The 72,089-nt window shown below is 40.0% G+C and overlaps 1 long non-coding RNA gene and 1 pseudogene across 2 annotated transcripts; both read right to left on the bottom strand.

The window, feature by feature from the left end:
* Positions 1-24,770: 24,770 nt before the first annotated feature.
* On the bottom strand, positions 24,771-27,157 carry LOC309691307 (zona pellucida-like domain-containing protein 1; annotated as a pseudogene). The gene has a single exon. The product of its transcript is annotated as a zona pellucida-like domain-containing protein 1 (transcript).
* Positions 27,158-57,656: 30,499 nt separating this feature from the next.
* LOC309691678 lies at positions 57,657-62,912 on the bottom strand. The gene is made up of 3 exons (XR_014272081.1): positions 62,843-62,912; positions 61,315-61,378; positions 57,657-57,879 (listed from the first exon to the last, which is right to left on the bottom strand). It is a non-coding gene; the product is annotated as an uncharacterized lncRNA (long non-coding RNA).
* Positions 62,913-72,089: the final 9,177 nt, after the last annotated feature.

The raw sequence follows: 72,089 nt of genomic DNA, 5'->3' as shown, positions 1-72,089 counted from the left end.
GCATGCACATATTCGCTACAAGTCCTTTTCCAAGAATATCCACTGGCCGATCATTAGGAAATTGAATGTGACTCTGGGCTTTGGTGAGGGATATTCTATATGAGGTTCACTGATAGACTCTGAGATCAAGTGAACATGAGTACGTGTGTCTCTTTCCTCTCTCTGTCTGTGTGTGTGTGCACGTATGTGTGTGAGTAGGTACTGAGATATGTTTTCTCAAAACTTTTAGGACTTCACAAGTCATAAAATCATAGAGCCTTTACATTGCAAAGCTTTAGCAGGGTGACTTGCTGACATTTTGATTAAATGAATTTGAAATCTAAAAATTTGAGGAAATTGGAGAAGTGGGGGACAAAAAAGAAACCAAAAAATCTATCCACAGCAGACACAACAGCAAATACCTGACACAGGACCTAAGATATGCATCTGGCTGTCAGCTGATCCATTAGAAACGATCTCAGAGGAAGAGTGGCTGTCAAGAAGCCATTCTTAAGGAAGGGGAACGTGGAGAAAAAGGCCCATGTACGGCACATTGCAAAAGAACTGGACTGAAAATCAGTGGCAACAGGTTTGACGGCGTGATGAGTTGGAATTGGATTGGTTTAAATCTGTGTCTCAGTCGAGGCTCTGTCATGGTTTGGGGCTGCAGTTCAGCTGGTGGTGTTGGGAATCACCGTGTAATACTATCTGTAAAGTGTCTGATTGACTTTTATTTCATTTTCCAGCATGACAGTCATCCCAAACTGCCAATGAAAAAACGCATAGCTCAATAGAAAAACACAATGAATCACTATCAGTCTTGAGGAGTGGCCTCCTCAATCCAATCAACTTGAATGAAGTAGTGTGTGATCATCTTGGCACCATCCAGAAGAGCTTTGTCCTTCAGTTCAACAAGCTTGTTAGAACTGTACAGAATTGGTTATATATGGTATTTCCATATATGTTTGCAAGTTTCAATAAACAACTACAGCTATTTCCCATTGTTCTTGTAAAATATAAAGAAATAAGGGGTGGCTTAAGACTTTTGCACAGTACTCTATTCCTGCAAACACTCCGTCAGGTTCTTATACACTGGTGTCCTCTGTACAGACTATCTCACTGACTTATTCACTGTACTTACAGGTACTGACAAAGAAAAGTAATAATTTCATTTAAAAAAAAACCTAATTGTGATAAAAAGGACCCGACACACACAGGCTTGAAGTGCATGTGTAAGTTTATTTCCAGCTGCCTTTTCACGCTGTAGTTTGGGCAGCTTACACACCTCTCAGGTCCTGGCATCCCACACAGAATAGAAGAGGCCTGATTAGATGGTGGAGATCAGCTGTTCTAATCAGCCTACCCTGACACCACAGCCTGAACCCACAGGTCCACCCCTCCCCTGCAGCTGAGCCACAAACCACATCCTGTCAGAGTCCTCAACATTTGTTTTCATAGGAAACAAGACACTGACAAGAAAATTGGTTCATATAGAGAGAATACTGAAATCAATACCACATTGATTTTGAATTCTTGTTATGAGTTTTTCACTATTTTGTCTTTAGTTGTTCTTGTGTACAGTAAGAAGGACAAGAAATGCAAATACAGTTATATTTAACAATAATAAACTACTAATGGGGCTTAAAGTTAAATTATGCAGAGGAGAGATACTGGGTATGATGGTCAAAATGTGTCGAAGCTGCCAGGCAGGTCGAACAGAGGAAAACCACAGAGAAGGCACATGGATGTAAAGGTGACATGTAGAGGCACGAAGACAAGAGAGGATGCATGGGATAGGGTGCATCATCTGCAATGGAGGCAGATGATGCATTGTGGGGACTCCTAAATAAAGAAGAAAGAAGATAAGAATACAATACAAACAAAGTTTTAACAGTAAACTAGTATTATGCTGTTTTTAAATACTGGTATCTCCATTGAGATTCTCTCTGGATGTTCCAGTTTCTTCTTTCTGCTGATGAAATAATCTCTGGTGCTATATTAGAAAGACGTCCCTCCAGTTCTGGTTTACCGTGCTCTGCTAAAATGCAGGGGCCCCATTTCAGCATGATCTCCCTGCAGATGGTCTGAATTACATCCATGTAAGTCTTAGGGTTCCCCTGAGATTCAGAGAAAGCACGTGTTGTACACAGGTTTTGTGTGGTCCTAGCCTTTTCCCGTTGTTTCTTTCAATCTCTTCACTCAGATATCATGTATTAGAAAACGAGTAATGTAAGGCTTTGCTCATCTTCCTTTTTTCTGTCGCCCACATTTTCTTTCTTTCCCTGCCATCTTCCTCATTTCTTGATTTTTGTCCAACCTTCATTTTATTTCCTTTCTAACTTAGCTCTTGTTTGATATAACCTAGACATGGACATGTTTACAATATTCAACTTGACAGATTGTACTTTCAAAGAGGATACGGGGTATAAACGTCCATTAAGCAGAACTTCCTTTGTCCTCTTCACCACCCAGATTTTTCCTGTTACAAAAGGCGCTGCAAGTCTTTTGATGAAAGAGTTTTACTGTATAAAAAAGAAGAAGGCTATATGAAGCAGGTGTCCGCCACCTGTTCTCTGTAACTAACCCAACCTGAAATCTCAAAGACTTTTTCAAAAGGTCCCTGTCAGACATGACAGATAGAGCAGACGTTGTGTAACCCAATCTCATCCTAAGCTGTTTAACACATGAAATCTCAATTCAGCCTTCAATTAATAACATGTTTAACTGGTGTAGAGTGTCTGCTATTAATGCCAATGTACCAGCGAGCAGTAAGAGGGAATGAGTAGGCAGGGAAAGAGCTAAAGACATTGGGGTTTAAATATCACATGAAGCCAAAGGTTCTGCATTGATTTGATCACATATGATGCATGCACATATGCCCATGCTTTTGAAAGGGAGGGGACAGATGCATGAAGCTAATTAACATCCTTATTTTTAAAAGTATTCCAACTCTAAGTGCATAAAATAGGTGAAGTCCAGCTGCCAGAAAGTTCAGATTCAATGGCCATAAGTAGAAAGCTGCGTTTTTATTTAACTTTTGCAAACAGCAACAGGAAGTGTGAAACAGTCTTAACGTATGGTAACTGTTAAGAAAATCTTGAATGGAATCTGCAATCAGTCACCCCTTTCTTTCACTGGAGAATTCAGCGGGCACTCCACCATTCTGACTCATCTCACAGCTGCAGTCATTCTGTGAACTTGGGCTAACAGCATGTGGCGGAGGTATTGTCTGTGACTCTGCTGCAGAGGAGGTGGTGGTGCAGCGGGCTCAAAGGGGCAGTGCCAGGGAGGCTGGCAGAGCAGCTGGAAGCAATTCAACAATTACACTCTCCCTTTTTCAGTGACTCTGGGACGTGGAGGAGGGAGGAACAGGTGGAGACAGCTGGAAAGCTGACGGGATGAGAAAAAAAAAATCTTGCACGTAACTGTGAATAAAAACCATCACAAGCACACTGAGTGTCTTGGGTCCTTACTGGGGTAACAAGTGGTGCCAAAACCCCATTGACAATATTGGATCCGCAGCCCGCACAGCCAGTCCAGCTGCTGGGCCAGATGCTGGCTGAGATTGTGGCAATACAAAAAAGGCAGGAGGTGACACAGGGAGCACAACTTGACAAACTACAGGACCAGGCCAAGCACCAGACCCAGTTACTAGGTCTCCCTGCCCCACCGTTATCAGTGACGCTGCATTGCACGGGGCAAGTAACAATCCCCCTGAGACATTCTAGGCCACAGCAGAGGTGAGTGCAGAAGTGATGTCAACACATATTGACGGCTGAGGTAAGCAGCAGACTGACAGCTTACACTCACTAAAGATGAATAGCAGCTTGAGTTGTTTTTCCTGCAGAAGTCACCATGGATAGGATTATGCACTTGAATTGGGAGTGGTAAAAAAAGCTGAATTCAGTTGACTGCAATCTGGAATCTACTGACATCTAGTGGTTAAATTTTACACACTGTACCTTTAAATGACACGCTTTTATTTACCTTTATCCCAGACTGTTTTTACACAAGTCATTTTACATTTAGGCAGGTGATTTTACTATAAAATTAAAGTACTTTTACTTCAATAAATTTACCCGGCTAGATTTAACAAACATCCCAAAATATCCTGAAGATAGAATTGACAGTTTACACTTAATGTTTTATGAAAGCATCTCAAGTTATCTCCTGGTCTTAAAACAAGTCAAGAGCAGCAGTCACAGAAAAACTTTTTGCTTTATTAAAATGTTGGGAAATACATATGGTACAGCCATTTCCATGTAAAACAGCCAAAATGTAACAGAGCCCATCTTTAGAGCCTTGCAGTGGGATTCACTGTGTGTGAGCTCTCACATTGGCTGGATACAAACCTGGAAGATTACTTTGTTACATAAAAAACACCTTACAAATAGAAGGACTGTGAGTTTTTATTCACCAAAAAGAGTGGTTGTTTATAACACTGTTGATTTCACATATTTGGCGTCTAAGTGAAGACTGGCCTTAGCTTGTATTATGCATGGTTTTATATTTTGTGGGATTAATGAAAACAGTGTGGGACCTTTTATAGTTTGTGGAAATGCCTCTTCTTAAACAGGCATGAATAAGTATTAACAGGTGTACAGTTACCTGTGTGTGGCTGTGTTTTTATGGATGTGTGTGGACTTGCTTTCCCTAACCTAACGGAGTCATTGTTCTCTTGTGAGAAAATACCTCTGTATGTGTGTTTATCTACATATCTACACGTGTATTGTAAACTATGGAGATCACAGGGTGTCAACTGGTTGTCTCCTCTAGAATATATTTGAATCTGAAACGCCAAGGTCAGGACTAATGTTTTTCTCTTTGTCCGTGTCCCTGAGGGGGACAGAGAGATTAGGTTGTCATATTTCACCTGTCAAGCACTTAAAAAGAACCAGTGCGAGCCAGTGGGTCTCCTGAGGTCGCAGCTGCCCATCTACAACAATCATGACAGAGGCCCCAGAAAAGGCATGTTGATCTAAGTTGAACACCACCTGATATTAACCAATTAATAAGAAATGTCAGTGCCATAATGGACTCAGTTTTTTACTTGTGATGCTTCAGTTTTTATTTACTCCTTTATTTAGTGCATTTTAATCTTTTTTTTAATATGTTACCATCCACTATTAGTTAAAAGGTTCTAAATCAGTTCCTCCCAAATACAGTAAGACTCCTGAGACGTGAGCAGTTCACTGACATCAGATTGTTTAATATCAACGTCCGATTTTGCCACATTTTATGAAATATGAGAAAATAACAGCAATGTTTCTTGTTCTGAAGGCTCTCTGTGAGTCATCTTCACTTCCCGGAAGTGTACAAAAGTAAACTTCAGGAAAATGAATGTTGTTAAGTGCAATCAAACTTTTATTAATATTATTTTTGCAATCACATGCATGGTCCAAACTTTAAAACATAACTACAAAAAGCTCCAAATTGCAATGACTAGATTTTTGTTGGGTTGTTGTCACTTTGATGGGAATAAAGAAGACTGTTGCTATTACACTGAAATGTTGATGTGCATTGGGATACATACCCTCTGGACAATACAACCAAGATGCAAGGAACTGTAATGGAGGGTTGAATTTTGGTAAAAGTACTCAAAGGTATATACAGGTTTCAGAGCAGCATATAGTCCCACCTAGATGACAGCTTTTTCTGCGAAGCTCTTGCATATTTGAGCAAGACAATGCTCAACTGCATACTGGAGCTATTACAGTAGCATGGCTTCATAGTAGAAGAGTCTGAGTGTACATATCCTGAGAAGACAATCCAGATATAGAAAAAAACAGGAAGTAACGAATGAGAGAGGTAAAGTAGGAGGATGTGAAGCAGATTATTAAGAAGACAGAAAAAGAAAGTGGAAGAAAGCAACGGTGAGGCTAAAAAGAAACCAAGATATAATGTTAAGTGTCTACACAGAAAACCTGACGTAATGACTTCTACAGATACATTCCCCACAGCTTCATCACTCCCCCATCTTTCTGTATTCTACATAAGCACCCACCCTACTACAACCTCTCACCCCTCTGTGCCCTTGATGATGTCAGATCCAGTATTTCACAGCCAGAAGCGGGCGATGACATGGACAATTTGTCCTGTGAGTTCTCTCCAGCCTTGGACATGGTGTTACGATTACACGCTCCACTGCAGGTCCGACATGCCAAGATGTAGGGTGATAGTGTGTATGTGTGAGTATGGGAACTAAGGGTGTAGACCTTTTAAATACCTTTCATGGAGTACAGCTCTATCTTCCTCTATCCTTGTAAAATACAGCAACACTGATAGCTGTGCCACAGGTATAATATGGCAAAAGCACTGGAAAAATGCTCATTTCATTTTCATGGCAGTGGAGTCCAGTGCGCTGTCTTCATTTCCGGTACAATGGCCTCCCACTCATGAATACTGGAGAGAGTTGAGTGTGTTTTAAAGCAAACAGTGCGTCGCTCTAAAGCAGCAAATAACTCGCTCTCCAAGCAGGAAGAGACTAAGGACAAAGTCATTTTTTTCTCGTGTTCTTTTTTGGTTTGTTTTTGGCTTTTACAGCCAGTTTGGGTTTCATGGCCACAGTAGGTGAAAACCTGAGACAGTTTACAATTGCTTAGAAAAACTGTCAGTAAGAGAACAGGACTGAAGCCTCGGGGCCGGCCTTCGGGGGGCTGCACAGGAATTCTGTCTCTGCTCAGCAGAGCCAAAGAACCCCAGGAAGCCCAGAAGCGACAGGCTAAGTTGGATTTCATGTTTGATGAGAGAAAACATCTTTCTGGATGTGACACAAACCGAAGCAGGGAGGAAACTCTAGCAAGTCTCATGACATTAAGGCTACGTCCACACGTACCCGGGTATTTTTGAAAACGCAGATTTACGTCCACACGTAAACGGCGTTTTTGGTCACTGAAAACGCAGATCTTTAAAAACTCCGGCCAGGGTGGATATTTTTGAAAACTCAGTTTTTGCATTTACGTGTGGACGAGAAAAACGCAGAAAATGCAGCGTCAAAGGTGTGCGCCTTTTTTGACTTCACACTGTGCGCCACGTTATTGTTTCGGTGAAATGAATTTCTACAATACTGTTACTGTTAATTGTAGTCTCTGCAGTGTTTAAATGTTTACATATACACAAACAGTTACTGTCCCTCCACACATACGACTCGGTTCGGCTTCTATGCCCCAGCTTGTGTCTGTGAAGGTTCTCAGTCATCCAGGTCATCGTAGTCAAAGGAGCTTGCAAAGAAAAGCTTCTGGACTTCTTTAAGTTACTTGAAGACGTTTCACCTCTCATCCGAGAAGGTTCTTCAGTTCTAAGGTCAAATGGTGGAGAGTCCCAGATATAAACCTAGTGGGAGTAACCCCACACAGAGGGACCAAAGGACCCCCTGATGATCCTCTAATCGCCTGAGCCAAGGTGTGAAACTGGGTGTGGGTCCCAATCAGCCAGAGTTTCGGGTGAGTTCATTGTGAAACCTGGCCCCACCTTATCATGCGAATTCCTGAGATCAGATGGCCCAGGATGTGAGTGGGCGTTAAGGCGTCTGGGAAGGGATCTCAAAACTGGATTATAGATGGCAGAGAGTTGGTGTCGTAAACCACCGCCTCTGTTCAAAGATGGTCGCTCACAGTGGACATAGATGGCTTCTTTCACTCCTCTTTCAAACCATCTGTCCTCTCTGTCCAAAATGTGAACATTGGCATCCTCGAAAGAGTGTCCTTTATACTTAAGATGCAGATGGACTGCTGAGTCTTGTCCTGTGGAGGTGGCTCTTCTGTGTTGTGCCATGCGCTTGTGAAGTGGCTGTTTGGTCTCTCCGATGTAGAGGTCTGAGCATTCCTCGCTGCACTGTACAGCATACACCACATTGTTAAGTCTGTGTTTTGGCGTTTTGTCTTTCGGGTGAACCAGTTTTTGTCTGAGCGTGTTGCTGGGTCTGAAATACACTGGGATGTCATGCTTGGAGAAAACCCTCCTGAGTTTTTCTGATACACCGGCTACATAGGGGATGACAATGTTGTTGCGTCTGTCTTTCTTATCCTCCCTCGCTGGTGTCTGGTCTTCTTTTCTGTGCCTTTTTGCTGACTTTAAGAACGCCCATTTAGGATAGCCGCACGTTTTGAGTGCTTCCTTTACATGTGTGTGTTCCTTTTTTTCCCCTTCAGGCTTAGAGGGAACATGTTCTGCCCGGTGGTGTAGGGTCCTAATTACTCCAAGTTTGTGTTCCAGAGGGTGATGGGGGTCAAACAGGAGGTACTGGTCCGTGTGTGTGGGCTTCCGGTATACTTCGATGTTGAGGTTGCCGTTCTCTTCAATGTGCACAGCGCAGTCCAGGAAAGGCAAACAGTTGTCCTTTGTGTCTTCACTGGTGAACTTGATGTTTTTATCCACAGCGTTAATGTGCGCAGTGAAGGATTCCACTTCTTGTGTCTTGATTTTGACCCAGGTGTCGTCCACATATCTGTACCAGTGGCTGGGTACTCTTCCTTTGAAAGAGCCAAGAGCCTTCCTTTCCACTTCCTCCATGTAAAGGTTGGCTACAATAGGTGACACGGGGGAGCCCATGGCACAGCCATGTTGTGAGATCTTAAGTATAAAGGACACTCTTTCGAGGATGCCAATGTTCACATTTTGGACAGAGAGGACAGATGGTTTGAAAAAGGAGTGAAAGAAGCATCTATGTCCACTGTGAGCGACCATCTTTGAACAGAGGCAGGGGTTTACGACCCCAACTCTCTGCCATCTATAATCCAGTTTAGAGATCTCTTCCCAGACGCCTTAACGCCCACTCACATCCTGAGCCATCTGATCTCAGGAATTCGCATGATAAGGTGGGGCCAGGTTTCACAATGAACTCACCCGAAACTCTGGCTGATTGGGACCCACACCCAGTTTCACACCTTGGCTCAGGCGATTAGAGGATCATCAGGGGGTCCTTTGGTCCCTCTGTGGGGGGTTACTCCCACTAGGTTTATATCTGGGACTCTCCATCATTTGACCTTAGAACTGAAGAAGCTTCTCAGATGAGAGGTGAAACATCTTCAAGTAACTTAAAGAAGTCCAGACGCTTTTCTTTGCAAGCTCCTTTGACTATGCCCCAGCTTTGTTTACTTTTTCCCACCGAGGCTTCTAGACTTCTGATTGGCCAACATTTCTGCACGGTTAGGAATATATTGCCACCTTTTACTTTGGCATGTTCCTAGCAGCGTTTTCCTTCATTTCTGCCTTTACGTGTGGACGGGATTATTTTTTAAAACAAAAACGGAAAATCTCAGTTTTCAAAAATACCCGTGTACGTGTGGACGTAGCCTAAGACACCTCTCCAGCACCACAGAATGTGCCTTTAAAAAAAATGCTTAGCCAGTTTTCTGTCACATGCATGAATTAAAATGACTTATCACATTATTCTAAGTTAAAAATAAATAAATAAATACATGTGCATGTCTAGTTTTACCAGCTTACCTCATGTAATTTAGACATTTTACAAGAGCACTAATATCAATATTAGTAACTTACCATAATCACTATTAAGCCTGTTAGAAGTACCTTATTGTAATTATGTATGTTTGTATTTCTTGAATACTATGCATTCAAGAAAATGTTTACATACAGTACATTTCCATTAGTTAATTACAGAAAAGTTACTGATCTGAACTGCTGAGCAAGTCACAACAAATTTTTCACAAATGTAAAAATGGCACGTTGATATAGAACTAGCTACTACAGCTACTAATACCTAAACCTAAAGGACGTTTATCTTGAGCTTGTCCATTTGTTTTATGGGATTTACACACTGATTATAATTCAGGAACACATTCATATTTATCCTACTTAATTTGTTACTGAAAGCTCCCCAGTGGCACATTCTTCCTTCACCTCCTCTGGTATTGTTACAGCTTGGATTGGGCATCTAAATAACTCAACACCTTTGCGGGCTGCTCGTCATATCTGCTGGTGATTGCCCCTCTTAAACTGCCGGCATTAGTGGCTCCGTGGGAGTCTGTGCGGCTGGGCCTCGTGTGAATTCTCAGCACTGTTGTGGAAGTGTCGTGTCCACGTTGGATAAATCAGACATATAACGTAGGTGAATTATCCAGCTCACAGGAATTGGACTCCATACTTCATTCACAGGAATTCAGCAATGACAGCTGTCTCCCCATGGAGGAATAAACATGGAGTCCTCACTCACCACGTCGCTCTCTGCTCACACTTGAACATATAGAAACGTGAGGTTCAAGGTGTGTGTCTATAGAAGTACAGGCATTTGGTCTAAATGGGGTCCAGGAAGTTAAATTGGAAATTTTGGAAGTAAAAATTATTGTATAATTTTTGTTTTTGGACTTTTTGATTTTGTTTGGCTTCCAATTTTGTTACAGATTTTCAGATCCCTTTTATCCAGATGATCCACAGCAGTTTATTATATCGATTTTTATTTACACTAGAACAGGGTTTATTCACCTTAACAGAGGGATGAAATGTCTACTGTGAGAAGCAGTGAGGAACTATTTAATGCTTGGGGCTTTTTAAAATAAAATTAGATAAGGACTGCTACTCTCAGCCTCTCAAGTCTTTGGTTACACACTTTATTAGGTACATCTGCCATTACTCAGAGATTTTGGTCCATGTTGACATGATAGCATCATACAGTTGCTGCCTCTTTTTTTTTTTTTTTTTTTTTTTGCCTAGACATCCATCCACACAAATCCACCCATTTGACAGCCTCTTGCTTGGAAAGCTGTGGCTAGATCCTCAGGTCTGATGCAAATGATTAAAAAAAACAAACAAGCCTGTCTTAAAAGTAAACTGATTACAGATATTTTATCATTGCTAAAGTGTATTTTTATATAAAGTTTATACAAACTAATTCCAAGCAGTATTTTTATTTGTCAGGCTCTGCTCCAGGATCTCCCGAACCACCCACATGCATACGTAGAGCGCTTAAGGTTATGAGAGAAGGAACAAAAGCCTGTCACAGAAGAGAGCAAGCGTCAATGACAATGGGTACAGCGCTGATTAAATTAGAAGTTGTCATGGTTCTGGGTCATTCTGACCCAGCATTTTGAGTTTCTGGTGTTTTGATGACATTTTATATTATGGTTTGTCTAGTTTTGCTTCCTCTGTGGCGACCTGTTCATTTGTGTCAGCTGTGTTTGCCGTGTTTTCACTTCCCTCGTTACCCTTCTGTGTATTTAAGTCCTCTGTCTCCCTCTGTTCATTGTTCAATCACCTGCTAAACTCTCCTGTGTTTGCATGCTTCAGGTATTCAAGTCCATCTAGGTTTAATTGATTTTAGTTTTTCAGTTTAGATTTAATGTTAGTCTCTCCTCTTGCCGTTTCCCTCATTTAGTGCACGTTTGTGTAGCTGCCGCAATAAAGGCTCACCTTTTGTAAAGTCCAGTCTTATTGAATTGCAAGTTAAGTATAGTTTACGCTGAAAGTGCAGTCAGAATTTTCTTGGATATTTACTGTGTGCTATTGCTTTAATCCAACAGACTTCTGTGAAATCATGTGAAACAACTATGACTTTTTACTCACAGTTGGTCTTAGAGCATTACTAACATGTGATGAAAGTCCTGACAAAAGCAATCCTGACACATCCATCGCAGCCATGACTGTGTGGTTATTGGTTTTGTAAAATAATCAAAGGAATGTAGAGAAGATGAGAAAACAATTGAAGTAAAATGTACTGTATAAATAACTCAGCAAAACTGTTGTGTCGAGAGCCATGTGGGTGGGTAGTATATTTAATAAAAATCTACTGATTTAGAATTGTTCTAAGATATGGCCCAGACCCATTGTGTCTGGATTTAAAGTGGGGAATACCCACTGATTTGGACATGTGGTTTGGATTACTTGTGTAGTTATACACTTTGTACTGTAAACATAGGTTGGACCTTGAAGTGGGTTACACAGTGAAAGAAATTTAGAGACTCTGCTGATAACCTATGCAATAATGCAGTCCAGAATTGCTCCGAATCTTGTTCTCTTCTTCTTCTTCTTCTTCTAATATTATTATTGTTATTTGTTACCCATTTTAATGCCCAATTATAGATAAGTTATCTTTTATACCTGTAATCTCTGATTTATTATGCCTTTAAAATCACATAAGACAGCTGTTTCTTCATCATATGTTTTACATCTGATGACACCTGTGGAAACTACTTTACCACAGCCAAGTTCAAGCACTTGTCTAGTGGCACTTACATTTCAGTTATTTATGAGGGATCAGTAGCAGATCATCTAATTTTCTTAATAGAAGGAACTAGATGTCCTTTTTAGTTAGTTTCTTATATACTAAAAGCCACACACCCCACTGGAGAACACAAGTGGGTGAAATTTCAAACTCAGACTCCAGGCTGGATTGCTTTAAAAAGAAAACACAACTGTGTTTGGTTGAGGTTAGGAGAATTTAATGCTGAAATGTTTCCCGCTTTGTTTTAATGATCAAAATAATGAAAACCTTTTTTAGACTGAAATCCAAAACACATGATCCCAGATCATGATGCTGTTAACCAAACCATAAATCTCCCTTCAGTTTGTAGGGTCACGTTTGTGGAGTCTAACTGGGACACTTGAAGACTTGGCATCTCAACAAGCAGTGAGACCAACGGAAAGCTTGGCTCAATCAGGGGTTTGATGCCCTTATAAATGCTATATTTTCTTGTGTGTGGTACTTATTACATGCTGCACTCAAACGACATGTGTGTGAAATTCCACTTCAACTGGTTTAGCGGGCTTCATCCAAGTCCACGTAAGTACATTTTTAATGAAGCTATGATCCAGAATATTGTCATGGTTCTGGGGCTTTGAACTGTAAGCTTGAGTTGTTTTTTTATTTTGAATTCTGGATTATTATTAAATATTCTGTTTATGGTTTTAGAATCTCATTGTTTAGAATGCTTATAGTCCAGTTTTTCTTTACTTCTGTAACCGTCAGTCTGGTTTTTAGGTTTGATGCATGATGCATTGAGTATTTCTTTTTCAGTCACATTTCTCACTCACTATGTGTTAATAGACCTCTCTGCATTGAAATTGCTTGTTATTAATCTCTGGCTCTCTTCCACAGCATGTCTTTATCCTGTCTTCCTTCTCTTACCCCAACCAATCGTGGCAGATGGCCCCGATCGTCCCTGAGCCTGGTTCTACTGGAGGTTTCTTCCTGTTAAAAGGGAGTTTTTCCTTCCCACAGTCACTAAAGTGCTTGCTCATAGGGGGTGATCTGATTGCTGGGTTTTTCTCTGTATGTATTATTGTAGGGCCTTCCTTACAATATAAAGCACCCTGATGCGACTGTTGTTGTGATTTGGCGCTATTTAAATAAAATTGAATTGAATAGGTTTGTGTTGTTCTTTGTCTTGGCCTCTGTTTACCAGTTCTAGTGTTTATTCTTGTTATTTCCTGTTTCTTCTTATTCCCAGGGTTTTTCATTCCATTGTATTCTGTACTTTCATTTTGTATCAGGCTCATTGTTGCTGTGTCATGTCTCTAGCTATTATTACTTGATGTTTGTTCTGGTCTCTGCTAATATAGTTACTCATACTAGTTTCATCATTTTGGTCTAGTTCCCCAGTGTCTTCTCATGTCTTGCTGCCAAGTCTTTACCTCTGTGTCTTGTTACTTTGTTTTATGTCGATATTAATTTGTTTCTTGTGCCACGCTTTAGTTTTACTTCCCGATGTCTTATTACCTGATTCTGTCCACCTGTATCTAGGTGTCTGCACTTTGCTATGTATAGTCACTGTCTTTCTTTATCCTATGTCAGATGGTCTATGCTCCAGGCCTATTTTACTCTCCTATGCCTTATATGCATTTGCTTCAGACCTTTATATTCTGCAGCTGATTTTAATTTTAATGAACTTCATGACCCACAAATATAAAGGTTGGTTTTGTTTATTTTGTTTCTTTTTTTGGTTAGTAACTTCTGCCTCAAAGACTCTACATTTGGGTCCTTTTCTGCACCACATGACCACTACACTCTCAAATCCTTTTCTTTTGAAACTGAGGACTGTGAATGTCATGTTAAAAGAACCAGCACAAAGCATGTGATGACTTTATTCTTTGCAACTCCGTAAAAATATTGAATCAAATTAAGAGAATCTTGAACCTCCCGGTAGTGTCAACTTTTGCCCCGATCTGCCACAATCCTAGCTTTACGCCTAGTACAATGGATGCTGCTTTCAAACAATGGCCTGTCAAAGGGTTAATTGCTATAAAGGATCTTTATATCGACAATCATTTTGCCTCTTTTGCTCAGCTTCAGACAAAGTACAATCTCCCTACAAGTCATTTTTTTCGGTACTTACAAATTAGGAATTATGTCAAGCAAGCATTCTCAAATTTAGATACCATCCCCATACAGCATGTCTTTTACAATATGATGAACGAACCTCCCACCTCAAAACACTTAATTTCTCGGCTTGTCAACCTTTTTTCTTCGGCAGCCCCCTCTTGCCATATTAAAGAGGCTTGGACAAGGGACACTGGTTTGGTTATCTCTGACGATCTATGGGCTGAAGTGTTAAGTCGGATAAAACTATGCTCTGTTAACGCCCGGCTTCAGTTAATTCAATTTAAGGTTGTCCATAGACTGCACTATTCCAAAACCAAATTGAACAAGATTTTTCCTAACGTTTCCCCCAAATGTGATAAATGTAAACTTGTGGACGGTACTCTTGGGCATCTTTTTTGGTCCTGTTCTACGCTTACAGCCTTTTGGACTAGTATTTTTAGTTTCTATAGCACTGTTTATGATAGGCAACTGTATCCTGACTGTCTTATGGTGATCCTGGGCTGCTCCGGCGACTCCTTGGCACTTCCCTTTGCTGTTCAACAGGCCCTCATGTTTGGTATGGTGATTGCCAAACGTTTGATTCTGGGGGAGTGGAAATCTGCCTCCCCTCCCTGCTTCAAGAGGTGGCTCGAGGAGATGGTCTCCTGTCTGTACCTGGAAGAAATTCGGTTCTCTACGTCTGATTCCATGGAGAAGTTCAGGAAGATATGGGGGCCCTTTATAGACCACATTAAGAAGGACAGTCCACGCCCTGGGTCCTGACCACATTGTTTTAACTGCTTTCATTCTGAGCTGTTGCCCATAACTGTTTTTGCATGATTGTTATCAGCTCCTCCTAGCGATCTTTGGATTTGATCTTGTGGATTGGACTCACTAGATTGTGAGTTGTTTGACATGTATACCACTTGCTTTGTTTGCTTCTCTGCTGTTTTTAATAAGTGCTGGCCTTGTACCCTGTTGTGTGGTTTGTTGCTCTGTTTTTTTTGTTTGTTTGTTTGTTTTTTTTGGTTGTTATTGTCTTTATTGTCTGTGTTCTTCTGTCCCGCTGTTTGTGAATGTGTAAAAAAATTTTGAAACTTGCATAAATAAATACATTAAAAAAAAAAAAAAAAAAAAAGAACCAGCACAAAGTCTCAATAGAAACAGAAAGCATAGAGTTTCATTAGTTATATCAATAGATTAGTTTAAACCTCAACTCCATGAAAGTGGTAATCCTTATTTTTTCTAAACTTTCTCAAACTTTGAGGTTAACATTTTTGTTGTAGCAATCAGTAGAAGAGGACAACTGAGACTTATTTCCAGGCAGGAGTCATATACACTGGTATATCAGTAAAAGTCCATAAAACAGAAAAACATGCTTATACTGGAGGCGATCAATAATAAACATGACAGGAACACGAGGAAAAACTAGAAGAACATAGGAAACAAGGTTATGCAAACAAAATTTGTCAGCTGGGGAGTGCTATACAGGAGGTTTAGCCTCAGCAGCTACTTTGTTAGGTACACCTGTTTAACTGCCCGTTAACACAAATATCTATTATCCAATCACATGGCAGCAACTCGCACATGGCAGTGCATTTAATCATGCAAACATGGACAAGAGAACGTGCAGATGTTAAAATCAAGTGTTAGAATAGAGAAGAAAGGTGATTTACGTGACTTTGAAAGCTTCATGGTTGTTGGTGCCAGATGGGCTGGTCTGAGTGTTTCCAGGTCTACTGGGATTTTCCCACACAGCCATGTTTATGATCCGAAAAAGAGAAAATATCCAGTGAGCACCAGTTGTATTAGTGAAAATGCCTTGTTGATCCCAGAGGTCAGAGGAGAATGGCCAAACTGCTTTGAGCTAATAGGAAGGCAACAGTAACTCAAATAACCACAACCAAGGTATGCAGAAGAGCATCTCTGAATGCACAACCTTGAAGCAGATGGGCTGCAGCAGCAGGAGACCACACCTGGTGCCACACCTGTTAGCTAAGAACAGAAAACTGAGGCTGCAGTTTGTGCAAGCTGCTGTTATAGGTGTTTGGGAACAAGAAATATGCATCATGGATTTACAGCTCACAAATCTGTTGTCATATCACTATAGACCAGGCACGCGTGCCACAGTTGGCACCTGAAGGGTTAACTGATGGCACGACCATAGCTGGACTGGCCATCGGGCATGCTCGGTGGGCCGATTATTTTTATTTTATTTTTTTGTAACAGTATATAAACAACGAAAGGTGGTGGATTGGCCAGATGCTGGCCGGTGTGTAAAAATAACTCAGTTGTTTGGTGGTGGCTGTGGCGGAGCTTCCACAGATTCAGTAACATTAGCGAGTGGTGGAGGCCAGCAGGGGAGGCAGGAGGAGCAGAGACCCGAGGCAGCGCCGCTCCGACTGTCAGGTGAACTGAACTTCAGGTAAGAAGTTATGACCTGCAGTCTATCTGGGTCAGATATAAACCAAGTTTAGGTGCAGTTTATTTTCGTTGTGCTAACTTTTTACAGTCAGTTACAATAACTCGTACTGCGTACTAGCTAGCATGACAGAGTTTCTATACAGCTGGGTGGGTGCTTTGATGTTACTGATAGTGAACTTTATTTTATTCATAAGGTTAGTTAGTAGAGTTGCCAATCGTCCTGTAAAAAGACGGAATCCTCCCGCATTCAGAGAAATTATTACGTGTTTCGTGTTGAGCTGAGAAGGGACGCAGTTTGTCCCGTACTTCAGCTAGAATGGAAAAAGACACAAAGCTGGAGTTATTCTGTCTTGCTGCACGGCTGCCTCTTCTTCTCTCATTCTCTCCCCTCCCTCTCCTGTTGCTACTTTAATCATGAAACTGATCAATGATCAGCTGATCGGCTTTTCTCTCTTGTTTGTTTATTGCCCACTTTGCGCTAGATGTCACGCTAAACAACAGCAGCACGTTTAAGCTTGATCAGCTGTTGTTAGAATTTATTTAATATTAATTTCTAGTATCAGCTGATGTTTGCTGGAGCCACAGCTGTAAAGCTGCTGACCATGATGTCAGTTTGTATATCTGGTGAGCAGTGTTGGGGAGTAACGGAATACATGTGCCGCAGTTACGTATTTAAAATACAAAATATGAGTAACTGTATTCCGTTACAGTTGCCGTTTAAAAAGGTGGTATTTAGAATACAGTTACTTTGTTGAAATAAATGGATTACACTGCGGTACTGTCAGGACTGTTTGGGTTTTGTTTGACAGCCAAGTTCTGTTGTTCCAGGCGGCAGCGTTACGGTTGCCATGGTGACACGCACTCTCTGCGACTGCGTGTTTCCCGGGTGAGAGAGCGCCTTTTTTTGTTGTTGTTGTTGTTGTGCTAAGCTAATAGGCAGAATGCTACAGGCATAGCCCTAAAGAATGTAGCATCATGGGCAGTGTAGTCCGTGCTGCAGGGAGAATGGACTGCCATACCCGTTATGTGTCTGTGAACGCGAGGAGGGAGAAAAAGGAAAAGTACGAGCTGTCATCGAGTAGAAACGGGAGCTGGAAGCATGTAAATATAATAATAACCACTTCAGCCAAGAAGAGTGCCTGACGAGCCCAGTTGTAAGTAAGCTATTAAGACTCCACTGTACGCTGTGTTCGTGTTTTCCACCGAAACAATAAGTTCCGTTGCAGCAGCCTTTCAACGCCTCTCTCTGTCTCTCGCTAGCAAACTTGACCCAGACAACAAAGTAAAGCTATTTTTCAGCTATGAGCCTGACATAGAACCCGACATATTAGCCAGAGGTCCCTTTACTACGGTTCGGAGCCGTGGACCTTCAGTAATAGTAATAAATCACAGCAATAGTACATTCATGTAGTTGTAAAAAGCATGATAATATATTAAGTAATCCAAAGTATTCAGAATACGTTACTCTCATTGAGTAACGTAACGGAATACGTTACAGAGTACATTTTGGGGCATGTATTCTGTAATCTGTAATGGAATACATTTTAAAAGTAACCTTCCCAACACTGCTGGTGAGAGGGAAACATGAAGATGAAACCAGGAGATGTCCTTACTGAATCATCAGAGCTGAACAGATGATGGAGAAACAGGTTTACCTTTTAGGTGACATGAATGAGTTGAAGGGAAGTTATGAACTGTTTCTGAGAGACAAATAACATCAGGATACTTTTCTATGTAGCTGACGGCTGGTAACTGTGTAGGGGTGGGTCTAGCAAAGTTCTGCCAGGGGGGCCAGGTGGGGCAGGGAAAGAGGGGCACAAAGAAATACTTTCTTATTCTCATTTAAAATGTCTGGCTGTTATCAAATAATTATCTGAAGCTTACAACCAAAGTTTTTATCTGACATAAAATGTATAGAAATCATACATATACCAACAAGATTGTACATCACTGTCACAACAGCGTTTGTTTTCATTCAAAGGCTTTATGGCTTTAATACCTGGTGGGCCGGTCTTTAGTCAAAATGCCCGGGCTGTTTTTTTTTTGTCCCAGTCCAGCCCTGGGCACGACACGCAGTGAATTAATCTGAGAATGTGCATCAAAAAATAAATGGCCGCACCAGAGGTACACATCGCAAATCAGCTCGCATAGACACATTAGTTGTTCCTCTTCTTAATGACGGTATCTTAGCTAACAACCCCAGCTACCAGATTCAACTTGTAATTGGCTAAAAATAACTTGGCCTACTGGTAAGAGGGACGTTGTTAGCTTTCCACATTCCGACACTTCAAAAGCTTCAGGAGGTTTCCGCTCAGCGCAGCATCAGCACCACGGAAATACACGGATACATCCGTAGACTCGAGACACAATGCATTTTTGGGACTTTCAGGTGTATGGACCAATGTTTTATTTTCTGATCAAACCAGAAAGCTTTAATGAGCAGCTAGATTTGTCTCGCATTAACTGGCTGAGTTAATGCATGGAGCTTTCATTTTCACCTGCTGGACATCACTACCTGACAAGTTTAACTGTCTTCAGAACATTGCACAGGCCTTATTGACAGTACTTGGCTCTACATATCTCAGGTTGTGTCCTCAGGTAGCCAGAGATCACATTAACATATGTGTCTCTGTATTAACAAACATGCCATATTGGCTTAGTTTATTTTTCTTATCATTGTTGTGAGGAGACCATAAATAGCATTTGTATTTTCCGTTGTACAGTTCATTTGCTGTTATGGAGTTCTTGTTATGGATAAAAAGTGTCTTTTTTGTTTCAAAATAGCTGATAACTATTCGCTGATAGCTGCCAACATCTGCAAACAAATATAATTCTATAAAGTGGTTCTATATATTGTGTAACTGTTCATAGAGCGTTATTAAATTTATTGCTAATGCAATCATACGGCACACTGACTTCTGAGGAAATTTTAAATGGCCCTCGCCATCAGAAAGGTTGCCTACCACTGCTATAGACCAAAATCTCTGAAGAATGTTTCCAGCTCTTTGTTGAATCTATGCCACTAAAAATTAAGACAGTTCAGAAGATAAAAGGTGATCTTAATAAAGTGCTCAGTGAATATACTACAGAGACTGAATGGATAAATGAGAAACGGTAATGTTAGACAGTTGGAGGAGGTTAAACTGACTACAGTGTAAACAGGCCTGAATGACCAGGATATAGAGATGCTTTTATTTGTATCAAATTGGACATTTTAACATGGGTGTCTAAGGGCCCTCCCCTTAAGCATAGTCTAAGTGGACAGTCATTCCAGCAACTGTAGCTTTCAGCTCTAGCCAGGAGGTTGCTGTTTGATTATTTGACCATATGACAAGCTGTTCTGATGGGATACTGGACTCTTCAGATATCACAAGTGGTAACAAAACTGTTAATGGTATTGTGCTGCAACAGCCAATGTGTTTACATTGCTAATGTCCTGATGTTTGGCCCACACAATGTCATAATTCAGCCTCATTTAGGGTCTCAGCCTTTACAATATTCATAACATTATTATTTCCATTGAATCACATATGACCAAGGACCTTTAGCCTGGTGAAGCTGTCTAGTGTTTAGCAATCAGACCTTGCAAAAATAGACTTTGATATTTTTAACAGACATTAACAAATTTTAATTCAATGTAATCAACTTTTTAAAAAAAATCACAGGAGACTAGCCTTCATTTTCAGTGATGTTAAGTTTTTAATTGACTTTGACGAGCAGCTTCATATTCAACATACTTTGCCCAATATATCCATTATCTCTCCTCTGCACATGTCCAAACCATCTCAGCCACGCTTGTATAGTTTTACCTCCAAACTACTCAACGTAAGCTTTCCCTCTGATGTACTCATTTCTAATCCTATCTCCCCTGACCATTTTCAATGTTTGTTTGTATTGTAATTCCCATAAATAGTTTAATATTGTAAAATATGGCTTGTAGTCATGAATTTAGATTGAATAAGAGTTCCAGATGATCTGAGCATAAAAACTGAAAAGGAGTTTTTCCAAGCTCAGTCCTGAATTTAAGGAGCTACAGTGCCCATTGGACCGGGTTTGATATGACCCAGAGCAAGATAAACCAGTTTTACAAACAAAATATGTTTATAAAATCATTTGTCATTCGTATGGCATTTTATTGGACTAAAGGCCAGAGAAAAAGGGAGTAAATTTGGAGACTGGAAGTTAAACATAAACATAGACAGCGACTGAGAGAGCAGTAAGGTTGTCCATCTCTAACTCAAACTGCAGGATGTCCATGTGCTGCTGATATGAGATATGAGGCTCCCACTGTCTGCCCATGCCAGCTCCTTAGGAGGCAGTTTCATCTCTCTCTGCAGGGAAGTCCAGATTTATGGATCTGAAACTGCATGCTTTTATTTTCCCCTTCCATCTTCACTATCTGCACACAGTGAGGAAGGGTAACAAAAAGATAAGGAGACAGACCTCAGTCAACATGGATTACAAAATTTTCTTCGTATATGATATAAAAACTAAATTTATTTGATCTTGTTTCTCTTATTATTATTACTGTGAGAATCAGGCCTTAATGCATAAACCTACCAAAGAATAAATGATTAAAATTATGGGGTTCAAAATGTTTATTTTTTTCTCTTTTTCTCTCAGGAACATTCTTATACATTCACAAACTTTCCCACACATGCATACACGGCAATGTTTATGGACAGCAGGCCTTCCTCCTCCTGTTTCCTGATTCCCGCCTGCCTGCCTCCTGCTGTTCAGTCATAAACTCACATAATATGTTTAGCATATTGTAGCTCAGCCGTCATCTCACTACCGCTTCTGAAGGCCACTGGGTGTAACCATATCAGCACAGCCGGGTCGTAATAGGCCGTCACAAGGATATGGAACACTAATATTAAGTATCTGTAATGAAATATCAAAGAAGTCAGATAGTTTCTTTTTCCTTTTCAGGCTTATATTGCAGCTGTTTTGTTTTATGTATGTTGTTTATTTCTTCTCAGATTCTGCGATTCAAACTACCTACCATTTATACATAAATATTTAGCTACTGAGTGTGAACCAGAAAGTATCATATTGATTTCAATAAAAAATACAATATGATTAATGTTGAGTCTGTTACATTTTCAGACCTTAGCCCCCTTTTTAGACCTTTCAGCCCTGCATCTGGACAAAAGCCTCTAAATAGCCTTTTGGCTAGCCAGCTAGCTAAGAGGAACTGTAGTTCTTCTTCAGATATGGTGTCATTCATGCTTAACAGCACAATGAGCTATTGCTAATGACATGAGCAACACTAACAGTAGGTAGTCAATTTCAATATTTCTTTTTTTATTCGATATCCTTTCACATAGTAAAGACATAGCTTACATAAATCCATATGTAGCATTTGAATTTTAACAGAGTGGTATCTCACAGAAAAGAACAGGTTGTGCACTTGCCTGAAATGACAATTTGCAAATACTGAACAGCACAATGATGCATGAACTAATGCGATAAAGCATCTAAAGTGTCACTTTATGTACCTAAAAATCAATCTGTTGTTAGCTAGCTAGCTAGATTTCCACCATCACTGGTGCTGCTGACAATAAGTGCTCATCTACTATATGAAAATTGTTCTGTGGTCTCTCCATTTGTGTTATGCAGCCAAGGTGGTAACCACTGAGAGAGAAGATAAAAATATAGTATTCTGGAGGAGCTTATTAAGTATATATCATCTGAGAATTAATAGAGTACTTCATGGCTGTTAGGGACTCCTCTGGCAAGCTAACATGTTAGCACAATTCATATTTATCCTTCTACCCAACTCATTGCAAGTTTTGGGACAATGTTTTAATACTTTTACACTATTTACCTAATCTAAATCTAAGGACTTGTTTTTCTTAACCCTAAAAAGATCACTCTTAGTTAGCAGACCTGTTCACCTCATTTTGTATCTATTTTTGTATCTTCAGAATGAGCAAACAACTTTGTTTTTGTCCCTTTCTCTTCTTTTGTAGTATATTGCAAGCCAACAAGAAAAATCTCTTTGAAATTTAACTCAGCCAGTGAGCTTTTCTGCCTCCAGAGGATCTCTGTCTCTGAGATTGAACTTAAGTTCCATTCTGTGCATAAATGAAATTCAATCTGCTATGTACATACATGCACATGCCAGCTGGAGTCAGGGACAGTCGAGCAGATAAATTGACTTCCCAGTAAACTAAACTCCCTTGAATAAAGCCTTAGAGAATATATCTCAAAATATATAATACCTATACACAGGAGACCAATCAAAAAATGGGCCTCCTTCCTCTTGGTCTTTGGCTCTTATCATTTCCCTGCCAAACCTTGTTGGTGCTAAACTGCCATAGATCAAATCCTGCATGACTCTGGGAAGTGGTTCAATTCCAGATTTGCCCGTTGCTACAGCAAAAATAATGATCTGATCAGGTTCGGGGTTTAGTATGAAGCCCGTGAATAACTTGCTCCATGTGCTGTGTGTGAAAGTGACCCGCATATGTGGGTAGGTTTACAGTAAAGGCTGTACAACAATGCCAAATGTTTCTGTTGAAACTCTGAATTTTCCACCTCACTTTTATCCAGTCTATATTTCACTGACAGATAGTGCTGACTAGCCCATCATTTACAACTGGTATGGCGTCGCTATGGACCCAAATGCTGAAGTGAAATTTTTTGAAGTAAACTTAACTTACTTGAGAACTGGATGGATCCAAAACCTGCCAAATGGATATTAAATTTTAGATTTACCTATTCTCATTCTTATTTTCACTTCTGGCTTTGTTTTGTAGTTGTGATTTATGTATTTCATTTGTATTGTGAACTTTCACACTTCATGGCCATCTCAGTCAGTGTATCACAACAGCAGCTGAAACAGTAACAGTGTTTCCAGTCAAAGAAGATTTAATGTTCTCTGTTTGCCTGTCTTATATTTCCAGGATGTGATGTGGTTGTTTCATTTGCGATTAACCAGGATTTTAGTAAGTGTCCAAAACTACCTATAGCCAACTTTAATAAGTTTTATCATAATTAGATAACTGAGGTACTTTGAAATGAATTTACAATTTTAACCTTCTTCAAGTTATGTAATTACTCCTAACTACAGGTCCTCCATCTAATCTAAAGCATTTTGCATTTAATTCTTAAATGATCATTTGATGGTGATGACTTTTGGCATATCTTTCTTTGTTTTTATTTGAAGCAGGAAACAATCCGTCTAGCATCACAAAAGCACTAAAAGAGAAACAGGGAGTTGTTACTAAAGATGTCACATGTCAAGAATCTCTCACGAGGGAGCTCTGGCTCTTCTTTCCATTTATCAGCCTGTCTCCAGACGACATCACACAGCAATGGGGCAGTTGTAGCCCAGTGGGGTCAGAGATATACTGCACATAGGTAGGCAGCTTCCTCCTCTGACATATACACTGGCCTTATGGGGCATGACGTCAGTTTGAAAAACCAGTGAGTACTTTCACAAAGGAAAAGATATGGAGAGAAACCTTAGAGTTTGACATACTAAGATTCTAGTTTGATGAATACATTTCTTTGTTGTAATTTTGGGTTTAGTGTAATTTGTTCTCAAGCCTCTCTTACATCAGGATATCTCTATCTCAATTAGCTTTATTAACAATATAGTTAATTTGGTATTCTTGCTTTTATTTTTTTTAATTATGTTTTACATATATTATCTCTTCCATCCTTTAGATATTGTGCAAACTACATTTCTTTCAAGCTAATATACAAGTTCATGGATTTTACAGGATATATTGTCATGTTACCTTTTTTGTATTTATGCATCTTGGACTCGTAACCCTGTCCTACAGGCACACTGATAACTTTATCTACAGATATGCACGAGGAACAATAAGTCCTAAAAAGCATGAGCCTTTGACCTATGCTTTGACACATCAATGTAAATATAAATAAATAGAGTATAGAGATTACAAAGTCAATGCTGGATTTTAGAGTCATTTTCAAAAATCAGTATCATCAATGCTGTAATGGTTAGTCTTAGACAGAAAGTTGACAAGTTGCTTTGCGAAAGACAAAAAGCTTTTTTTTAGGATACTCTGACTGCTTTAAAAGACCTCACACACATTCACAAATCTTACAAATATTTGAATTTGACATTTGATTGCTGTTTTCCCTACTATTTTTTAATGTTTCCTGAACCTTTTATAAAACACAGCTGCAATAATGAGAGCAATTAAGAAAGCAAAGGCAAGGACACCAACACCCACACCGAGCCCGACATCAGAATTATATTTTTCTACAACAATTGGCTGCTCTTTGGACTCAACATTTTCAGCTTTGGTAATGATCTTTGGAGAGATGATGGTGTAAGCCTTGGTTATGCCCACTTCAGAAGTATCAAGGGTGCTCCTCTTCATTCTTTGTGCACAGTGCTTGAATGTGCTGCAGGTGCTCCTTTCACATAGACGAATGACACAGTGGATGTAGTAGGTGGACACAGGCTCCTTCTCGTGTTCGATGAAGCGGAAGGCTGGGAACTTAAAGCGAGCTCTTTGGCTGTCTCCATTCTCAATCATGTTTGTGAACTGATCCTTAGAGCAGGAGACAAACAAGTTGAAGATGCTAGAGTTGGATGGCAGAGGGGAAATGGTGGCATAGCATCGGTCCAGCAGGACATTATACTGGCGTGTGAGGTTGGTGGCCTTGATCTCAACATACACATCGGTCCTCAGTTCAATTCCCCACTGTGGGATTACCAGTGGTTGGGTGTAGTTGGCATCACTAAACAGCTTCATGCTCAAGGTGCTGATGAAACTGCCATTGTTGTCCTTGACTATGATAGAGGTGGCTGACACATTAAGCTGGGTGTAGTTGATCATATATTCTAAGGGGTAGGAACAGGAATAGTAGTACATCAACTCAGTTTTGTAGGAAATTTTTCCTGTTGTGGGCTCAAAAGACTGGACCACACCACTGATGTTCATTGTCTCAATGCTGGAAAAGTCAGAGAATATACCTGTCCCAGGAGCGCTGGTGGTCCTGAATATGCTTCCACAGCCGTGGGTCATATTTAGTGGAAAGTGAAAACGAGCTACTGGTGGAGTCACAGATTGATCTAGGGTGGCTCGACAAAGTGGGTCCAACATGTGTTTAAGGATCAGGAGGGTCTCATTGTAGCCAGCGTAGATAACCGGGCAGATTTCAATTGCAAGCTCAATGGCTGAAGTGCCGCATTGCACTGCGATGTCATTGATCCGTGGCCATCGTGCCTCTTTTCCACACTCTGACTACTTGTAACTATCAGAGAAAGAAAAGGTAAAATAATCTTCATCATTCTTTTGCAGCCTTGTCTTCAACATGCTAAAAATCTCGACTTGTACATGAGCTGGAAAGCCTTCATAGTTTGCATGAAGTCAAAGTTATGTTTTCAAAGCTCTTTATACACAAGTATGTGCTTTGGGATTGGCCCAAAACAAGGTCAAGCATTCATTTTCTTTGTAACAACTGCATTGTATGTAGCAGAAGAACTCCAATCTGGACTGTATCCTAAGGGCAGTAACTGAAGCACCTTACCTTCTTTAATGCAGAGGCAATGGGCTTGTTCTTTTGTTGATTATGTTTTTAAATATAAAATTCCATGTCCTCTTTTACAAAACCCCATTTCAGTAGGTAAACATGAGCTGAGTCACTGACCAGCAATTACAATGCTGTGACAGTTCTCCTACCTCATTTGAGTGCCACAAACAATAGTAATGACCTGGTTGAAATCCTGTGTGGGTTTCTTGACAACGTATTGACAGAAAAACTCACTTTAGAAGCCATTTTAAATGTAAATTAGAAGGCAATATCAATGACCATCATATGTGGGAAGGGAATCAGCCTGTTATGTTGTTATATTAATAGTCGGTAAAAAGGCAAGAAGAACAGTAGAACAACTGCAATCTAAAAAGTAGTCAGATAAATTAAATTTACATATACACAGCATACTATACCAGAATATGCAAATACAGTGGTCCCTCGTTTATCGCGAGAGTTACTAAAAATAACCCGCGATAAGCGAAATCTGCGAAGTAGCCAGCTGTAAAACCCCTCACTACACACTATACAGGCATGAACATTTATACACTTTTCTCTCTTGTTCAAACACTCTCAACGATCAAACCTTTGTAGAAAAATAAGTCCAGTATTATAAAATGAAACCAAAGATCAAACCTTGTTTTCAGGTCCAGAACATGGGAACAGAGAAGCTGTCAGAGAATTCAGCATTAATGAATCAATGGTATGGAGGTAGAGGAAGCAAGAAGAATGAGTTGAGTAAAGTTTGACTTATCTGACTGTTTTGTTTTGCTTAGTGCACCTTATAATCTGGTGTGCCTGATGGTCTGAACAATATGGTAACTTCTACCTTCCTTTAGCATGTCCAGAAGTCCAACTTTTTGTGCGATGGTTAGCATCTTCCTCTGCATTTTGGGTGCTGCCGCAGGTGCCTTTGACGGTGCAAAATGTTTCATCGACGTTGTGTTTGTTGGGGAGAAAACTTACAAACCTACAGTACAGCACTTCAAAGTCACACTAAGACACTAGTCTTCATCAAGCTAGCGATCGCAGATTTATGTAAATTTGAATCTGAACGCATTCTGTACTGTACGGCACGAGATTGATTGACAATGCTCTACAGCCGATCAGGACACAGAACACAATGCGCTGTAGAGAAAAAAAAAAGAAGCATGCAAAATTGCACAAAAAAATCCGCGAAACAGCAAGGCCGCGGAAGGTGAACCGCATTATAGCGAGAGACCACTGTATATAAAACCAAGGTAGTTTACATTGCACTGTATTTCTGCCCAAATCCTTACATTCTTCTTTCCTCCTGGCAGACACAAGTTAAACCAATAAAAATAAAATGCAGTAGCCTATTCAGACAATCATTTAAACTTCATATTACACTGAAAATAAAACAAAGAAAATAATAAAAATGTCCAATTTGAGAAGTTTATTTATTCTTTTTTTTTTTAACATATATTCCAAAAACGTTTAAAAAATGATTTAATAAAGAAATTTAACCATGTATGCGGTGCAAGAAGGTTCGCCATGAAAGCTCCTAGCTCAAACCCCACCCGGGTTTTCCTGTGTGGAGTTCGCATTTTCTCTCTGTATGTGTGTGAATTTCCAGGTGATTCTAAATCAGCCATGAATGTCAAATAGAAAAGCACTATATAAATGTGAGTGCTCTACATTATTAGTTATTTCTGTTTTGCACACTCACTCACACAAACACACACACCTTCTGTCAGTCTCATTAGATCTCCTTGTTGTCCATTATTAAGTATATAGTGATGACATCAGGCAGGAAGTGAGAGGAAGGATGAAAAACAGACTCAGTCAAAGTCCTGCTGTGAATTTATCGGGGCACAGACATGGTGTTTGGGGGTTGATGGGGGTCGGGAGCGCGGTTAGGGAGGGTCACCTGCTCTGCTGCTCGCTCACCTCTGCCTTAGCAGCACCGTTAAAACCATGTGATTAATAGCCTGAGCCGCCAAATCAGCCAGAGGGTCTGTGGCATTGAAGAGTCACAGAGGCGGAAACATGGAGAAAGACGGAGAAACGAGGTGGGAATTCTCTTTGGAGGAAAAATACAACCCCTGTCTCTCTTTTACTACGCAGGTCGTGACCAAACGACCCTGTGTTTTGATTGGACCTTACGGATTATTTTGTCTAGCAGCTAGCAGAAGCAAGGTGACGATAGTTTTTGAAACAGAGGAAGTGAAGTGAGATCAGCAAGAGTGTGCAAGTTCTTTAACTGTAGTTTGCATTTGTTTTCATATGTTCTTTTGCTCATTATTTATTACTCCTGCTAAATATGAAAGAATTTTTGTGATTTTTCTGTTAGCTTTTTATTTTTAATTTTATATTTTGAATGGATTGGAAAGATATTTTAACTTTTAAATAAAAAACTATAATCTGGAAAATGAAAAAGGCAAGCTGTGATCAAGGGTCAGGTCTTAACTGACAATGTGAGAGTTTTTAGTTTGATTTGACTTCGTATCTGAAACTCACGCAGGTTAGTCCTTAAAGAAAGTCAACACAACTTCCAAGTTTGTATCTCTGTGGCTTCGGTCTAACAAAAGCTTTATATTTTTTCCCACATTAGAAAAAAGAAAAATACAAGACGTGGAAACTTGGAGAAAGTAAAAAATAAACAGTTTGATATTTCAGGATACATGAGCTACCTAATGAAAGTTTACATTTACTAAAAAGGGGAATTTCTAGGAGAGGTTTGGTGAGCAGCACTAACTTCCTCACAGGAAGCTTTACTTTATTCACTCACGCACACACACAGGCTGTGGCTCTTCAAATGTAAAGCTGTGTACTAATTGAAAGCTCATCTGTTTTATACTTTCCTTGGCCATTTTCCTCCTCTGTTGGCTGACGGCTGCTCAGCAATTGTAGGCACTGACCTGGTTCACACCAGATGATATATCACCCTGTAAAGCGAGCCGCCGTAGAAGCTGACCCAACACCCAATTGTTATGTTAAGGAAATTAAATGTCACATATGAAATGCTGTCAGTGCTCAGAGGGACAACAAACTGTATGTTAAAGAGCACGACACTGGAAAATTATAAGAATTACATAAAAGGCTAAAGGAGACATGGTCATGATGGGCTCATTAAGAAATCCCCAGTGGAGGAAAAGGTGGCACGAACACAAATGTGAGCAAAAAACCTTTTGTGCTAAAAATCAAGGTTGTTTTTTTTCCCCCTAAACTTGGGTGTGTCAGTGTTGGAGATGCTGTCCAGCAATGGAGACCACAACCTCCTAAGCACTACAACTGAGCTTTGTATAACTTGAAGGAGGAAAAAAAAGATAACAGTGACAATACACACCTTAGTGCTAATTTGAGACTTGACCCGTGAAACCAGAACTCTTTTTACTCCGAAGTCTTTTCAAAAAGAAATGATTGCTCTGCAGTGCTAGTAGTGTTAGTGCATGAAAACGGGGACATCACAGAAGAGCAAATCTAAAAGCTCTGAGGGACAATTGTATGATCTGTGTGATTAATATTTACTGTTTACCATTTGTGTGTCCTTTAAGGTCTGTTTGAATAGGTTTAGTGACAAATCTCTACTGGGATGACAAATCACTAATGGGATTTGTCACTTATGTGATGCAAAAGTCTTCTTTGTATGGTACCAATGCTGTCTTCTAGGAAAATTAAATATACTTTTTGAGCAGTTTGCATTTTCTGAATGACTACAGTGCCATTGAAGAACTACATGCTTGGCGAGATATGGTTCGGGTAAATGAAGGACATGCAGAGCACTTTGCCAGTATTTATATACAGACTCCCATCTGTGGTTTAAGCAAGAGAACCATGTAAGGTTTCCTGAACTTTTCTAACGTCGTAAAGCAAAAATAAACTAGAGGCAGAAACTCAGAGATTACGATAGATCAATAGATTGATAGATAGATCATGTTTGAGCCAGTGTTATACATCTAATCAGTAACAGCAGGTAACAAACCTACATGTATAAATTACACTTTCCCACACACGCAAAGTGTTTTGTTCAAGGCACACATCGTATAGCGCTGATTTACAAGACACTGAATATTTCCTTGATGCCTGCTGCTGCCTCACTCTTTCATGTCTTACACACTGTACACACACAAACGCGTGTACACACAGTGTGACTGTTGCTCTTTCATGTGTGGAAAAGGGCAACTGCAGGGGGCAGCTGTTAAGAACTGAAGCAGATATGTCCTTTTAGCCTGAGCAGTTGCTTTTCTGATACTTGGTCTCACACACAGACGCATAAAAATATGCATACCCATACATACATGCATGCATGCATGCATGCATTCCCATACAGTTATAAAGTGTCATTGAATTTGACATAGTGTTGACTGCCAGTTACACTGGGGAGCTTCTGGCTTGGTGGGAAGCAGGTTGAGCATGTTCACAGGTTTCATGAAGACCAAGCTGTTTATGGGCTTCAGTTATATTTCCTCTTCCCTCTCCCATTTTTTTCTGCTCCTCATCCTCCTCACTGTCACTTTATCCCTGCTTTTATTTCTCATCTTTTCTTTCCTCTTCTCTTCTGTCCTTCCTCCGCTCATATCCCTTCCTTTTCAGCCATGCCCTTTTTCTTTCCTTTCAGTCATCTTCATTTTTATTTTATTTTCCTTTGCTTTCCTTTGCTCCTTCCTTGCAGCCTTTCTTCTCATCTCACTTTCATTCTTTGGTGAAGTTTGCTGCCATCACCTGCTGAATCACCTCACCTCCCCCTCTAGTTTTGAGTTACACCAGATGTGGAACCTCGCTGTTTGGACGGCTGATTGATTTTCAGCCTCACCGCTGTCCAGCTGTTGCATTTGTGAGCTGCTGGCAATTTAGGTTTTCTTACTTAGCTCTGTTGTATTTAACCGTGCAGATCAGGTCTCTGAGATTTTTACCACCAACTAACACAGTGAAAATGAATGAAGGGCTAATCTCTATACACACCACTAATTAGATATATAGTGGTGTTGATACTGGGTAACGTGCATGGGCAGCAGCAACAGCAGCAGGGGATAAACAGATAAACAGATTTATGAATCAACTTCAGCTCCTTGATTGGTTATAAAATGGGTTTTGTATGTAACTATAATGGGGGTGAATATGTGTGTGCAGGGTGCCCATTCTATACCCACTCCGATGCACTTGTGTTGATATGTATGCATACAGTATATGTGTGTTACTGGTGTGCTTATCCTTGCAAATAAGGGGCATCTGATTCAAGACTTCCTGTTTGATTTACTAGCTGTGGTTTAATGATTAAAAAACTCTTAAAAGCTTTAAAATTGTTGTCATTAGTTTCAATATTACGTTTTATATCATATCCTTCCCTTTTTTGCTCCCCATGTGAACTATTTATTGGAACGCACCCAAAGCCTACTCAAACTCGACTGGGCAATAGGTCTAATCCCACTACGAATGGAAACCAGAAATCTCTCTGTACCAAAAATTCTCAGCCCTTACCTACAGATTTGGCACATTTATATGCAGATATCTATTTATAGAGATTACAGGTTAAGGTTACATCAGTTTAAGGCCGGGGTAAGTGTAAAGCATTGAGTGTTGAGTGTCGAGCATGTAATTCTGGTGGTTAAGGTATGAGTTAGGAACAAGAAGATTTAACAAGGGTTCTCACAAGTATTGAAACACCAACACGTGCGTGCAAATAATATGTGCAGGAATTCGTGTCACTGTGTGTTTCCACAACTGTGGACGAGGAAGTGTGTGTGCTTTGTGTTCCAGACTTGCGCACACACACACACTCGCAGTCCCTGAGTGCGTGCATGTGTGCGTGAGCGTCAGTCTCCAGGGCTGGGCCATAACAGTGATGGATGGGCCGTGTGTGGAGGCTGTTATTATTTGTTATGTGAGCGGGTGTGTGTGACTGGGCTGAGTGGGCCATACACCTGCTGCGCGGCTCAGAGAGCCCCAGCTAGCTTGGAGAACAGCTGGATGCATTGATTTAGAAGTTCACTCTCCAGGCTGCAGGAACAAATCAAGCAACAGCTAATAAAACCGCTCTTTATGATGGCGGCTCCATTTGCCCTCCAAAACAACTGGCTACATCATGTGTTTTTCTAACGCCCGCCGCCACACAAAATTAAATCCCGGGCTAAGGTGTCGCTTCTGGATGCTGTGGAGCTTAAGGCTTAATGTCTGGCTTTAATGCAGCGAGAGTAATCAATGTTGCATGGTGTATGTGAGTTTGCATGTGCGTTCACTTGCATAAATGAAAACAGTGCTTGTGTGGGGTGAAAATATAGTTCTCTGCGTTTTTCTGTGTGAGCTGTTTGATGTTTGCTCAGACTTGTGTGTATGTGTGCATTCGTTTCAGGCATGTTTGTCTTTACACCTAGACGTTAATGCGATCAATACTTTTCACATCTCTGTCCAGGTGAAATAAGTGTTTGCTCAGTGCTAAACGCTGCAGCTGGCCGAATGAGGTTTGGACATGAGAGAGAGAGACAGTGTGTGTGTGTGTGTGTGTGTGTGTGTGTGTGTGTGTGTGTGTGTGTGTGTGTGTGTGTGTGTGAGACAAAGAGAGAGTGTTTGCAAGAGAAAATTTGGGAGTAGGGGGTTGGTTGGAGTATTTTGTATGAGTCAGCCCCTGCTAAGACTGTTCCATATAATGCAGTGGCTGCAGCTGTGCTGTGAGTCTCTGTGCTTGCAGATGATAGACAAACACTATTGTCAGTCTTTTGTAACGCTTTTATCATGCCTGCTGAGCCAGTGGATACAGAGGAACAGATTTGCTAAGCCTTTGCACTTTGTTTAAGACACATACCACAACCAGATATGATTTCTTTTTTTTTTTTTTGGATGTAGCAGATGCACCGACCCTGAAGTGTCATCTGGAATTAGGGTTCTCTGCATATTTCTATGCAGAGAAGGAAGTTATTTGTACAGGCTAAAAGAAGCCGATGTAGAAACTTCACAAATTCCAAACACACGTATTATGGCCTTGAGCCTCAAGTCAGCTGCTAGGTCAATCTAAGTGCTGGAGAATGGAGTTCAAATGGAAAATACATATAAACTACATACTGTATGTAAAAGATAAGGAGAAAACTACAGTGATGAAAAAGCAAATGCCAGCAAAACTGGCCACTTGAGGCAACTTGTCTCCAAAAATTCAAGTTGACTGCACTGGTTAACACTTTATAATACCTATTATTAACCAATGTTGTTAACCAGTGTTAATAATATAATATATATATTATAATAGCAACACACTGTAATGAGTTATTGTAAACACATTACATTTTTTCAGTAACGTAATGTACTAAATTCAGTAATTACGTTACAGTTACAATTATGTTGTTACTTGCATTAAAAAGTGTCTTCAGTTATCTGCATTCCAAGTGGACAGAAAGACAGAAAAAATGTTTTTCTTCTAGTGCAACTAGCCTACAGGTAGCTTAATTTCAGTTAATGTGTACGAAGAGGAAAATGGTGGAGCGGTACAGTTTTTAATGGGTGGCAATATGGACAATTACCTTTATTTTTATGACACAAAAGGATAAGAACATAACATATAAATAAAAAGTAGAAACTGCATCCAGTACAAAAACATCCAGATTATAGTGCTAATACAACTTTAGCTTTGCCTGCTAACGTAAAGTTAACCAAGAACACAGAGTGATGATAGCCAGACTAAAAGAAAGATCTTATCTAAGTCCTCATTCAGACAGAGATTTGTGTTGGTTTGTGGGACCTAATGCTGTTATTGACAAATAGTAATTAGATCTTAGTAGCTGTCAAAAAATTAGATTTGATTAGGAGTTAATATTATTTACCTTATAGTAAGGGTGGGAGTTTTGAATACAGTGGCTGAAATGGATGTCACTGTTCCATGTAACTGTGTTTTATTTCTGTGGCCAATGTATTTTGTTGACTGCAATCTGCTATCTTGTGACATGTAGTGGTATTTTACACACTGTGACAGGGGATTTATACGTCTGTGTTAAATATTAGGGGTGAGGAAAAAATCGATTCTGTGTAGTATTGTGATATTTTGTTTTCTAATAATGTATCGATACAGGGACAGCAGAAATCGATATTTTGTTACAAAAATGTTTTTGTGCTCTGACTTCAGAGCCTGTTGATCCTTTTTCTGAGCAAGAATCCTGACATTCCTTCACTGTCCAAATGTGTTTAGCTTTTTTTTGGCAGCAATAAACATGACAGTTTACTTATTTTAATTTAAGACATGTTTTATGTTAATTAAGTTTAAAACTTTTTTATTTAATGTAAAATTATATTTTGTTTTCATTTACTGTCAAATTCTTCAGTTGCTGAATGGGCTGCATAGTTTTCATAAATTGCATAGTTCAGAATAGCTATAATTGTACCAGATGGTTGCATTCAGTTAAGTTGGACTAGACTGTAATACAAACTGTTCAGTTTGTCAACAATAAAACTGACTGAAACGAGAGAAAGACTGAGTGCGAGACTTTGACATTAGATAAAATGAATATTGATAAAGTTTACCTTTATGTACAGAATCTGAATATCGCAAAATATTTTAAAAAATTGCAATAATATCGTATCGTGCATTAAGTATTGTGATAATATCGTATCGTGGGATATATGGTGATTCCCACCTCTATTAAATATATATGCTGTCTGCGCATCATAACGGAAGCGCAAACCTACAGTATAAAACATATTCTGATGTGCACGTTTCTGGAAATAGAACTAAGTATGCCTGCTGCACTGACCTAGCCACTTGTATAGGCTAGTTGTAGGCTCCACATAGATTAAACACAAAATGTAAATGAAAAAGTCTTACAAGTATGACTAGTGTCCCAACAGGGGCAGCATGTTTCATAGCTGATAAGGATCCCTTGGGCATATTTCTGTAGGCACAATATCTAGTATATATAATAAAGCGGAGGCATATGACCATATGACACAAACATGTTTATAAATCTCCTACAAAAATAGGTTTTTGGGGTCTCTATCACTAAATTCACTTGGTTAACGTGTTGTTTTATTAAGGCTTTGAGGGGCAAGTGAGCGTTCAAATAGTCCACCAGCTGTAAGCTAGGCATCACTTCAGCTAAATTCAGTCTCTGAACTAGATATTTCAGCAGTGTTTAGAGTATGTGTGCATTTTGGACTTCTTCTGTTTCAGTTCTCTGACAAGTATCGTGGTGTGCTATTAAAGTTCATTTGGCATCCAAGGTCTACACTCCTGTTGCACTCCACCCTCTGGTCCAAATATTGTCACTTATCAGTGGGTTGTGCCCCTGGCTTCAACCATGTCTCATAAGATATCTATGATAAAGTACAAGCTACAAGCCATGCAGCATATTTTAGCCAGGTCCATGAGAAATAACTATGCAATATTTCAACAGTTACAGGCAAGCTCCCTCACTTTAGTCATGTTTTAAAAGAAACATCAGACATGTGGCAGCTGCTTCAGTCTGTGTGGTGACACTATCAGAAGAGCCGGGAGGAGAGTTGACTGAGCAAGCAGGGTGCTGTGTGGTTATCACTGCCACAGTGTGAGAATTGACACTGAGTCACCACAACAGCTATATTAAATATCTAAAGTGTGATGCCATGGCCAAAACTATGACATTGTTAAATGGACGGAGTGTTGTTGAGTGACACCACTTAGTATCACGCTGTGAAACAGATGAAAGCAAAACGCCTGTATTGTGCAACAAACTGAGCCTGTCAGCTTGTTGTTGATGTGCAGGTTTTACATTCTCCAGTAAATACACCCCAATAATAGATTTACAGGTCACAGCACTCACAAATCAGAGGAAAGATAACCGGAGAATCACAACCCAGCAGGACCGTGGTCAGTTACATCAAGGCTCTGTGGGTTACAAAGGAAATATTTACAGTTATTTCTCAGCAGCTTATGGCCTAAGTGACTTTTGTAGCAGCCAGTAATGAAATCGGATTCAATAATGGAAGCAAAACAGAAAAGTAGAAAGATTGCCTTTGACATTGTAGTCTCACCCACTTCTGTGCTCTGCGATATCTATTTCAGGAATCCTGAAAGCCAAGCCAAGACTATAAAACCCAAAGCTGGACTTCAGATGTTAAAGCTATAAGCTCTGTGTGTGTGTGCTTGTGTACATACAATGAATGATCTTCTATGCCTGTTTGTAACAGATGCCTGAGGTACTTTCAGTCCGTAGCTAAACCATAGAGAGTCACCTTTCCATCATCTTCATTCATGTGTGATAAAATCCCTGGCTGACGTCAGAGACAGTGTGGGAGATGGAAAAAGATGTGATGAACCTCTCTGCTCGTTGTGGTCCGACCTTCACAAGGATGTGCTCTCTTCCAATAAAACACACACATTCTTCTATCCTTACAGACGTACTGGGGCACCTGGGATCTATGCAAGACCAGCAGGAACTGCAGCGATCTCAAGGTTGTCTTTCCTTATATGAAGCAAGACATCCCAACCTTCAGTGTCCACGCGCTTCTTTGTTTGTTTGTTTTTAGTATCATGATACTACGATGGAGTATTAGGACCATATTAAGAAGAAAAAATATTGTTGATCATCTTGAGAATAAAGTCAAAACTTCAAGATTAAAGTCGAAAAAATGTTTATAAGAAAAAAGCTGAAATATGGAGATTACAGGTGCTCTTTCAAGATCAACTGCCACAGTTGTTGTACCCAGTTGTTGTTAGTGAAACAAACTGATCAGTCGCCTTGAGATACACCATATAGATTTATTGCACGAGACTTTAACCATTGAAAACCTTGGATCAGTCCATCACAAGACATTTCATTTTGTACAAATCAATAACCATCTTTTCAACATTCTTGCACTGACCACCACACTGTTTATGGGCTAAAAGTAAAATAATTTTCTTCCATGTTACTAAAACTGACTCTGATGTACACTTTCACTAACTCAGAGGGTATAGCAACAGTGGCAGTTTGTCTTAAAACAGCAACTGTAATCGCCACATTTCCACTTTTTTCTCAAAAAGTAGCTTTTTAACTTTTTTCTTGAAACAAAATTACAGCTTTAATCTTAAATTTCAAATTCAATTCTCAATTCAACTGTTAATATTTTTTCTTAATGTGGCCCTAATACTCCTTTGTGTGATACTATGGAGATTTTTATATGTTTGTAACTGGGATTTATGTCACCACCCCATTTTTGTGTACAGCATTACAACTGTACACTGATTTTCAGAAGCAGGAGGAGATGATCTGCTGAGCATAGCAGAACAATTTGTGTCTCCTGAAACAAAGGCTCTGAAGGAAATAGCTGATGTAATGTAGCACTGACCTACACAATGCTGTAAATGAATTTCACCAACTAAATACTAAGATGTAGCTCGAACTATTGGAATGCTTTACCTGGAGTTTATGTGGTGGCTCTGAGAGGTCAAATGCACTAAAACACCAGCAGATACAAAAACATTGCAAAAGCAAAAATTGAAAAAAGAAAAACAAACAGTTGAATAAACAAAAAGCAATTTTTTTCTGTTTCCAGTGTGTTTTATTTGACTTCTGTTGTGTTTTGTGTGCTTTTGGAGCATTTTGCTTTTTGCTGATGTTTTCTTAGGTTACCTTCTGTAACCTGTTCTGTAGAAAGTCTTTTTAATGTAGAAACACAGAAAATTAATACAACTATGAATTATTATTGGAAACATCTCAATACAAGTAATACTCATACTGCCTATGAAATAAATCCCTTTCGTAGCTCTTATAAGCGGTCATTGGTCTGGAAAAAGCCTAAAGCTGCAAATCTACATTATAGTCAGATTAGACTCTAACAGTTGTGGATATTTCCCAGACCCATGAAGAAAAGATGCCACTGTTTCATTATGAGAAAAAAAAAAAGAATCCAAAACTTGACTACAACATGCCGTAGTCTCAGTATGTCATGCTGGATTTATGGGTCCTGCACTGGTGCCCGTTTGCATCTTCCAAAAAGCCGTCAGTGCCTACATAGAATAGGGTTGGTGTAAAGTTTGTCTTATAGAGGTAAGGAAACAACAGACTGCACCACGAAGAGGAAAAATAATACATCACAAGACGAGATCTTTATGTTTTTGCCACAATAAGGAACAAAACTTCCTCGATCTCTCTAAATGCTACAGGTCAGGTGAGTTTGTCTATTAGTCCCAAGGTTAAAGTCAGGTATGGCCTCTCTCATATCCATGTTTTACATCATTCACCTTTGACCCCTCACTCTTTGAGATCACATAGCCCACTCTCCTCTAGCAGCAAATGAGTATAAACTTTGGAATCTCAAGACTTTTCCAAGTCTGGAAGCAGGGGGCACTAAAGAGACCAACCACCAACACCCTGCTATGTCTGTCACTATGTGCACCACTTGCCATTCACAATCTAATATTTAATATATTACAATATTACTATTAATACTTAAAAATATATATACATATATATATCAGGCTCTAAAGTGAAAACTGTCCCACAACAGAAAGTTTTTAGTTTCTCTGGAACTTTCAGTGCATTTCAAGGCCATGTGGAAATGAATTCTAAAGAGCAATCAAGTTTACTGTGTTTCCATGAGAAAATAGTGGTTATGAAGGTGCTATTTACACACGCAGCAAGAAGTCGCTGATAGTTAGACATTTATGCTCTGCAGCAAGTCTTCAGTGGATGGCGGGTGATTAATACCCAATGCCCATTGCTCCCAAGGAACAAGCTCTAAATTATCTGATGGAGGAAAAGGCTGCCAGACTGAAAATTAAGGAGGAAAAAACTTTTCAACGTGAATTATACACTGTACACGACTCGAGGGCCTCAGCTGTCCCTTTACAGCCTGGCTCCTAGCTTCAGAGTGAGTCTCCCTCCCTGCTTTTTTCTTTCCTGTGACACAGGAACAGTTTGCTGGTGCAAGCCTGTCCGAGCCTGTCGTCTCGCTTGTTTTATTATCACTCCTGAGATGTCAGCACAGACTGCTCTTTGTCACCTCCCAAAGTTTCTCTGTACTCTCAGCGTGGCTGTTTCTGCAGAGGTGCATACGAGCCCCGAATGGTGGAAAGAACATTTGTTCCTCGCAGAAGTCCGGCAGGGACGGCGAGAGGCGAGAGCTGACATTTGGGAAAACCATCAGGAGGACTTTACGCATCTGACCTTCACGTGTCTACATGCAGTAAATATAACCCCCTGGTTTTTCTGGATGAGACGTGAGTGCTGACTTCCAGAGGGAGAAACAGGGAGAGGAGAGCGTGAGAGACAGGGATGGAAAGTCTAGCATGGATCACACAGCAGGGTTGCAGTGTCCCTTCCATATTTAGTGAAATTCACAATATTTTCCAGAATTAAGTTCTGGCAATGGCTATCGTCACGTCGGTGCTTACAGAAAACGTATTGCTGACAGCTTGTTGCGCTTCACTTTGGCAAATGCAACTAGTGAAAAGTCACACAATGATAAAATGAAGCTGGATTTTCTTAGTTTTAGGCTAACGTTAGCCCAAGCTTTGGCATATTTGCCTCTGTTAAGGTTCAAAAATTGAGGAAGGAGAGTACAAACAACCAGGTCCAGAAGATCTTGGTCAAACAATTGATTTTAATGAATACTGTTAAGGTTCAAAATTGAGGAGGGAGAGTACAAACCACCATTGGTCCAGAAGGTCTTGGTCAAACAATGATTTTAATGAACACACGTGTGGGAAGACACTCTGTACGCCGACAGCAAGTGATCTCCGACTTAATCAAAGCATAAACAGATATTTTATAGCATCAGGGTTTGATTTACTGACGCCCCTTCATGCGTCACAGATACATTTTATACATAGATCAGATCAACACTACAATGGCTTTTAACCCAGAAGATCATCTTCTGTTTTCATGGCTGGTACTTTCCGTTCTTGTCTTAAAGTAAATTGTTCCTCTTTCTTGCCGAGACAACAAGGACGGTTCCTCTTTTACCGAGACACTTTTGCAGTTACAACCAGACATGACTAATCTCTCCTCTAAATAAATTTAACTCATGTGTGTGTGTCACGACCTCACATGCTCTTTCTCAATTCACCTGCTGCACTTCTGACCTTTCACTAGACCAGAAGCTCACTGAGACTATGTGTATGTCTTCTACTAAATAAATGTTTTAACCAAGAATTTCTACTAAAACCTTAATATGAAATGACCTGATATATAAGTGTTTTGTAAGCATGTACTGCAATTCCTTCTATGGCTCCAAGTCACTTGCACAATAGATTGTCCGAACATCGCGCCGAACAAAGCTTCCGACCCCCAATTAATTGACCGAGCTCCAACTCTTTAATAAGCACAGATATGCATTGTGTATAAAATAGTCATAACTGCACCTGAAATACAAGGTCAACATAATAACTGTATGCATAACATCTTAAGGCCTTCTTAAAGCTATCTGTTACATTGTTAAAGCCTCGTCTTAGCCTGCTGCTCAAAATAACTTTCACTTCTGCAAAACTCTCCAAGCCTGTTTCCTGTCCTGTTACTTTTAGCCTTTCTGAAAGACACACTGTTTAAACCTCTAAACGCAATATAAACTCCAGATTATATTATTAATGCAATGGTAATGATGACAATTATTTAACAATAGCAGTAAAATAATTTCCCTGCTCCACAATACACGCGTGGGAAGACCACTCTGTACGCAGATTATTTAACAATAGCAGTAAAATAATTTCCCTGCTCCACAATACACGCGTGGGAAGACCACTCTGTACGCAGATTATTTAACAATAGCAGTAAAATAATTTCCCTGCTCCACACCTCCAGCCGACTACAGTGAAGGTAAATGGAAGTTTATTTCTGGTGTTCACATCATAAATCGATTTAAATTTGAATACAAGGATTTCTTCTTTAACTTCAGTGTGAGCAGTTTTTAACAACCTTCTACTGAGTGTTCATTCAGTCATGCATTCAAATTGTAGAAACGTTAACATTTAGAAGAAGCAGTAATGATCTTTCTAACACTTGCGTAAACATGCTACATTATTCTTAAAAACAATTCTCAAATTGAAAATTCAAACAGTAAACCCATACTGTTCTGTTGTTTTTATTAAATAGCTTTTGTGGTCTTTTTCTCTTTTGCATCAACACACTGCTTTTCCCGCTCCTGTCACATCTTGTTGTAATTTACCGAACTTGCCTCACATGATTGCTAGACTGATTTAAAATCCCAAATGCATTTTCACCGACCCTTAAAAAAGGCCGATTTTCCCACAGCGATGACATTTTGGAGATTGATGGACTTGCAGACAGATAATGACACGTTCCTTTTTGAAAAATACCAGTTTCCACTGATGACTGAAGTAATGTCGTCACTGTGCGGTGACAGTGCCAATAAAAAAAGTCTTTTGCATAGTAAATGAAGCCAGCTAAGTGTGAAGAATTGACAATATTTGTGCCATGTGCAAAGAAGCTGTGACTGTGTGACTACATGTTACTTTTTCAATCGCTTACATATATGCGTTTGCAGGGCGAGTCAGGTTCCTGTCAGCGTCTGCGTCATTCCTCAGATGGACGCTCCAGAGTTGAAACTCTCCCTGGGCAGCACATCTGGACGCCAGCAGTCCATCTCTTTTGTACCGCTCACGCTCTGCTTCTTCTCATCTCACATAATCTAACCTTCACATCAGTGTAGTCAAGCGCTGGGTGTTGAAGTTGCAGGTGTATTGGTGAGTCTCACTCGCAGAATTGTACGTCAGAATTGTCTCCAATGTTTATATTACCATATAAACATCTTGTTTTTAAAAAAATCTTTAGTAACCCCTTTTCATGTATCTGTTCTGAGTTTGTTTTGAACTGACTTGAATCAAAGTGCCTTTTAGGACTTCCACAGTTATAGTGTTTGAGGTTCAAACAAGCGAAATGGAAATCATTTTTAATTTATTTTTTGTCTGCTGTATTGTCCGTATTAAGCACATAGTCAAATCTGTAACATTTGCCTTCCACTTCCATTACTTTCGCTCAGTGTTTGGAACTGGCTGATGTAGTTTCCCATCATCATGCTCTTTATCCTGGCTCTATGGGAAAATGAGGCCCACAGCTTCGCCTTGTAATGGGCCTCCAATTCTTGACCTTTGCCCCAGGAAGCATGTTGGGGTGTCGCTGGACATTTAAACTGATAGACTGACAGAAAACAAACGTCAGTGCCAATGAAAATGTAAATCATTTAAACTTGGTGAAAGCTGTCGGTGCCCCTGGGAAATATGGGGATACGCTGCAATAACAGCGTGGAGAAAGCTGCCATTCATGACCATTTTCAACAAAACCCCATAAACTGTCACTTCCTGATTTCCTCTCACTGTGTTATTAATGAGCTTTAGGCGAAGACTAAACTTCTCTTTAATATTGTCCTATTATTGTTTTTAATCTAACCTAAATATGGAAGCATGTTGTATACAATTATAGTTTGGGCTATTATTCTGCTTGCAAGCAAGAAGCAAAAAAGAAAATGAAAAAAAAGAAAGGAATGTCAAGAATGATGAAGATTTTTTAATCAAATTAAATGCACTTATAGCCATAATCTCCTCATTCCTTATTTTCTAAATATACTTTTATTTCCACACTAAAATTGTCCTGCTGTCCACTACAGTGACTATACTGTGAAATAAATGTAGACCATATATTCTTAAATGTTTTGGTTAAGTATGCTGTATGTAAGGATCCTTTAATAACTGCAAAACAATTTATATGTATTTAAAATATATTTTTGCACTTATTTATTAGATAATTACATACAAAATACTTCCATTATACCATATATGACTTTTCCATATGCTGTCCACTACAGTGACTATACTGTGAAATAAATGTAGACCATATATTCTTAAATGTTTTGGTTAAGTATGCTGTATGTAAGGATCCTTTAATAACTGCAAAACAATTTATATGTATTTAAAATATATTTTTGCACTTATTTATTAGATAATTACATACAAAATACTTCCATTATACCATATATGACTTTACCTTTTTATTCATGTCAAGTGATTCCCTTATAATTATGGAACGCCAGGACTGCCATAATGAATTAATTAAATACACCATTAAATAATTAATTAAATGTGGCAATAATTAATTAAAATTGGAATTAATTAATTAAATAAATAGTTATGATATATGTAATTAATTAATTATTGACACATTTAATTAATTATTTATGTATTTCACGTTTTAATTAATTATTGACACATTTAATTAATTAATTATTGACATATTTAATTAATTATTTATGTATTTCACATTTTAATTAATTATTGACACATTTAATTAATTATTGACACATTTAATTAATTATTGACACATTTAATTAATTATTTAATGATATATTTATTTATTTCATTTTGGCAGTCCTGACGCCTGGCTCTCATCATGAAATAATTTTATCTGTCAGCCTCACCCATCAAACTCAGGGGGCGGGGTTAACGCTGATCGAGTCAAAACCATTGCTTTGGCCTGGTGGCCATTGTTTCTAGCACACAACAGAAAGCTAACAGAACTGAGCTTTGAAAAACCCTGTTTGTGTGTTACCAAATACCGTTTTAATATTTTTTTAGCCGAGAATGTAGTGGTTTAATCTTCATGTGTCTGGTCGGTTTGTCAAGATACAGCCTCTTTGCAAAAGTGTTTCGATGATTTCGGAGATGTCGTCCCAGTCTCACGGCAAAGCGTGGGATAGACCCGCTCGCCACGCAAGCAATCCCACCGACAAAGCGCAGGCCCCGGTACACAGCTGTAGTAACCCCCGCTGACTTCTTTTACTGAGGTTATATTTATCGATGTTTTATTTCCTGATGTTCTTATGTGTCCTACGTGTTTCAGTCGCCAATTCTGAATTATAACTAACATTAAAAACATGTTTAAGGAGGAGAGAGAGCAAATAAATCTGTTTAACATCTGATCTTTGGGTTTTTGTTCAGTAATCAGTGTGACCTGTGTATAAACACATAAAAGAGATAACGTTGGTGTTTCCGTCATGTAGTAACTGCTGGCTTTAACTGTACAAAGGTTGTTCGACACTATGAAACACATACAGACTTCATGATGTTCGGCTAATATTTTTATTGTGAATATTAATCATGCTGACCTCGCTCTGTACACCACGCAGCGAGGTCAGCATATCCACGATATCCTCAGCTCCATGAGTTAACACAAAGTTTCCCAGCTGACTATCTAACTGCCAACTATTCCAGAGACGTGAAAATATACAGCATAAAGAAAAGTGTAAGAGACTCAGCAGCAGATTAGAATAACAGTTATACATTTAATAAATCACCAAATGAATCCAAGAAACGAGCAAACCTGTTCCGACAATTTGAATTTGTATTCCCTCAGCTGCAGACTCGCTGCTGTTTAAATGTTTGAAAAGGAAGATTAGATATAAAAAACGTCAAACATAGACTCAGTCTGCCTTCACATTTGATATGAGGCCAGCACGTATAGTGGCCTCAGCAGGCTATTACTGAAATACACGTGCTATATCATAAACTATGATATAAACAGGGAGGTCCTATTAACATGTTTAGTTTTAAAGGACACCTTCCTGCCTTTAGTCTCATTCATGAGCAGTATTCGTTTTCTTCTAACATCCAGAAGTCTGCACAATGTGTTTCATAGTTTGTAACAAGCCTTTGACAGGTAAACATAACATGACCGAAAAAGCAAAAAAAAAAAGCAAAAAAAAAAAAAGAGAGAGAGAGAGAGAGAGAGAGAGAGTGTTGACATAAGAAGAGAAAATGCTCTCAATTATGGAGACAGGCAAATGGTTCATTTATGTTTGATGTGTGTTTATTCCTCCCTAAATATCGTCGGTGAAGTTCGCCATGCACGTCAGATTTTCCTGCGCATTTTTATACCTCTGCCAACAGAGAGAGAAAAAAAAATCACATTCTAACAGACAGCTGGTGCTTAGAATACAGTTGAATAACTATTAAAAAACAGATGATATTTAGATGATAGTTCAGTCTAACACATGTGCCAGTGAACCATTAAACGTCTGTGAAACTATGCAGTTATGAAACGTAACTTTAACCTCAGCCAAACCGATTTGCTCAGTTGTAAATAAAACAGCGAAGTAAACGTGACCCGACAGACAGAACCTGAGTGAATGAAGTCCAGCGTTTAACCACTGAGAGCTAAAACTCAGCTGAGGTTTCAAAGCTGTGTGCCGGTGATTGGACATCAGCCGCTGATAAAGCTGGCTCGCCTATAAAGTGCTCTGTAAGGAAACAAGCTCCAGCAGCTCTGCGCTCGGGGAAAACACTATATTTACTTATCTTGTGCAGAAAAATGCGCTGACATTGCGTTATATCGAGCACCGGCTGCCCAGTTAAACTGTGACTATCACCAGGTAACGTAGGCGTGTTTCTTGAATTAGCAGCAGGTGTTAAACAGCTGACAGATGAGGAGGAGGATGCATGCAGGTAAACTGAGGGTCTGCTGAGCTGATCGCTGGTTTCGTGAGAAAAATGTCAGCTCGTTCTTTATGTTACAGAAGCACAGAGACACAAGACCAGGCGGAAAGAGACGATCGTTCGGTGAAAATGAGAATCTGCGAATGCAACATGTGGAACACGGAGAGTGGAATATGTAAACAAACCGGTTAACGTAACCCCCTCGGTGCACTCTGCATGCTAACTGTTAGCAGAGCTAGTGAAATCTCTGAAAACATCTGAGCACTTTTGCAAGCATGTTCTATGTTGACAACCTGACCAGACATACGTCGCGACATTCGCGGCTAAAACACTGTTAAAAGTGTAGCTGGTGACAGAAAAACGGGGTATTTTAAAACTACACCACCACCATTGCTGCCTGTGATTTGATCTGCATTCTGGGATAACTGGCTGCCCCAAGTCTACACAAGCAATCGATTATCTAGGATCGACCTGTTTTGACTTACTTTGCACGGCAACCAATCAAATGTTAGAGAAGCTGCATGGGCAGCGTTAACCCCGCCCCCTGAGTTTGATGGGTGAGGCTGACAGATAAAATTATTTCATGACGAGAGCCAGGCGTCAGGACTGCCAAAATGAAATAAATAAATATATCATTAAATAATTAATTAAATGTGTCAATAATTAATTAAATGTGTCAATAATTAATTAAAATGTGAAATACATAAATAATTAATTAAATGTGTCAATAATTAATTAATTAAATGTGTCAATAATTAATTAAAATGTGAAATACATAAATAATTAATTAAATGTGTCAATAATTAATTAATTACATGTGTCATAACTATTTATTTAATTAATTAATTCCAATTTTAATTAATTATTGCCACATTTAATTAATTATTTAATGGTGTATTTAATTAATTCATTATGGCAGTCCTGGCGTTCCATATATAATGTGACTGTTGTGTCAAATTCTCTATTTTGTGCATTAGTGTGTGTGTGTTAGGGGTCTAGAGTGAACAGATAAGCTTACACAGTGTGTCTGCAGGGTTGGTGGGGGGACTGCTATAAATTGACTCTCCATGCTGACACGCTGCTCACTTTGAGGTCTCCTTTTTACAGCATAAACGCTCTATCAGTCAGCACAGACTGTTCACTGCTGATGGAGCGAATCGCGGTTTAATCTCTCCCCAGGCACAGTGCTAGTTACATCCAGTTCTGTGGATGGAGAAACTGGGGAAGTTGTTGTCCAATTAGCTGAGTGCACATCGTTTTGCCTTAATGTAAATCTCACTAAAGTTTTCCTCAGATCCAGCCGTCAAGCTGCTGTAAAGAAGGAATACTTTGAGTTTGACCTTAGTAGTAAGTTTAAAAGGGACATTCTGTTGCTGCTTGCTTCATATAAATGAAACTAAATTTCCAGCTTCAGGTCTGTCAATTGTTTATTTTGCCTCTGGAAGATATTTGTATAAATAAACATCAGTTTATCTGTTGTAATCTGTGAAAGCAGACGAGTTTCACATCACACATAGACGGCATTCATCTGCAAAAGCTGTTTTCTTTGTTGTTGCTGCCAGAAAGAGATTGGGTGGAGAGAATTGTTGAGAGGAATAAGGCCTATAGGTTCTAGTAGCTTAAAAACATGAAAAATCATCCACTGACCTCTTCACCCCCTCCCTTTGTCAGGTGGGTGCTGTGCCCCCACCCTATATTTAGATGGAGTATTTGGGGCAGCCGCTCGTACCCATTCAAACAGGCCTGACTGCCTCTCCACTGGCATTTTGGCTCAATTTGTCTTTGTCAGGGAGGGCCCGGTGATCTCTCTGAGCGCAGACATCTCATGGTGAGACGTAAATGTTCCGATAAGCTGTGAACAATGTTGTTGCACGTTAATGATCCCGCCTGGAAACACGACGTCAAACAAACAAACCAAAATGAGGATACATGTGTGCACTCGTTTCTGTTGTGGAACTAATGCTGAAATAATGAAATACTCACGAAATATTGAAGATATTCCACAGACATATTCTTAGTTTGATGATGTGGCTTTTACCACCAAGTGCTTGTTTTATTTTTTTCTTTACATATTTAGAAGAAGACTAACCTGCCATTAGCAAGAGGGTGCTTATTTTTCTCTGAAGTATTTATTAACTTTTTTACTGTATTTCTATTTTTGATTTTTTTCGATTTTAATTTAAATTCTCTGTTCATGTTGTGCTTCTATAGAATTGTGTTTTCTTTCTTGTTTGTGCACTGGCCTTTTCTGAAGCTCATTTTCACTCTCATTTTCAAAGAACAACAGCTGTTCATCCACTATAAACAGATAATAAATGTGCCATGAGCGCAGCAGTTTGCTTTTTTGTGCCAATGCACTAGAAAACCCCGAAATGTCTAAATCCTAAAAAAGTCACTGCTGACGTGTGACTCACCCACCTAGCTCTGATTCTTGTAATTTCCATGTTTCATATGGAACGTCCATACTGTCATTTTGAAATGTTTGAACCTAATCCTGAACTAATGCATGGTGGTTGCTTTTCTTTCTGCACCTGAAGCATTAACATTTGTGAGATGCAAGAGTGACGAATGCCCATTTATCACTTTCTACAGCCTCCCGGAAACCTTTCACACAGTGTGTGTTATACTAACATAGTTTCTGTGCGGTGACCGGTGAGCATATGCATATATATTACATTCACACATTTTACATTTTGCACACTTTAAGCATGGGTGTTTATGTATATTGCGTATGCTTGAGTCCCCATGTGTGTGTGTATGTGTCTGGCCAAGCTGGGTTTGTTTGACCAGCTGTTTGGAGGGAAAGCCTGATCCCATGTGACCTTGTGTTTCTCCAGCTGCTCTTGGATCAGCACAACCAGCCCTCTCTGCCAGGAGACACACAGGATGGGCCCAAACCCTTTTTACCCTGCTTTTTCTGGTTTTCTTTTTCAGGATTATTATTGTTGGTAACAGTAGTAGGGGAATCCATAGAAAACGTTAATTCTTTCTAGAAAATAATAAAATCTGTGGTAAGAGGGATAAAATTTATCTTTGTATTAGATAATTGCTGCCCTACAGCCAGTGTTGGGAAGGTTACTTTTAAAATGTATTCCATTACAGATTACAGAATACATGCCCCAAAATGTATTCTGTAACGTATTCCGTTACGTTACTCAATGACAGTAACGTATTCTGAATACTTTGGATTACTTAATATATTACCATGTTTTTTACAACAACGTGAATGTACTATTGCTGTGTGATTTATTACTATTACTGAAGGTTCGCGACTCCGAACTGTAGTAAAGGGACCTCTGACTAATACGGCGGGGTCCCTGTTGGCTGGTAGCCGAAAAATAGCTTTACTTTGTTGTCTGGGTCAAGTTTGCTAGCGAGAGACAGAGAGAGGCGTTGAAAGGCTGCTCCAACGGAACTTATTGTTTCGGAGGAAAACACGAACACAGCGTACAGTCGAGTCTTAATAGCTTACTTACAACTGGGCTCGTCAGGCACTCTTCTTGGCTGCAGTGGTTATTATTATATTTACATGCTTCCCGCTCCCGTTTCTGCTACGATAACTACTTTTCCACTCTCCTTTTTCTCCCTCCCTCGCTCACAGACCCATAACGGGTATGGCAGTCCATTCTCCCAGCAGCACGGACTACACTGCCCATGATGCTACATTCTTTAGAGCTATGCTTGTAGCATTCTGCCTGTTAGCTTAGCACAACAACAACAACAACGAAAAGGTGCTCTCTCACCCAGGAAACACACAGTCGCAGAGAGAGAGAGCGTCGCCCTGTAACCATGGCAACCGTAACGCTGCCGCCTGGAACAACAGAACGTAGCTGTCAAACAAAACCCAAACAGTCCTGACCCGCGACAAAATGAAACAGGGAAGTACCGCAGTGTAATCCATTTATTTCAACAAAGTAACTGTATTCTGAATACCACCTTTTTAAACGGTAACTGTAACGGAATACAGTTACTCATATTTTGTATTTTGAATACGTAACGGCGGTACATGTATTCCGTTACTCCCCAACACTGCCTACAGCGCTAAAATAGTCATATAGAAAAAAATACAATCTGATTAAAGTTGCATAGAAATGTATCCTACTGAAGCGTTATTACTGGGATCAACGATGATGTTTTTCACCATTATGCACTGAAGGTAAAGCCAAATTACTGGATTATTTTTGTAAAAAAATATAGTACGCAATTACATGATAAATTTAAAAAAAAAACTTTACTATGCAGTATTGCCAATACAGCTATTGCTTGTTTCTGTAACTACAGAAGAGTATTAAAGACTTCCCTTTAAATATAGTTTAAAGATTTAACGATTTTTGTCCATAGTCCCATTTCCAATATAGAAGAATTTAAGCTTTGCATCTTTTTCAATCCACAGTGTGACTGATATGATCCAGTGATTCTACTTGGGGCGATCGTGGCTCAAGAGTTGGCAGTTTGTCTTGTAATCAGAAGGTTGCTGGTTTGAGCCCCGGCTCGGACAGTCTCGGTCGTTGTGTCCTTGGGCAAAACACTTGCGGATGGCGCGATACGACAGCCTGTCAGTCTGCCCCAGGGCAGCTGTGGCTACAACTGTAGCTGCCTCCACCAGTGTGTGAATGTGAGAGTGAATGAATAGTGGAACTGTAAAGCGCTTTGAGGGTCTCGAAAAGCGCTATATAAACGCAATCCATTATTACTAAAATGAGACAAGATTCGAAGTATAGTTGTCTGTAAATGTTGGTTATTGACAAGGCTACAATTAAACTTTTAGACAAGAGACCAGTCACTGATTTATTTTTTACAAACATTCAAACTGTGTAAATCAAACTTTATCAGAATTTGAGTTTTAGACAACATTTCCTTATTTATATGATAAAATACACCGAGCCAAATAAGTTTAACCACTTCTGTCCAAATTGATATATTTCACAAATTTAATGGGCAACGGTTGTGTTAAGTCTTAAAAGCTCCAGTGTAATTTTGTATAGGCAAATAACGCTCGAGTGGGATGAACGGCCTAAATGCGTTTACCATCGTCCACGAGGTGACAGAGTCTCAGGAACTGAAGACCACAAGCTGGATTCTCTAGAGGAGAGACTCAAGCCGAGACCGCGGATGAGCGAGGCGGTGAAACCTGTCGGCTTCACACTCACACTGTCACACAAACACAAGCACAACTTAGCACTCGCAGACTGAGAAACACCTTCACACATAGACACACTTAACACAAACACTCACAGACACTGGTGCTGCATGTTTGGTAGAATTTGGCGCATGAGCGTGACAAACCCAGACGCTGGTCTTACAAGGTAGAAGACGGCGAGCTGTAAGATTCCACGAGCACATCAGTTTGTACTGAGAAAAAGTCGCGATGTCTCCTGAGGGTCAGAGAGACAAATGTGAAGCCATGAGTTTGTGTATGAATGTTAGCTATGTTTCAAAAATGTTGATATAAAATAAAAGATCAAATAAATGCATTATTATTTACTGTTGATATGAGTCAACTAAATGATATGAAGCAGCATTGAGTATTGATATTCATTGTTGCCACATTAAACACCTTTATATTAGCACTAAATGCAAAAATGTAACTGTTTTTAAATGACATATATGCAAATGAAGAGGTTAGAAACTTTCCGTCACAATTATAAAAGGTGCAAAACTGTTTATGTTTGAATGTTCAAATTTAGTTGCTATAGATTTGTATTTACTGTTCTATTTATTCAACAGTGATACTCTGCATTATTTAAAAATGACATATTTAAAGGTAAAGACTGATTTTTACCTCACCTTTAAAGTGTGTAGTGCATTATCAGTGCAAGTGCCTCAGCTTAATTTATCACTATTATGAATTGAGCTGTTTAACATTATATTCAATATTCATGTCTGTTTCACAGGTTAAATATATGTTGCTTTTTAAATATACTTAGCAATGCTGCAAAGTTTTATTCATGTTTTGAGTTTTACCAAGTGAAAAATGAAGAAGGAATTACTATTTAATAATTGTACTGATGTTAATAAACAGGTCATTTGTCACACAGACAGACAGATAGACTGCAAGTCCTCAACATTTCTAGTAATCCCCCGTCTATTCCGGCTCTTGTTTACAGATGTCTTTCTCTTTACTGCTTTAAGTTTGCTGATGTTTAAAAGTGTCCGCACGGCCTTTTCGAAGCTTTCAACTGCAACCGAGGCTTCCAGCTCAGCTGGTCGCGCATGTCTGTCAACACTGCTATTACCATCCTCTGTGTGTTTCTGCGTGTATGTGTGTGTTACCGGGTGGGTGAAAGCTACCCAGGCCTGTGACCTTGAAACTAACACTGAACATTATACTCAACACCTTCCCACATGCACATATATGCATGCACATGTTAGCTAAGTCATATTCTCAGCCAAAGGCTATTGACCTTTTTGCAGGTTTTACATTACAAACACATGTTCAAATCTTTGCATAGCAGTGTACATAAATGAACACTTAAGACCCCAGTATTTCCCCTTTAAGGTTGTTAAAATGATCTTTTTCTCACTTACAGCTTGTTCAGATTGGTTATTAAGTGTACATGGTGATCAGATTGAGGAGAAGGGTTTGGCTAATGACCAAACTATAAGTAAGACTGCGCTCTTTATATGTTTATATTTGTTCTGTATTCATAAAACTGCTCTTCTGACCTCACAACCTGTGCTACAGTAGAATAGTGCAGAATGGTCGGATGTGAGTCTTTTAATTGTGATTGTATTTATTGACTTTTCTTTAGAGATAAACTGTGATTCTTTTACCAACAGCTTTAGAAACTGTAGCTTTACATGTTGCTAATGAACACAACACACCAGTTGCTTACAGCATGGACCAGATAAGAAAGAGACTTCAGCTCTCACATGCACGGCATTTCTCAAAGAAGCCAAACAAGTATGCCTACAGTGTCATGTGGCGTTTGGATGTCCTCTTTTGTATTGGTGACACTTCTTTCCCAAGTCTTTAGTCACTGCCTAAGAGCAAAGGTTTTTGTTGAGAAAAATTAGACTGGAATTTCTGCAAGGCTATATTGTAGCCTTTACACTGAAGTCAAGTAAAACTGCTTCCTTACTTTTGCTAAAAATATTTAAAAGTGCTTTCCCTTAAGGGAAACGTTTGAGCTGAAGTGCCACAGCGCTAAAGTGAAAAGGCTCAGTGACCATGACAATGTGCTAATGCTACAATGGGTCTCTAACGAGTGAGAGCCAGCGCTAATTTCCCTGTTTGACAAAGGGACTCTGTGATCCTTGGCTTCTAGGGGTTAGCCGCACTAGCAGGTGTGTGTGTGTGTGTGTGACAGAGAGAGAGGGTGAGAGAGAGATATTTTGTATCTGCTGTAGTCTCACAGGCATGCTAGAATATACCGATTCTCCTGCCATTGTGTTCAACTGTGTGAGTCTGAGTTAGCTCGTGTTTTGCACTGCATAGAAAGGGTTCCTTTTCGCATGCATATGAGCAATTGTTGAGGTTAAGGGTCAGAGGTGGCCTTCTGAGGGTTATTTGGCGCAGGTCACAGAGTGGACAGGTTGAGCGGCATATCTTTTGCATCTCTCAGCATGCACAGTGAGTTACTGTCACAGGATGTGCCACTGTTGCCAACACTCACAGGAAAAATCCCTGAGGAAGATGAACAGTCCGCATCTGCCAATCCCATGCAGAACACCCACAACTGCAATGGACTGGTTAGCAGAAAAAAATCCCAAGATAAAAGACGTGAACAAAATCAAATAATCCAGATGTTTATAATCCGGAAAAGCTAATTACTGCATTTACCATGAAAGGAAAAATATTTATTTTTGAGGCAGCTGACAAATAACCTCTCAGTTATTTAATAATTATTTAACGAAGCCCCATCCTCAATGAGGAATCAATACTGTAAATTTTATTTATATAGTACCAAACCATAGCAACAGTCACCTTAAAGTATGCTATATTGTAAAGTAGAGAAAGCCTCAACAATCAGACCCCCTATCAGCAAGTACTTTGGCAACAGTGGGAAGAAAAAACTCGCTTTTGACAGGAAGAAAGCTCTGACAGAACCAGGCAAGATATAATTTCTCTGCTACTTCAGATTTCGGCAAGGTAAAGTAACCATTCAGAGGAGGACGTGTGTATTGCCCTCATTTTCCCACTCATCTGTTTCTTTGGAAATGTAAAAAAAAAAAACATGCTAAAAGCGTACACAGCCATGGTGTGCGCAAGGATCTTGGGTTAAATGTATCCACCAAACAGGACATGTGAGAAGAAACTGCTATGTGAGAAGATGAAGTGGAGATGGAGAAGGTGCTCAGATGGTGATGAAGGACTGGACAAGTGAAAGGGATGAGGAGGTGAAAGAAGAAGAGACAGAGACAAGGGCAGGAGGACGGTGACAGCTCTGACACTACGTCCAGTCTTTCAAATGCTGGGATAAATTTAAAGCTGAGGATTGGATGTGCCTTCCAGACCTGTCACTGAGATAACTCGCATTCTTGTGCATCTGTCCGCATGTTCATCCTTTCTCTATTAGGGCCTGTGGGTTTACGAACATGAACATTAACAAGAACACTGTGAAACCTTTTTTTTTTTTAACCCGTGTCTAAAACACTGTGACCACAGTATATGAACATGATGCACCTGACCATGAATTGTAGGTTATGTTTCATCAGGTCACCTAATAAGGAAAGAAGCTGTCCTCCCTATTGTTAGCCTTGAACAACCCACGGGTAGACACTTCACTGGCTCACCTCAAACCTGAGATAACTCCAGACTTGTGCACATCAAGCTGCCAAAGGTCATTTTACCTGTCATCATAACAACTCATTGAATTTCACTAAATGTATCGAGTGCTTCAAATTGTTGTTTTTGCAAGCCTGTTATGCAAATGATGCTTTATTCCATTTTCCAGCTGTTGCCTCCAAGATAAAAGTAATCGTGCAACCAGTTTGATGAGAAAACACAGCTAAGGCAGGAATAGGGGGGAAGGTCTTGAGTATTCCAGAGATCCCACACTGGATCGGTAATGATCTTGACTTTCTGTCCCCCTCTACTGTCCACATCTCAAGCAGCACATAAATCATACAGTGTATTCAGACGCACCGACACCCTGGGGTAGCTGGCTGGCATCGCTTTCTATCTATCAACCCTTCTGTCTGTTCTCCATGCTTGTCTGTTTGCATTCCTCCATCTGTGTCTTGCCAGCATTCTCCTCACATGTACACAAATCCTAAGTGGGTGTTTGAGTGACTCTATGAATTTGGATGAGTGCTGAGCCTCTCTTGAGGACTTGTGAGACTAATGACTGAATTGCACACCTGCCTGCCACTCCTAAAGTTCATTCAAGATGAGAAAAAAAGAGCAAAATATAACATTTGCTTTGTTGGATCTTAAGTATTTCTTATATTTTTAGCATGCGCGCAGTGCTAACACCATCTGTTCTTTCGCGTTATTTCGATCGCAGTCTTTTTGTGAGCCCACAGTGTGCTGAGACGGTAACAGACAGAGATGAGGGGGTAAAGGTTTAACTTGGCACAGGACGGGACAAGCTGATGAAGTGAGACACTTCATACCTCTGGGGAGGGAGCATAGCTTCGCTTGCATCGTGTTCTGCTTCCTCTTGTTTCTCAAATTAGTGCCTCCAGTTGCTCTTGGAGGTTGTGCTTTAAATATCTGTCGCACCATATGTGAAAAAGCAGTACAAAGTATTTTTGAAATAAGCATTCTGAAATGGTTTTTACATTTGGTAAATGTTATTGTGATGATAGCCATAAAAGGTCTCATTTCTATAGTGCATGTTTGTTTCTGACTTCAGAAAGAGCTTTCAGACAAGACATTTACAGAGCTTTTAAATTTCACAGATGGATTAAGTTCGATATTTAGCTGGTTTGTTGCAGTCCGTCTCAGTACTACATGCCTGAATGAATGTTTGTCACAGTCTCATGTTATGATCACTGCTTTTTGTGTATTTACAATCCATCTTTCCTCCTTTCCCACCCTTGTTATTCTCTTGATTAACCTGTGCCCAATTATCCATCCCTAAATGAAGTCTGCGTGTCCACCCAGGTTGTTATCTTAAAGGTAACGTCAGCCTACTCAGTGTACTCAAAAATATATTGATCAGTGTGTAATTACATTATCCAACCAAATGATGCGTTCTCATGAAGCCATTAAAAACACATAATCATGAGTACTGGTTTAAACGTGCATAAACATGTTTATTTATTTCTGATACTGATAGCAGATTAGATATGCAAAGCTCCTGTCTCTGGACAGCAAGCCATCTAAACAACAGCAGCTGGTTATAAGCTAGCATAATGGCAGCTCAAGTTAGGCTTGAGTGTGTTGAATATCACACTTTCCCTCTGATATTCAGTTTGATTAAATCCTTACATCATATGAGAGTTTATTAACTGCCGAATCCAATAATGTTACATCCACTTCAAAGAAAGTTAACTAAAAACAGTTAACAGCAGCTAACGGAGGCTAACAGCAGCAATAACAATAGCAGAACTTACCAAAAGAAAAGTACTAACTAACCTAACTATTGCTGTTACTGGGCAGAAGTCAGCTTCACTGACTCAACCACTTGTACTGGACTTCTTTCTCAAATTGTACAGTGGAAAACGGATGTGGAAACCAGCTAAGGTAAGCAGCAGATTCACACCCTATATTCACTACAGAAAAACGTCAGCTGGGGTTGTCTGTAGGACAGACAACCGTAGCTAAGATTGGTAGAATTGGGAGTGGTAAGAAAACAGAAATCAGTTAACTGCAATCTGCATTCTACTGACATCTAGTGGTGAGATTTTAGAAACTGTATCTTTAACTCCACCCTAAATCCTCACTTTTATTTCCTGCTGCTGGCTGCCTGTTTTGGTGTTTGTTTGTTTTGTTTTTCTTTTTATTTCATTAGTGATCTGTTACAGCGCTTTTGCACAGTCATTCTGTACAGTGCCAGTACTTTTAACTTTAAAAAATACCTCTAGGTGCTTGATTGAAGAGTGGCCATCCATCCAGCCATCTATCCATCCATGGATGGGCACATTGCAATGGCATTTTCTACCTCTTTTGCCAGTCCAGGTTGCAGAGGCAGGAATCTAAGTCGATTAAGGCATTCCCAATACACCCTTACTGGGTCCTTTCTTTGTGGAAAAGCAGTGGCTATACTTCTGGATGACCAACCTCCTCCTCCTCACCCTTCAGAGGAAGCCCAGTTGTATCTGTGATCTCATTCTTTTGGTCCCTACCTAGAACTCGCGATCATAGGTGAGGCTAAGAATATATAGTGGCTGGTAGATCAACAGCTTTACTTTTACACTCAGCCAACTTCAGCGTGCACAACACCCTGTTTGCTTGTTTGATGCTGTCATCCACCATTTATAAAATGAGCTTGTAATATGAGGAAATACAGGACCTAAGATTTTCCATTGACTCCTGGATAACGTTTTAAGAGAGCACAAGCATAATGGATTATTGAAGTTCTCAACATAATCATGAATCATTTGAATTCATAAAAGTGAATTAAAGACATCAGTAAAAACAAATAATGGATGTTTGATACAAAATGTATTTGTTATGTTCAACCAAACTGTCAAGCTTCATAGAAGTAATTAGATACCACTAGCACAAGAAAATTGATTTTTATGTATGTTAAAACATATTCTGTCATTTCCACAGAGCTATCAGATAACTGACTCTGACGGCTAGCGTTGGGTAACGGCTGCTATGGATTTGAGATTAGGCCACAGCTGTCCCGGAGAACCTTATCGTCCTGCCATGTTCGTGTTTCTTGCAGAATAGGATATTCTTTCCTCCCCTTGAGGGAGGGGGGAGGGGGGGCAAGGCTAAAATGCTTGAACTATCTGACACCAGATCAGCCTGGTGGAATTTAGAGAACGGCGCTGTCCCCTTGCCATGCAAATGCCCGCAGAGGCGGTGTCATCTCTGAATTGCGTTTATTCGTTGGCACCCTGTCGTAAAAAACCTCAGCTTAAACTGCATGTTAATCTTGTCAAGTAAAGTCTTTTTATTCTTTACTTTGGATCCAAATACGAATTACTCCTCTTTATTGTTTTCTTCTTCACCCACCCCTTGTCTTCTGGCACTTTTAACTCAAGCACTCCTCTTCTGCACTCTGACATCCCAAATGCAAACACATAAACACGTAGTGGAGCATGGATTTGGTGACATGTGGTAGTGGCGGTGGAGGGCACTAAAAAGGTTCCAGTGATGAAAAACCTCTCAGCCTTCCAGGGAGGTCATCTTCTGTTTCACACCAGGCAAAATTTATGAGCTTGCCACTCAGCATCTCTGCTCTCATGTTGAGACGCAGCGAGATTCAGAGAACGCCATGTAGGAGAGGAAGGAGAACTGAAATGTAGACGTAGAAGAAGCAGGAATTGTTGTTAGCGAGATGGAAAAAAGTGATGACAAGGGGAAAGAAATAACTAACGCTGCTGCGAGATGTGACACAAAACTAAAAATGACAAGCTTTTAGTATGGAAATCAAGACAAGGCTACTTAAATATGTCACATATGAATTTGCACTCATCGGTGAGTCACAGGGGTAATTCAACCTTTTTTATGTTTGAAGATTAAAGGTCAAACACTTAACTGGTCTGGACCAATCATAAATGTGACTTGGTCCATGAAAAGCTTAAATTAAAATCTTCCATTACTAATCGTCAGACAGCTGTTAATTACAAAAAACCTCCACACCAGACGAGACACTATAATATGTAGGGAAATATAACATAAGCACTCTGCAGCCGGGTTGCGGCTGTTACTCAAAAAAAAGTAATGTGGTAAACATTTGTTATATTACTTGTGACCAGAGGTGGGACCAAGTCATTGTTTTGCAAGTCTCAAGTCTTTATCCTCAAGTCTCAAGTCAAGTCTCAAGTAATGTCAGGCAAGTCAGAGTCGAGTCTCAAGTCACTGGTGTAAAAGTCCGAGTCAAGTCACAAGTCTGAAACTTTGAATTTCAAGTCCTTTCGAGTCTTTTAAAAAAAAAAAACGAAAAAAGCATGTTGCAGTTATGCTAAATGTAAATATTAGACCATGTAATTTTAAAATCTGTGTTTTTCTCAACACATGACAAAAGTGAACGTAGAAAATATACACAAATTGTGAAATTGCACCTCTTTAAAATGCAGCTCAATTAAACCTAGCTCCAAGAATAATTTTCACCGACAGTTCTGAGATAAGCTGCATGTTATTCTTGGATGCGGTTGTAGGACCGGCTTTAAAATCGCATGACAAAAATATCATACACATTAAAAAAAAACTGCATCACCAACGTAGCCTGGACAACATTTGCTAGTTAGATGAAGTCAGCTATCTCATCGTAGCATATTTATATGCATATTTATAATTATACGGTTCTTGGAGTGAGTGCATACACTCATGAAGTTTAGTAACTTCAGGTCACTGCAACAAGCCCAGGTACAGTTTACCGACGGATGGGTGCAGGACCTTGAAATGCACCGTGTAGAACGAAAGACCATCGTACGAACAAAGGTAAGTTTACCAGTCTCACAAATCGTCGTCATAAATACACATTCCTTAACCGTTTATTAATAGGACCTTTGAGCTCAACGGTAATTAATTAGTAGGGGAAATAATTTCTGGTAGCATCACAGAAATGTAGCAGTGACAATAATACTGTATGCTGTAATCGCACTGGGCAATTAGTGATACAAAACAACAGTTTTATCCTGTGAATAAAAGTACATGTTTCTGTCAATGTACCATAATAACAGAAGCGAAACGCAATATTGTGTCAGGACAATTCACTATTTATGCACAATAAATAAAGGAGCATAGCGCGACAATTTCTGTTCAGCGCCAGACTTGCTTGTAACCTATATCACCAATTATGTTATGAAAATGACGTATTAACTACAACAGCAGACTGACCTTTGTGTAAATGTTTGGAGCAGATTAACCTGTGAGCTGGAGTGTTCTGGGACGTTATATTTGGTCTTTGAATGGCTGCAATCCAGGCCATCCATCGCGTCTTTGTTACTTCGGAAACATGGCTTGAACAATTTCTCTTCAACGACGTAATCCGATAACAACCGATCTCTTTACCCGTCGGCTTCCCGTGGCTGTCATGCGACCGGCTATTGCAGTTAATAATACAACGGCTTCTTGACATTTTTGTGTTTCTTTTTATCGCTGTGTGACTGATTTCAATTGAAAGCCTGCGTGCGCTAGTACCTCTTGCCACGAGTTCCCAGAATCCTTTGCGGTTTACCCCTGAATGACGTCACATTTTCAATCTCTATATAATATGCATGTTAAATTTTATATTTGGGGTAAAATATCAAGTCTTTTCAAGTAAACCGGTTCAAGTCCAATTCAAGTCCCAAGTCATTGGTGTAAAAGTCCAAGTCAAGTCACAAGTCTTAGAACATTTTTTCAAGTCAAGTCTAAAGTCATAAAATTAATGACTCGAGTCTGACTCGAGTCCAAGTCATGTGACTCGAGTCCACACCTCTGCTTGTGACATTATTATCATGTTACTCAATAAAATGACTTGAAATGCATTATCAACAATATGACAACAACATGTACAAACAGACTGACAACACAAAGCAAAGATGACAACCAGTCCAAAGGCTTCACTGTGATGATCATCTCAATGATTTCACTGTAGAAACATGAACAGGTCAAAATAGAGCTATAATGCTGCTCATCACAGCCTTTGTTACCTGCTGAAGATCAGGCTCCGGTTGGTAAACGGACTGATTCAATTATAGTGATTTTCTGCTCTTCTAGAGTACTCAAAGCACTTTCTCTAAACTTAGTGGTGTCTAAATTCACACACATTCATACTCCGATACTTGAGGTTAGTACCTTGCCCAAGGATACTTGGCAAGCAGACTGGAGGAGTTCGAACCACCAACCTCCCGATTAGTAGGTGACCTGCTCAACCTCCTGAGCTACAGCCACCCTGCTGTCTGGGGTTGGCATACATTCAGCTTTCAAATCAAAACACAGTCGCCTCAAGGTGTTTTATATTGTAAAGGGAAACCCTCCAATAATAGAGAGAAAACCCCAACAATGAAATGACTCCCTATCAGCAAGAACTTTGGCAACTGTGGGAAGGAAAAACTCCCTTTAACAGGAAGAAACCTACAGAAGACTCAGGCTCAGGGAGGGGCAACCATCTGCTGTGACTGGTTGGGGGTGAGGGCAGTGAGGCGGGACACAAAACACACTATGGAAGAGAACCAGGGCTCTTTTCTAGCATTGTGTTGCTGTCTGTGCAGATGCTCGCAAAGATCTCATACATAAAGCAGATATTTCTGTCTTGGATGCACTATTTCTGTTTCCTGTGTACCATAGCGGTCTTGTCCTTTCAAACAGTAACAGTAAAAAGTCATTTCATATCTCGACTGCCAAAGCTGCAGACTGCCCCACCATTTTCCTCCTTTCCAGACAACTGAAATCAGCTGGTTGTACAACAAGCACGCAGGGAGAAAAAAAGCTGTTAATTTGATGCTTTTGTTGTCTCTCTATCCTGAACCTTTGTAAGGCAAGTAATGGCATAATCATAGCTGCAATGTAAAGTAGAGTAATGCATTACATCACTGTGTTACTGAAAAATGGAATGCAATTACAGTACAATACAGTATACCCAACACTACTCTTGTGTTACCTTATGATTTCAATGCAAAGGTTAAGAAGCTCTTCGGGAATACTTCTTAAACTTAAGATCCCCACATTAGAAGAAACATGCAGTGAAAAAGTATCATATTAAATGATTATTTTAAAAAATACTTTAAAGGATTTACTTACTTTAAACTTGCTTTGAAAAAAAATGAGTGAAGTTGGGTATCAGAGCAGGACAGTCCAGCAGGACCTGGTTCAAAGAGATTCAACATTTGCATGTTGGAAACACGATATTATTCACCAAGATGAGGGAGGGTGTATATAAAGTATACATTCCAGAGCACGAGCCAGCATCAGGATGCGCTTCAGTGGAAAATACTGCATACTGCTCAGCAAATATCTTTCAAAGACATAATATGAAGAAATTACTTTTGTATTTGCTCTAATTTTTTCACTCATTTTCATATACTTTATAAACGTTTATGCCCTGTTCAGAGTAAGATTTATAACTATTTCAATTCCACAAATGGTCAATAAAGCGAGTTACCCTCTAGTACATCCCTGAACCACCCACACACCATTTAATGGAAACACCACTTGCCACAGAGCTGCGACTCATTTGAACCTCATGTTTTTCCTCACATATTTCAAAGACTCAAAGTTGTGTTTTGCCCAATTCTGTCAGACAGCTACCACATGCTGCCTTCAAAGGGAGATGGATTCACACAAAGCAGGGACTCTGGGCAACAGAAAAAATGACCTCTGCCATCCATCATCGTGTTTATTTACACGGTGATGAGATCAATATTTTATAGGAGAGGCTGGTGGAAATTTGGATGTCCTGACTCGGTGTGAAGCCACAGTGAACGCTTATGGAAAAAGAGTCACCCAAGCAAATTAAGCTCAGCCAGGGTGTATGACCCACTGTTGTGCTGGAGATGGATGAGGGGGAATGAAAAAAAGAAAAGCTCATGATTCCCATAAGGAAATTTGCACTCTCCTTTTAAACCATCCTAGGGACTAAGAAAAGAGGGCAGCCAGGGCTTCCCAGCTACCACATCTATTTGTAAATCAGTGCCTCAGCCAAAGTTTTTTGGAAACTCCCGCAACCGTTGGGAAAACATGTATGTGTACAGAAAGGTCCTGCTTCTAAGTAAGAATCTTCTTACTTAGAGGCAAGACATTCACAAGGATTACATGAGCATCTTATCAGTCTGATCAAAAACAAGTTCCTCGGTTCCTTACGTCAAAGTGAAACCCACTCCTGCAGATGAGGGTTCATGTTTCAAACAGTTTCTCTCAAGTTAAATAAAATCCCAAATGTCAGCCAAGAGTCCGAGTGACTCCAGTTCAAGCATCCTTCTCCTCTCATTTGCACCTACACTTCTAGCCTGAGACCAGATTTGGTCGAAGAAAGTCAGAGACTATCGAGCTACAGGCTAGCGAGCGAGAAATGCACAGTTTGGAGATGAGGTGGGAGGCAGGCACGCAGCAGGGAGGAGTTCAGAGGGCAAAAATAACAAAGACAGTGATCACGGTCGTAAATTATGCCGCCGACACATCAAGCTGTCCACGCACTCTTTAGGTCGAGTGTCAGCTGGTTTGGAAATGAAAACATTTAACCCCACTGTGGCTTAAAAGGTCATAACTCACAGCTCTCCCCTCTGACATGAGTTACGGCCTCTCGTTAGGACTGGACATCCCTGTCTCCCACCTTCTGTCTCTCTCCTCCCGTCTGTTCTATTTGTGCAGTCGGTAGATTTATCCATTGCCGGTATCTCCGCAGGCGCTGAACAAGATACTCTTACCCAACCTAGCAAAAATGTGCCACAAGTGTGCAGTAAGAGGAAGTGAAAGCAGCGGTGGCGTCACACGCACTTTATTTTTACAGTTTGGACACACAATGCTCTCATGTGATACGGGCGCTTAATCTCCTCCAGTGTAAATTTATATTCAATTCAAGCAGAGAATGAGACCGCTTTAATATGAGGCCCCCTACCAGTCAGTGGCATTCTGCCTGGGAGACCTCTACCACCTCTATCATCAGTGGATAGAGCTCCTTATCCTTCTCAACACCCCATAGAACCGGAATTCAGCAGCAGTCTGATCTGAAATCGCTTTGATTTATCTGAGCGTAAAGCAAGTCTCAACACAGGAGTTACATCATTGGCTGCTGCTGCTTTTTTAGCTAAGGTGAAGGATGAAATGCAGGGGGCTTGAATCAACATGGACTTTCACTGGACTTTAACAACGGCGTGATGATTGAAGGATTTATGCAGCCTCGTAGATATTTTTTAAGACAGTAATTTGGGGATATGAAATAAAATGTACTGCCAAGGTGGTGTAATCGAACCGTGGGAGTCGCTGTGAGCATAAAGGAAGATTTATCACCCTCAAAGCAGCATGTTAGCCAGATAAAATGTTACTTGAGAGAATTTAAAACCCCTGCTGCAGGTGTTTAATAATAAAAGACACTGACTCTGAGTGGCTGGTGTGCGATAGTTAAAATATCAAATGTAGACAGATAAAGCAAGGAAGGGAATAAAGACAGAAAAGCACCATCATAAGAAACCCAGAGCCGTACTTAAGTCTTCTATCACCTTCCTCCACAGATTGATTCTTTTCATTCTTTTGAAAGTCTGATCAAGTGAGGTCTGTAAGGTTTGCCATAATTTGCTGTGGATTGGCGAGATATTTACGGACCCAAACACAGGATGCCGGAGGTAGGAAGTGAAGCTAAAGCGATCTTTAATGTTGATTTCCCAGGTTATAAAGTGCAGAATCCGCGATGTAGTTTACAGAAAACAAGGAGTCCATAGATCAGCAAATACTAAAAATTATAAATGCATAAACTTACAACTACAAGAGAACCTGGCACTAGATGATCCACAGTTAGAGAGACAACTCCCCAATGGATAAGGGGAAACTGAGAAATACAAAAGGTAATGAGAGAAGTGGAAACAGGTGGAGAACACAGCTGAAACTAATCACAAAACAAGGGAAGTAAAATTAAATACAAAGCACAATAGACAAAATACTATCAAAATAAAGCAGGAAGTGGCTCCACAACTTTATACCTTCCCAAAAAACCTATAGAACGGAAACAAATAAATAACATACTGTTATAACAGACACAATCAAATGAAGAACCAATTGGAACAATAAATAATGAATAAGAATTCAGTCCACAAACCCAAAACCCAGGGTCCAAAACCCAGGACCATGACAGTAGTCCTGTGGACCCATCACATTAATGTCTTGGAAAATTAAACATCGACCATAGTGAATAAACCTAAAGGAACCAAACTAAAATACCAGCTTTCTTTGTTGAATCCAGTTAGACAGCTCATCATTATAGATTAGTGTTTCAAATGCTTTGTCACAGCTGTTTCACAGATATGAATGAGGCGTCGATTGGCGTTTGTGGTTTTGCACGCTGTAGGTCAGGACAATAGTGAGATTCACATGCAGACACTTGGTAGCATCTCATTTTAATTCACTGAGTAAGGATTATTTCCAGCCTGAAGTGTTGTTAATACTTCTGTTTTAAGTCAAATCACCATGCTACTTGTTTCAGAGGACACATCTCTCAGAAACAAGTAGCATCTGCCAGAGCAGCAGTATTTGACACTGGGATAACACCAGGTTGAACTGGACTATATATTAAATTATTCATAAAGTTGGGGAATAAACAGTGTCATTGAGAGATCTGTGCATGTGTTTATTTAGACATTATAGAAATATTTATACATCAGATGTAGTGTCATACTTGGGTAGCATTGTGCAATAGTTGTAGTTGCAGCACTGTCACCGTACAATAAGATGGCTATGAGTTTGAATCCATTGGCTGGCTGGGGCCTTTGTGTGGGGAGTTTGCATGTCCTCTCCTTGGCTGACTGGCTTCTCTACAGACCAAAGAGAGGCATGTTAAGCTAACTGGTGATTCTGAATTGGTTTTTGATGAGAATGATTGTCTGTCTCTCTTTTAGCCCAGCTACAGACGCTAAACCTTTCGCGGCCAGCGTGTACCCCACCTCTTGCCCTATGACAGCTGAGATATGTCAACATGGTTTAAAATCTCTGAGGAATGTTTCCAGCTCCTTGTTGAATCTATGCCATAAAGAATTAAGCCAGTTTCCAAACAGGGGTCCAAATAGGTACTAGCCTGTTTAGTAATAATTATTATGAATTATTAATACTAAAATCCCCTGCAGCGTATCTCATATGGCTTTCCCTCTATTCAGCGCTGAAAGAATGAAAGAAGAGGAGATTTCATCTGTTTTTCTATCCCTCCCTGTCATCTGATCGGAAGCACTTGTGAAGGTGCTAAGCAGAGATCTGTCACTGTGGAGGAGGAAAGAGATGATGTGTTAGAGAGTGGGAGGGAGTAATGGTGCAGAAAATGGAGAAGTGTTGAACAAGGCAGGAAGACAAGGTGGAAAAACACAGGAGTAAGGAAAGAAGTCAAGCTAAAATGTTTCACTCAAAAAGGTAGTGTGACTGAGATTGTGATTGAATCTCCAACATGTAAAATAAGGGTCCTACATGTGATGTAGGCAGCCAATACTATAATAAACTATATAAAGGTTTTTGGTCGTATACACTGTGGGGTTATTAAACCATCAGAGAGTTTCTGAAGTCATGAAGAATTTAACTTCTGTTTAACATTAACAGAAAATACAGAGCAAACCTTTGACTTTACAGAAGACTTTTTCTGTTATTTAGACATTTCACCCATTTGAAGGTAGGAAAAAGCAACTTTACAACCTCAAATCTGGTCTCTGTGGCTGATGAATATTTCACTTTGGATGAAATACCTTAAACAAAGCAGCTGAGGTAAAGATGCATGTCCACCTTCTCTTATTTATTTCTCCATCCATTTTCTGCCACTTATCCAGATCCAGCTTACAGGGACATAGTCGCAGAGCCTTGCTGTCATAAAGAGTGCAGTCTGGGTTGGACAAACTCAGCATAATGCTTATGTGAGTCAATGCAGGTCCATTAAAACAGTCCTACACTGGTAATTGTCTGAATTACTTGCATTGCATTTTATCTTGAAAATCTTCAAAGAAAAACGACCTCTCGATTTTTTTCTAGCGTCTAAAAAGCCGAAGAGGGTTACAGAAAATAAAATAATCTCCAAACGTTCCCCTGCACATTAGTCTGTGTGGTACTATTTTGACAGTCAGCCTTTAAGATCAGATTTGGAATCAGCTCCCTGCTCCCACCAACATTTTGGTACGCCGTGAAGATAAAAGCACCCGACGTGCTTGTCTTGGCATCGGTGCGGCTGAACCCTTGGCCGGAGGGTAAAATCCGAACCACAGAAAGCGAAGCCTGGACTGCCCGAGAGGAGAGGGCTGAGATGAGAGAGGGCAGGTAGTATGAAAAGAAAACAATAAGTTGGGGCATAGAAAACAAAGCTAGAGAAATGTGTGCTTATAGATGGAGGTCTGCTTAATAATTTCATTGAGTCAATCTCATGTGAGTGAGGCATCAGTGATGGCCAGAGGCAGCTATCAGGGCTGTGACGGTGATGGCACAATCTGTTTTTATGGCCTGTGGTCCCAGGCCGCAGGAACACCATCTCTGAGCCATGAAAGGAAAGACGACTTCAATTGAGTTATTGGATTGCGGAGTGAGAGAGGTGGGGAGAGGTCTTTTAACTTCATTAAACACTAATATGAAGCAGTCGGTGCCTGTCCTCCTTTTTAAAGCAAGCTTTCATGTGTGTGTGCGTCTGGCTTGAAATGAAGGCTTTGACAGAAGTTTGTGAGCTTGGACCCCCTCCCCCCCGCAGTCCCCTATACTGCACAAGCCAGTGGTGTTATTAGGTTAGGTTAGGCAGATTAGCATGTGCATTTTTGTGTGTGAATGCATGTGGCAGTGTGTGAGATTGTATGTTTTGACAGCATTAGTATTATAGGATTAGTCAGAGGCCATAGAGGTAATGTTGGACAAGCACGTGTGTGTGTGTGTGTGTGTGTGTGTGTGTGTGTGTGTGTGTGTGTGTGTGTGTGTGTGTGTGTGTGTGTGTAGCTGAGTGGTTTGCTTGTTTTGTGGGGGTTACAGGGGTTTTTAAAAATTAAATCGACTGTAGGTATCAGACCTAGTCCAAACAACCTTTTCACTCTCTAAAAGGAAAAACAATCCTCAGCCCTTTGGAAAATGCAAACAACAACTGAAGCAAGATAACAAACCATCCGCTGGTGATTTAAAAAAAACCTGACCTCAGAAGCAGACTCTTAATGCTAATAATTCAGTATTGAATACTGTGAGACAAATGGAAGGACAGAAGATGAATCAAAATAAAGTGGATGCATTTCATTAAATAAAGTTCCAGTTTAGCTTATAGTTCAGTTTGTTCAGTGGTTTTGATTTTGGTAAAAATCAAACAAACTAACGTTCATTACAGAAAGCTAAACGAGCCAATTTATTCTGCCATTTTGATTTTATGTATTGTTACACATGACCTCAGAGCGGTGGTCCAATCAGTTGGACCAACTGATTAGTGCTGATTAGTTGCTGAGGGCTTGCCACATGAATATGAACCCACAGAGCTAGCTTCTCGGTCTCTCTCTCCTCCTCCTCCTTCACCTTCATCAGCACCCATAAGTTTCTGTTGCTTTTACAACTTTATTTATTAGGTACAGGCTGAGTTAGGAGTCACCAGCAATTCTGGCTTCAGTTTATTATCCGTTAGCTGAGTTTACAAGAACAATTTCAGTGGAGAAGCATGAATCCGACAGGCCATTATGTGACTGGTTCGAGGTCGTCTTCCTCTTTTGATTGTTTTAGCCGGGGCGCTTCCCTTTTTGTTTCAGTTTTTCAATTGTACGTAAATATTTTGATTATAAAAGTTTGTTTAATAGCAGCAGCATTGTGGCATCTTTTATGTCAGGTTCCTTTGAGCTTTATTTGGGGGCTCTTCCAGGATTGAAACCCAGGACCGCTCACAGTCCAAGCTTGAATTATACCCCTATATGAAGACAACAAAAGAGAATTTCTATAGTGGCCATCTGACAGCAGCCACCTTCAGCTACCACAACCAGATATGTTTCTGTTGTGGTTTAACCACCTTGAAACAGGTACCATCTTGCAAGTGTGTGCTTCTAAAACCAGCCTGCATTAGCAGTATTTCATAGGCACAACTGGCATCCACGGAGGACAATTTTTCCCATGAAATGTTGGCATTTTTGTACATATTGTATTTGCAGTATTTCCAAAAACTAAAGTAAAATGTGATTTTTAACATTTTCATTCATCAGTCAATTTTGTTCCACTTATCCGGGCCTTGGTTGCAGGGGGCCCCCTGAACCAGGAAACCCAGACCTCTCATTCCCCAACTATCTCCTCCAGCTTATCCCAGTCGTCGGGCTGAAAGATGTAATCTCTCCACGGTGTCCTGGGCCTCCCCCAAGGCCTAGGACATCTCACTCAGGAGGCATCCTCATCAGATGGTAGAACCACCTCAACTGGCTCTTTTCAGTGTGGAAGGGTATCAGCTCTACTATGAGCCCCTCTCAAAAGACTGCACTTGAATACAAATGAATTAACCGAGGACTATTTTGTGCATGTTCTGTGTTCGACCCCCACCTGAATTATAGACCATTTCTGTACATATGGGATTGACCAATATGGCTCCCCTAGGTCAGCTCTGTCTATTGCCGCATTCAGCAGATTTTATAAATGCTTTTTCACATTAATACTACACAAAACACTTTTAGACAAAAGCGTGCCTCCAGTTCTGTAGCAGTATTCTCTGTTTCAATATAAACACAACCTCATGCACAAAGTCAGATCCGTGAAAAGAACAGCTTCTCTGGTTTATTAGGGAAGAACTTAACTGGCATGCACAGAACCCCGATTCTAACTCCAGTTCCAACACCTTTGGGATGAACAGGAATGCCAGCAACGGGCCAGGCTTTGCAGCCAAAATCAGTATAAAATTCACTAATCCTCTTGTGGCTGAATGAGAGCAAATGCCTGCAGCAACTTAAAAAAAATCTGTTGGAAAGTATAAAACCAAGAGAACAGACGATCATATAGAATTATTATACACACATTTAATCAATTTGGAGTATGTTTTTTTCACGTTCATGCACATACTGCTTGCTTGTCATGCAGTCTAGTGGGGGTTTTTTTACACTTTTAGCATGTTTTAACCCCATTTTTCATTTCTTGCTTTTAGTAGAGTTAAATTGCAGAACTTCAGCAGGAATTTAAAGTTATAAACAACTGACCCATTAGAAGCTGAGTAATAAGGTGACATATAACTGTGAGCAGTATATGCTTGTAAGTCTCAGTCATACTTATTGGATGTTTTCAGTCTTGCAAATCTAATAACTGAACATTTGCGGAGCGGTATGTGCTTTTCTTATCTTCCAGCTTTTGTGCATATCACATTCGACAAACAGCAGTAAAAAGCAGAATGTGTGAAGTCTTTATTCAACAGATGGGTCCTTTAAACTGGACTGGAGGTTGCTTTATCTTTGCTCAACCGAGCCCTTTAATGCAGATGGATCACCCAGCCGCTATTAGACAGACAATGTCTCATGTCAGGTTTACACAGTGCCTGTCTAACAGCTCAATCTCGAGTGGTCCTGGGTGTTTTGTTGTGACAGAATGATATGTAATCTCATATCATTCTGTCAGTCATTACATGAAAGGAGCAGTGTTTCCATCGACTTCTCTTAAATCTCCCTAGATTAGCCAGATGCCAGGAGGCTGTATGGTGGTCTGGACTGAGGCTGCAGGTTATGTTTGGACTGATGTTAGAAGACTCGGTTGGTTTATTGGTTGGTCAGTGGTTGGTGTGTATGTTGCTGGCAGGAGGTCCATTCACTGACAGAGGGATTACGGCAAGCTCGGAGTTCAAGCCTCTGCGCTGACAGACATCTTGCCCCCGAGAGTCAACACACACTCTGGAGACACACTCCACCTGCACCCGCGCCTGACCCCGATGTGTGTGTGCATGTGTGTGGGTTCATCGGGGGAAGGATTAGTGAGTGTTTCACTACGGTCTCTATCGACATAAGTTTTCCTTTATTTTAAGGAAACCTGTCTGCTTTGATGAAACGACATTTATGGATGATTCGCACGTCTTTGAGTTTAATATTGACATTTGCCTGCAGCACAGTCCAAAGGCCGCTGTGTGGGCAAGGAAATGGAATCAGATGAAACAAAATCAGGAACAACCAGAAGTGTGCAGTCACAGACATGGCAGCAGAATACATCAGCAACCATTAAATCAATTAAAGAGAAATATGAAGCGATATCTCGCCAAGAAACCTTATACTGCAGGGTTTACCCCCTAAATGAAATGACTGACAGCTCACTATTCTTTCTGGGTGGTCTTTGGAGGTCGCTCGCAGTGATGGTAGCGGAGGGGTTTTTGACCCTCTCAGCTATTTTTCATTCCTACTTTTTCCCCACATAAATCTTTAATGGAAGTAACCACATAACCCTCGTCACGTGTCTGTTTCTTAGTCCCAAAGGCAATTCTGACATCTTATTCACAGATCCATAGCACCTCCCTTTAAGAGACACTCTGTCCTCTTTAAGGATTTCAAGACTCTTTCCCCCGCTTGGGATATTAACACAGCTTTTAAAACAGTTCACTCTGGAGTCACAGAAAACCTTATGTCACTTCTCAAATGAGATGAGAGGCCAGAATCATTTCAAACAAACAGAGACTGCTTGGGTCGCTAAAATCACTCTAATGTAGTTTAACATTATTTTCATCTGGCTTGGAAGCCGCTTTTGCAGGTTATGCGGGATAGTATAAGAATGTGGCTTTAAAAAAGTTTGATTCTGTCATCCAACAGAAAAAAAACAGTCCCCCAACAATCAATTACTTTTTAAATATGTGTTTGTGACTCCAAAACTGAAACAGGCATGCAGAATAGAATAAAACACACAAAGCTTAAACCCACAAATTCCAAGTGCCAGTGGACTCAGCTGCAGATATCTGATACAGTCCAGCGACTGCCAAACCCATGTTCCTAATGAATGATTAGCTCAAATTAGCTATAGATTCATTTAATAGCACACACATTGTTGCCACATAATTTTCAAATAACTTCATTTTGTTCTTTGTCCATTCCATTACCCTCAATTCTTTAATTGTTTACAGAGCCTCCTGTTTAGACCCTTTCACCTCTTCCAACCTTTTTCTCTGGTTTTTCTAATTCCTCAGCTTTTCCACCTCCCAGCCAGCCCCACATATTTGATCTACCACATCCTCCAGAGCTGTTTCTGCCTCATGTTTATGGGCATTTGTCTTCATTTGTCTTTTGTTCTCTTTACTGAGCTACCACACCCATTTGAACTGATCAACTACTGCAGCGGTCCCCAACCCCCGGGCCTCGGACCGGTACCGGTCCGTGAGTCGTTTGGTACCGGGACACGAGAGTTGAGGCTCAGGTGTGAAATGTGTAGTTTTCAGGGTTTTTATTGGTTTTCAGCGTTATTTTGTTATCGTTTTTATCGTTTACTCGGTGTCCCTGGGTCTTTTCAGGTGTGTTATGAATAAATTTTCTTGTTTTCGGTACTGGTACTAGTTTTATTTTGTTGTATTTATCCGCGACACCTTAAAGGCCGGTCCGTGAAAATATTGTCGGGCATAAAAGGCACAAAAAAGGTTGGGGACCGCTGAACTACTGGACTTTTTTTTTGCATACCTACAGTGCTGTGAAAAAGTATTGGAACCCTTTCTGACTTCTTAGTTTTCTGCATATTTGTCATACTTGCATGTTTCAGATCATCAAACTAATTTTAATATTAGACAAAGATGACATTACTAAGGGGTAAAAGTTATCCAAACCTCCCTGACTCTGTGTAAAGAAGGTAAATGCCCCTAAACCTAATATGTGGTTGTGCAGTCGAGTGTCTGCGGTAAATGGAAATGTATCTTTCACATCACTGTGGAGGAGATTTGCTCCACTTTCTTTGCAGAATGT

Source organism: Aulonocara stuartgranti (genome assembly GCF_965226115.1).
Source record: "Aulonocara stuartgranti genome assembly, chromosome: 16".
NCBI lineage: Eukaryota > Metazoa > Chordata > Actinopteri > Cichliformes > Cichlidae > Aulonocara > Aulonocara stuartgranti.
Note: the sequence above shows the minus strand (reverse complement) of the source record. Positions and strands in the feature narration are given on the sequence as shown.